Raw genomic sequence first — 63,423 nt, 5'->3', positions numbered from 1 at the left:
AGATTCAAGTCTTCCTTTAACAGTTGTGATGATGTCATCTAGAAGCGCTGGTTCTGGGAGCATCACGTGATCACCTGTTTCCGCCATGTTGAAAACATGGTGGAAACGAAGCCGAAAAAAATGGATGCCATCGACTGCTCGTAGGGGATTTTGGAGTCTAACGCTGTATGTTTGTTTGTAGAAGTTTTCTTGGATCAACAGTAATATCTGACTCCTACCATTTTTGTAGACTTTTTATAGTATTATTCAAGTGTTGATACTCTGAGAGTAGAAATTTGTCGCCATTGACAATCAAAATGGAAAGTCAATGAAAATTACTTGTCCAAAGCTTATTGAATGGTCACTTTTCTACTTCCTGTACACTGTACAGTACTGTAGTGATAGAGCAGACATCAGTAATAGTAAGAGCTGGATCGTAAAGGCACATTACCTACTGCTTTGCTACAATCTTGACTTCAAGACTATAAAAACTGTAAGAGTCGGATATTACTGTTGATCCGTTTTCTTTTACCTCCATGTCGATTTCAACTTTGACGGTGAATGATCGTCGTTCACACGGATAGTGATTCCTAAGTTGAGTTACAGTCGTGATGACAATGAAAAACTGCTAAGAATGGAGTTGGAGGAATTGGAAGAGAAAATGCTTCAGTAGGAAAGGCTTATGCCTTATTCAACTGCTCAATTAGGCATGGGATTCCAAAGCTGTACACTCAAGATTTGATTGACAACATTGCAGGCAATAGTAGTGATTCATAAGTTGAGTTAGCGTATTGATGACGATGCAAGACAGCTGATGTTGTTGTAGGAATTGAAAAAGAAAATGCTGAAGTAGAAATACTTGTGCCTTATAGATTGCTTAAGGGTTAAGCATGGAGTTGCAAGACCGCACTGTATGTGTAAGTCTGCTCAGATGCAAGACAGCTAAGGTAGTCGTAGGGATTGAAAGAGAAAAAGATTTATGCCTTAGGCTGCTCAATTCAGCATGCAGTTGCAAAGGCCGCACTGTATGCATAGTGGAAGTCTGTTCAGATGCAAGACAGCTAAGCTAGTCGTAGGGATTGAAAGAGAAAATGCTAAAGTGGAAAAAGGCTTGCGCCCTAGACTGCTCAATTGAGCATGGAGTTGCAAGACCGCACTGTACAGTATGTGTAATAAGTCTGCTCAGATGCAAGACAGCTAAGGTAGTCGTAACGATTGAAAGAGAAAATGCTAAACTGGAAAAAGGCTTGGACCCTAGACTGCTCAATTATTAAGCATGGAGTTGCAAGACCGCACTGTATGTGTAAGTCTGCTCAGATGCAAGACAGCTAAGGTAGTCGTAACGATTGAAAGAGAAAATGCTAAAGTGGAAATAAGGCTTGTGCCTTTGACTGCTCAGATCAACATACAATTCCAAGGCCGCACCGTATAATTGCCCGTAGCATATACAGTACATGTGTATTAGCCCTAACCTTTTTGCATAAACTGCTTTGTACTCTTCGTTTAAGCTGTCCTACTGATATATTAGACATGTATATTGATATATCTAAAAATAAAAATCAAGAAATCTCATGCGGCACAAATCAAATTTGTGTCCTTTCCTTATCCCCGTGCGAGAAATTAGTTGTGGGGGCATTTCCAGTACTTTCTCATACTATAGGTAAACGGAGCCCCCAAATAATTTCCCGCACGGGGATGATGCAGGACACAAATTTGATTTGAGCCGCGTGAGATAGGACGATTTCTTGATTTTTATTTTTAGATATGTCAATACATGTCTAATATATCAGTAGGACAGCATAAACGAAGTGTACAAAGTAATTGATGCAAAATGGCCAGGGCTAATGTGCATGACGATGCAAGACAGCTAATCAGTAGTCGTAGGGATTGAAAGAGAAAATGTTCAAGCCGAAAAGGCTTGTGCATCATGCTGCTTAATTCAGCATGCAATTTCAAGGCCGCACTATATACAGCACATACTGTAAGTCTGCTCTAGTGCTCACAGTTCCTGTACTGTAATAATGATTCATAAGTTGAGTATTTTACAGTGTGCATGACGATGCAAGACAGCTAATGTAGTCGTAGGGATTGAAAGAGAAACTAGTGAAGTTGAAAAATGGCTTGTGCCGAAGACCGCCCAATTCAGCGTGCAACTCCAAGGCTGCATGGCAAAGTGGAACAACGCCAGTTATTCAATACGGATTGTATTTAGTGAAATCTTGAAAACTTTTTTCTAAATCCATTCGACGCATTAAATGTGTAAAGTAATGTTGTTTGAGCTTCATTAATTGAGCAGTCTAGGGCGCAAGCCTTTTTCCACTTTAGCATTTTCTCTTTCAATCCCTACGACTACCTTAGCTGTCTTGCATCTGAGCAGACTTCCACTATGCATACAGTGCGGCCTTTGCAACTGCATGCTGAATTGAGCAGCCTAAGGCATAAATCTTTTTCTCTTTCAATCCCTACGACTACCTTAGCTGTCTTGCATCTGAGCAGACTTACACATACAGTGCGGTCTTGCAACTCCATGCTTAACCCTTAAGCAATCTATAAGGCACAAGTATTTCTACTTCAGCATTTTCTTTTTCAATTCCTACAACAACATCAGCTGTCTTGCATCGTCATCAATACGCTAACTCAACTTATGAATCACTACTATTGCCTGCAATGTTGTCAATCAAATCTTGAGTGTACAGCTTTGGAATCCCATGCCTAATTGAGCAGTTGAATAAGGCATAAGCCTTTCCTACTGAAGCATTTTCTCTTCCAATTCCTCCAACTCCATTCTTAGCAGTTTTTCATTGTCATCACGACTGTAACTCAACTAGTAGGAATCACTATCCGTGTGAACGACGATCATTCACCGTCAAAGTTAAAATCGACATGGAGGTAAAAGAAAACGGATCAACAGTAATATCCGACTCTTACAGTTTTTATAGTCTTGAAGTCAAGATTGTAGCAAAGCAGTAGGTAATGTGCCTTTACGATCCAGCTCTTACTATTACTGATGTCTGCTCTATCACTACAGTACTGTACAGTGTACAGGAAGTAGAAAAGTGACCATTCAATGAGCTTTGGACAAGTAATTTTCATTAACTTTCCATTTTGATTGTCAATGGCGACAAATTTCTACTCTCATAGTATCAACACTTGAATAATACTATAAAAAGTCTACAAAAATGGTAGGAGTCAGATATTACTGTTGATCCAAGAAAACTTCTACAAATGAACATACAGCGTTAGACTCCAAAATCCCCTACGAGCAGTCGATGGCATCCATTTTTTTCGGCTTCGTCAATGATGGTACTGAAACATTGCTTAGGAAAGGAGTCAAATAGCTTGTAGGCAGTCTTGCATTAAACCATCAACCAGTGGAATATTCTTCTCCATTTTTTTTTTTATTTATCTTGTCCGCTATCCACCCATTATAGGTTACAGTATTCGATTCCAACTACTGTTCCAGTACTATCTCTCTCTCTCTCGACTAGGACAAACCGGCGATTGCTATTTGATTTTTGGACAGCTAAAAAGGCCCGCGGTAGACGATCCATTTCCATCCAGTTGCTGTTGATTTGGTGCAACATTTTCTTCTTCTTCTTCTCTTACTATTCTTCTTGTTTTATCCATTAGCCATTGGTAAAATAGACAGAAAGAATGACCATCCTATTTAGCTTGGTTGCTCGAGGTTCGACTGTATTGGCTCATTATGCAAGTTGTAGTGGTAACTTTACCCAAGTCAGCGATCAAATATTAGCCAAGTTGCCATCCAACGATAGTAAATTGACCTATTCCCATGATGAGTAAGTATTGCAAGTGGATAAAGAATGAATTCATTTTATTGATGGTCCTATCAATCTACAGTAGACCAGCAAGAATTGTAGGATAAAATAATGACTTGCCAATCTTTCTATCGTGGAGGAAGAACAAAATAAAGTGCTTCATGTTCCATGATGGATCGAAAGTAGATTGCATGGTGGTTAAGCAGTCATGATGGGATCATGATGATGATAAAAATCAATAATCATGCTGGATGTAAATTGTTTCAAATTGTCAGTCAACAAGATCTCCATAACGACTGCCAACATGGGTTTGCAATCAATTGACTATGCTATCATTTCAATCTTGTGACAGTAGGATATAAAATGAATTAGAGTGTGCTTGAAAAAGATCCTTATCGTACTTTGTGGACGGCCATTTTGCCTAATATAGCCAAGACTTGATTGAGAATGAACTGGATAGCCGTAGACACCATTCATCGACAGTACGGTAGAGCAGAAATAAATTCCACAACAGTCGCTCTTTCATGACTTTATTCATTCTTAGTCATCACCAGAGTTCAAATTTTAGCTTGATACCCTAACTTTACGCACATAAATTACATAACCGTCAATTGGCTGTGTTATATCCTATCAACGACATTGAACATTTCTCTAGTCATGGAGTGCAGACTAGTCAGAATGGATTAATTTAGCCGTCACGTAGTCTGATAGCACAGACTTGACTTTTGATTGAGAGCCAAATTCTTACCTTGCCCTGCCATAAATGCATCAGTGAGAATTGAAGCATAATTTAAGAATCATCTCGATCCATCCAATATTTCTAGTAATCGTCTTCTAATCATGTTACTATAGTATCATTTCAACTTTCTAAAAGTCGGTGTACAATACGTCTTCACATTCTCGCGCAGCGGAGGCTAAATTTTCAACTTGTCATGAGTTTACGAGTTAGAGTTGAAGAATCATCTCGATTCAAAAATTTTTTTGAATAGTCTTAAAATTAATCAATGTTACTATAGTATCATTTCAACCTATCAGCCTGAGTACAAAAAGCTCTTGATGCTTTTATCCAGTCATTCTTATCTTAATGAATTATACACGTATTATATTTTGCACCCTTTAGGCCTGAAACCAAGACTCGACTTTCCATCTAACTAACTGCAGATTATTACATAATATTCATTCTTTCCGTCGTTTTATCATTCATCAGCAAGAGTGAAAATATTATCTCCATCCAACAACTCCATTGAGCTAGAAAATTGCGCTGTTAGCCAATTGTTGATCTAGTTTATTTCTTTAGCATTAATTCGTATATTGTACCATGCGAGATTGAGACTAGAGTGACCGACTACTTTAGACGCTCATGACGTACGATTGCCCCAACATAAATCAAAAATTTCTCCAATCAGCAGCTTTATGCTATGGCTGTCTTTAAAATGAACCGTATCACATTTCAGCGGTTCTCAATATTGACTGTAACGATGGCAATCATTAACCAATCAAGGCAATTAAAAGGACTATTTTCGTTTACAGTTATCATCGATACGCTAGTCGTACAATTATTCAATTTGGACGTAGAGAGGACTTATCAGAAACGATCAACTTTTTACGTATCTCATGATTCATTAGTCCACCGTTACAGATTGATGAGAGGTGTTCGGTGGAGGTGTTTGCTATACGCAAAGGTAGCTAGGACACATTTACTAGACGGACTTGAAAGAATGACAGTCTTCATCCCGTATAACCGACGAGATAAATATTTCATCTCCATATTAGGAATAGTTTATGATGATAGATATTGTCCCAATTTGTTGTTATTCTCTTGTTTGTGAAAAATAATCGTAACGTTCTGGAAATAGTATCTTATGCAATTTTCTTGGTAACAAAAACTAAAGTCTGTTAATTATTTAGGAAGTTGAAATCCACCACAAAAATTTCAATCAGTAGTAATTAATCTTGTTTTATATGTACAGTATTATGCAAGTATGCATAATATAATTTGCTATTTTTCTTTACAACTATCAATTCACTGCCATCATCCCCCTTAATAAACTTCTCAATTTATAATTTGCTGTACAATGGAGTGCATGCTGTCTAAACTATGCCAAAATAAGTAGTAGCTTTTTTGAATAGATGCGGTACTTTTAATCATTTCGCCATAAATTTGTATCGGTAGTTTTTTTAATATTCCTTTAATCATACAGCACTTGCCCATTTTCGATACCGAAAATACTGCGGTATAGGATGATAGACATAAACGTTTAAAAATAAATTTATTCTTTTTATAGTTACCTATTCCATTACATCCAGGAAAATAGCATCGTTTACTTATGCATCACCGATAAGGTAAGTTGCATTCTCCACCTATTGCTTACCGTTCTCTGGATTGAAATCGATAACCTCCTATTCGTACTTTATTTCTATATAGGATTTTGAACGATCAATTGCCTTCCAATTCTTAACGGATATCAAAAGAAGGTCTATACCAACAAATAGTATACAATTTATGTAGATTTGACATGCAACATGGTTTAATTGTAAGCGATAACGTGTATTGGGCAATGTTGATACATGTAATTTTATAATCTTACTGAATTATAGTCAATAGCTCGTTGCTAAGATTGATTTTGATTACGGAGATTTACAACAATCAAAGTGTATACTCTCTATTACGCCTTGGATAGTTGTAACGTCCACAAAAGTAACAGTATATTATGCAAGCAAAGTTGCTTTTTAAGTTTAATAGCCCACACGTTGTCTCCATCGATATGATTTGCTTATGCTGCTAATGCAAGATAAGATAGTCTGCCAAAATTTAAATTACGGGCATACTAGCAAAACGACTTGCTCACCAAAGTATCTCTAGTGATCAAAAGTTCAAATTAAATTAGTACTGTAAATGAATGAAAATATCTTGATATATTAACCGTTTATACACAAACGACGAAATCAACTATCTCTTCTAGCTACATGTCGCGTTTTAGCAAAGTCATAGAGAAAAAGTGTGTTGCTTGTACGTTGACATAGTCATCCTTTTCTATCGCTACAGGTTTTTAGGTCTTTATCGTACTGTCGCTCAAACTGCTGTCCCATATTCACTTAATAGTGAATTTTCTATTATTTTGTCATCGGAAATGGTAAGTGATAGTATGGCGTCATATTTCAATTGTTATTCACTTGCCACTAATTTTAATATTGCATCACTAATTTTCTTCTTTAATAGAGTCGACATTCCGAAGGATTGAGTGACAACAATAAGATTAATAAGGTCTCGGAAGATCTAGACGAGCTTAAAGGAATAATGGTCAGAAACATTGGTAATAATGACATAACTTGGGGTTTATCAATGCGACACCACGTATTACACTTTTTAGCGGTTATCAGACGTTTTAGATAGCTCACTGTAACAAGCTTTTACCCCTTACAGTTTAATTTTACCTTAAAAGAAGTGCATTGTTAATTTCAACTGTATTCGCAGCGATTCATCTTCTAAATCTACTCTCTTTTTATAATGCGCATTGCTTGCATGTTTTTTGCAATTTGTTCTGATTACGTAATAATAAAATGCAGTTGTTTATAGAATCTGTAATACAGCCTTAGCAGTATCGTTAAAATTAAATTAATTATAGTTATAAACTATCATCAAAATTAAATGAAAAATTTCGGTTATTACAGAAAGCATAGCAACGCGTGGAGAGAAATTGGATTTATTGGTAGATAAGACTGAAGATTTAGAGCAGACGGTAATTCTATTAATATTTTCATTTTATTCAGTTATTACAATTAGTACTGTTACATTGCAACGACTAACAGCAAAACTTGCGGAATATTGTGCCTAAGAATTTTAATTGCTGGAACGCTACCTGATTACAATCGTTTACTCTTATGACAGTCTTTGACTTTTAAGAAGTCGAGCAAAAAGTTATCTCGCGCCATGTGTATGAAGAATGCCAAGTGTACAATATTTTTGGTCGTTATTGTACTGGTATGTATAATTATAACATACTCTTTTGTATGATTGCCAAATTTTGAGTGTAACATTACTTAGTATCCAATGCGAGCAGTGTCTTACTAAAGTGGTCTAGCACTATGTCTTCGATAGATTTTAATACGCGGTATTCTTGATTTTCTTGGCTAGCTGGTCATCTTTTTCATCTTTGTTGGTGCGTGCGGTGGTTTCAGTTTTCCCTGTACGAAGAAGAAACATTAAATTTCAATGTTGACTACCTACATTCAAGGGCCTGTAGTCCCAAATATCAAACATATACTATTCATGTAATATAATGTTATAGTAGCTTTACCTCGTCATTCGATAGCACAGAAATTTAACTTTACTGTTTACAAAACGCCTATTCCAGTCGCGGTATTGTCCAAAAGACTGGTAATTTGCTCATATGTATATTATCCGTATTAATGTAGTCTTATCGATTGTTAAGTACAGTATAGAGAAGAAATTACTCAAACTTGTCAAAAATGTAAGGCATCATCATAATCATTACATTGTGTACGTCTATCCTAAAAATCAGTTGTTCTACGAATGAAATTTGTAATCATACGCTTTCGTTTATTGCGTACTCAAATACGAATTTAATGTGCTTGTTGTATGCAGTAATGTGATTTAGTTTATATTCTTGGATTACTTCCAACTTCGTGAATATATTTGTAGTGGAAAACCTTATGTCGATGTCTATTCAGTGGCATACAGTACATATTATATTATACCCGTATTCCATTGTCTGAGAACGTAGGTGAAAGTACGATTATACAACAACCAACCAACTATTTTAGTAGAGCGATATGAATTATAATTGCAAATTAATTGTACAACTTCTTATTTTGTTTCAGTTATTTAAATTTTATTTTTAAATAGTTGATGTAGCCTGATATCCGCCACGTATCTGCAACGGTTTCAGCGTATAATTATTAACGAAATACAGTATACCTACGTAGGAATAACAATAATACTTAAGTCCTCGATGATTAGTTTACTGATTTGTAATAAAAATTTAATTACAAATAACACTTTTTTGAAAGTGTTTTATTTTATTGCAATAATCAATTGATTAACTGATTATTATATGTACTGTAATTCGATAAGCCAATACTATGAAATGGATTAGTAATAATTACGGTAATTTATATCTGAAAAAGTGCGTCAATTTACAATACATCACGGTAAGAATTTGCAAATAGAATTAGACAGAATCAATTGAAATTGGATGAAATTTTACACTACACCAGTCATAAAGCGATAGTTATGATGGATAATAATGTAGTTCGTTATAAATTGCAATGAACATAAAAATCATTTACATTTTTTCTAAAATTGGTATAATCATATCAAATCGTGGTCTTTTAACTGGATCAACGTTCCAACAAATTTTTATTAGCTTAGATATGTGGGTTGACATACTTGAAGGTATTCGTGGTTGCATGTGTTCTAAAGCAATCTTTAAGATTAAGAAAGACAAACGTTATACGAAGTTCAATTATTAAATTGTTGAATTCTATGAGTAGTCGCTGCGATGATCTATTTTTGAATCATGTAATTGTAGATGTCTTTGCGCTACTTATTGGTTACGTTACCTTTAATCCAATTTCCATTGGCGATAAGCCTGCATATGGAACTTTTTGAGTTGCTAATTCCCATAGAATTATAGCGAAGCTCCACATATCAGCTAATTTGGTTGCGTCATCGTCTAACTCCCCTTGTAATGCTACACAGTATTAGTCCATTCAAAATTCAACGTTAAATCAATGACACAGCTATAAACCTAAAGGTAGCAAAAATTAACCAAAAATCTTTTGGAAATTGCTGGATATACCTTCAGGTGATATCCAATGAGGATAGTAAATTTTTTCATTAACCAAAAATGAAAATTTTATATCTGATAAACTAATTTTAGCAGTAAGATCCGAGCTGATCTGGATTAAGATTCAGAGGAGAAAGAAAAACGCATAATTACAGTTTTCATTGCACGAAATACATGTAAAACAAATGCGAAACGAATCTTATCAATACCAGAATATGCCTAGGGGATAAGTTTAGCCTTGGTAAATTTGGCTTGATTCCGTGCACATACGCCATTCCCCTTGCAATATCAGTAGCAAATTTTAGGGCTTGAGCTGTGTCTACTTCTATGTCTGTAATGGTATACCCATATCATGCAATAAGTTACTATTCATTTCCGATGATTGAATCGACACGAAAAAACTACAGGACTATATCGACTAGTCTTATTGTCATAATTATTAGTAACTCAAACGGCGACAGAGTACATTTAACGATCAAAGCGGTAGAAAGAAATGCATGTAAAAGTTGATATTTGCTACTCCTGTTAGTAGTGAAATAGATGTACATAACATTGTGTAAGTGTATTAATATGAAGTATTAACCCGTTGATTGATGTAATACATTAAACAATGATCCATGTGGCATATATTCACTCAGTACGAATATAGAAGGAGCTTGCTGACAAATACCAAGAATGGGTTGGACGTTTGGATGAAAAGAGGATCTATAGCCATAAAAATTTAGTAAAGGTGTAAGTCAGCTTAGCAAAGTCCGGTAGCTCAATTAGCAATTAAATAACTTATCAGATACTTTAGCTTTGCTATTTCTTCTGGAATTTCTCGTATCATTTTATTGGATATATCTCCGACGATGTATCTTCTTGCAACTATTTCAACTTGAGACCAACTTCCTGTCCATAACTGATCAAAGTTCAGAATGTATTGGAAACATAGTTAGAAGCGATTGCTAATAATATAGGAGTAGATCTTACTAATACATCAGACAAAAACTGACTAAGGCAATTTAGAAAATTATAACAAGTCATTTTAATAACGATAAATTAAGCATAATGATATTTATTGTTTACACCAGTAATCCGGTACAACACCGGTTTACACCCTTTAAAATGCTGCATAAAAATAATTATGTATATCTTACGCATACCTCGCCTAATGGACTATCAAATAATACTTCAGATAGCAAAATTTCCGAACCAGCAACCCAAGGTTTGTGTATTTTGTTGGTTAAAGTTGATGCTAATACAAAATAATATCATAGTCTGTAAATATTTTATTACAAGATTGAGGTTGCATTAGTACTATATCATAATAATGCCACTAGTTGTAGGTATAGAGTTTTTAATTCCTTTTACCAGTGGTTCTTGAAGTTGTTCCTGTTGCTGTCTTATTCAAGGTGGTAGCTGAAACGTACACAAGCAATCATTATACAATAGTAGGTATGATCAGTTTGATTTCCTTCATTCGACTGCGGTATTTTTTACATAGACAATCTTAGTACTGTACATCAAGAAACTAAACTTAATACAAACTTCTACTAACCAACATAAGGTTTAGGAGACAGAGGTTGCTTCAAAGACTTTGCATGAGCTAAATTGAATTTATCCAATTATAAATTATTGATTGTAAGGTTATACGCGTATCCAAGATGTTAGCAGAACAATTAGAAACGAGATACATTAAACTATTGTGAACTACGAAAAGATCCAAGAAAATTGGTAAGCGATCACTTAAGTCTTACATTTCAATTCTTGTTTTAGTTCACCGTACGCAAAGTCGATTGGTGTTTTCCCATATTTGTTAGCTTGAGCAGCAACAGCGCCTTGATTTAACAATTCCTAATTTTATTTAAATTACGACATATTTCATCTGAGTCTACTATTTCATACTATTGCATAGAAATTATATGGTTTAAGGTTCCAATTTGACAATAAAAGTGATGCAGTCATGTCCAGACTTACCCGAACAACATTTCTATAGGCCCAGAAAGTTGCATAATGTAAAGGAGTATTTCCATGTTCGTTGACTGCATTAACACTAGCCCTATTTCTGATTAGCTGTCAATGTAATTGATGGCTTAGTACAGTATATTACTATCATTAAATATAAAAAATAGAGTGATAGCAAGACTAGATCAACTGTAATACCCTCACTAGTATTTATATGTAGATTTATAAGAATTATGTTTACTGAAAAGAATAATAAATGATGTTGTCTACATGATTTTCCTCTTGCCTTTTGAATAATAACCAAGTGGCCACAACTTGCAGCCAAATGTAATGGAGTATCCTCGCCCATGTTGGTACTATGGACATTGGCACCTCGAGCAATGAGTAGATCGACAACAGTTTCTCGCCCATCTTTAGCAGCCCAGTGTAAGGCAGTAAATCCATGTTCCTCACTATTATGAAGCAAACGTTCAAATCCAAGTTAGCATTTCAAGTTGGATTATATAACCAAATCTAATTCGATACATGCCTACTGATAGGAAGGTCATGTTGTGGCCGATGGCTTAGATAACATGCTGTTGTAGTATACATACACTTTTTTACTACTGCTGTACTAGAAATGATTGGATAAGAGGCATGACATTTTTGCCGTATATTGCAGCATGCAAAGTCAATAGCTTAAGATTCTAGTTTATTCGATAGCAAATCATTGTACTTTCTGTACTAGTAGAAATTCACTAGAGAATATAATGTGGATGGCGTATTTCTGAAGGTATCATTCCGTTCAGAAATCGGTGGTAGCTATTGTCATCATGTTTAAATGAGAATACGCTGGTGTGGGTGTTCTAATCTAAACTAAATTTATGATGTACCGTATAATCACAGAGATTTTCATGATGATTGGATGGAAGAATATGGGCATTAGGAACTGAAATTATGACATACCGTACAGTATAATTCTGCCTGAAAATTGATGGTAGATATCCTGACAAATGCTTCGATAGGGAATATGGGTATTGTAAACTGAAATTACGATATAGCGTATAATCCTACTTGGTAATTAATGGTCGATATTCTCTAGACGTTTGATAGGAGAGCGTAAACCGAAATAGTAATGTCTATTAGCTCAGTCTGCATGAACTTCCACAGGTATAACCTTGTGTAAAAATAAAAATTTAGCGGTAAATACAATTTGATTGTAATGATGAGAGACTAGGGGTACAAGTGGTACGTATTTCAACAATGCTTTTAGATAAATATTTGCTTCCAAATTATTATTGGAAAATACTGGCATGCTTAATTGAAATTTTATCAGCAAAAGTTGGCATGTAGTCTGGATAAAATCCTGTTTGGAAATTGCTGATGAACATTATTATTATTTGAATGTTATGGGGAGGTGGGAATGATTTTAATTGATTTCTATCAGTCCTATTAGTATGGACATTGTACAGTAAACCTGTGTTGATCCTACTTTGGAAATTGCTGTTCCTATCCGTTATGAGAATATGAGCGTTGGTTCCTGATTAGAATTTCGATATCCGTCATTAATTATTAATAACGTGTGCTTGAATAATCTTATTTGGAAATTGTTGGTTACAATTGTATTGATATTTAGCATTAATGTATGTCAAACGGCAAGCTTAGAAAGTGTTTTACGTATAGTATTGAAATGGTCAATTTTAACAGCTGAATTGATAATGAAAACTCTTACACAATCGGGGTAAACAGTCATGAGCAAGTAGGAATCGAGTGAGCGCGTACAGCATTGATATGATGATGAAATTCACAGTTTATCAATATTAAACATTATCAATTTGACAGCAATCCTCATCACTCTTGTTGAAACCTATTAAAGTGTCCCTATACTGCATGTGCTTACAGAAATACAAAATTCTCATCAATCTTATGAAGAACTATTAAAGTGTCCCTACACTACATCTGCATACAGAATAGAGTAATCATTGCAACGCTGAAACAACATATTCGGCCGGAGGAAAGTGTCGAAATTCAACCTGGAAATCAATCTTTAGGGAGATGATAACATGAAGGAAAACGGCAATCCGTCCACTCGAGTTAATTGAAGTGACATCATTATATTAGACTGGATTATTCATCCTAGCTAGAATACCTTGTCGTCGATGGGTATTTTATTACCTGTCATTGATACTGCCATCCCATTTTTCGAGAAAATCATGGATACGCTGGGTGTTTCCTTCTCGGACAGCAGTAATGAAATCATCCATGGACAAGCTCGATCTACAGTGAACCAAAGATCGTTGGTTAGCAATGAGTGGATAACTACCAGTAGAATAAAGTCTACAGCATGAATACAGTGAGAAAAAATGGTTCTAACCTAATGGATGGAGGATAATATGATTAGGATTATCACCACTTGATCAGCATCGACAGCTCCCATGGAGCAGCAACTTGCAATATAGTGGTTGTAATAATTAACAGTAGTAATCGATTCTGAAGGACGGTATACACCGTACAGACTAACACAGTACAGTAGGAGACCCGTCATATGTGTAGAATAGGTGTCACCTTATCCAAGCATTTATTGCTAATGTCCGGAAGGGAAAGGGTGACAGATTATTTTTCACATTGTCGGTACTAACGCCTGGTGATATAGAGGAGACTCAACAAGCGGCTGGATGCAGGATTATACGATTAGGATTATCATCAATTGATCAGCATCGACAGCTCCCATGGAGAAGCAATTTGCAATATAGTGGTTGTAATAATAAGTAATAGTAGTAATCGATTCTGAAGGACGGTATAAACAGACTAATACATTACAGTGCGAGACCCGTCAAGTGTGTAGAATAGCTGTCACCTTATCCAAGCATTTATTGGTAATGTTCGAAAGGGAAAGGGTGACAGATCACTTTACACATTGTCGGTACTAACGCTTGTTGATATAGAGGAGACTAAACAAGCGGCTAGATGTAGGATGGGAAAATGGCCGCTAAAGGATTCCATGGCATGCAAGACTACCGTGTGAAACGCTTTATGAACAGTCAATAAAAGTAGGTTAGCATCGAAAAAACGGTTGGCCGTTAGCTGAACAGGCTAGGTAAGAGGCTATCAAGGCTGTCTGCCATGTCAAGTGCAGTATTTTACCCCTTGCTAGAGTGGTGATGGCTAAAGCTCATGGGTGTAAACGTTGCTATAACGCCTTGTTTCCAAGGTGTAAAGACTACTCAATCCAAATTGTACCCTTGTACATAAAAGTTGTCACTCCTTCCCTAGAAAGAGAACAACTTTTATGCAATAGGGATACAATGTTGATTGAATAGTTGCTACTAGGTGCTACTTTAACAGCGTAGCTTGCTCTACAGGCTTTGGTATGCGCAATGATGTATATTGAACAAGTAGAAGTATGCTTGGATTATAATGAATGGGATAACCTTCAACGCTCATTTCTTTGAGCATTTTGACCGCTAGGTTGGAATGGCAAGAGAATAATGAGGTCTATCGATCTACATTAAAACACTCTACAGCTCCTATGTGGTAATCTAGACCACTAGAAAGGAGTTTTCAAGGTGTCCATGGGAGAAGGCTAGCAAAGAGGCTATCGACCCTATTTCAATTTCCAGCCTATACACTGTACTGTACAGTATTTTAGCCAACAAAGCTCATCGATGTAACGAATTATTTCCTAGGTGCTACTTTAGTTGCATCGTGTACTCTACAGATTCTAGTATGGACATGCAGATTGAACAAATTGCAGCATGCACTGATGATAAACTATGCAAGAACCTTTAATACTCATTGTTTCCAACATTTTGACGGCTAAGCTAGAATCGTAAGAGAATAATTAGATCTATCGGTCTGTATTGAAATACTTTTCAGCTCCTATGTAGTACTGTAGACTACTAGAAAAGAGTTTACAAGGAGTCCATGGGAGAAGGCTAGCAGAGAGGCTGATTAGGCTATCTGCCCTATTTCAATCTCCAGTCTATACTGTATAGTATTTTACCCATACTAGGGTGGTGATAGTCAAAGCTCATCGATGTAACGAATTATTTCCTAGGTGCTACTTCAGTAACATCATGCACTCTACAGATTCTAGTATGGACATGCAGATTGAACAAATTGCAGCATGCACTGATGATAAACTATGCAAGAACCATTAATACTCATTCTTTCCAACATTTTGACGGCTAAGCTAGAATCGTAAGAGAATAATTACATCTATAGGTCTGTATTGAAATACTTTTCAGCTCCTATGTTAGTACTGTAGACTACTAGAAAAGAGTTTACATTAAATTGGAGAGGCTATTACTCCTATTAGGCTATCTGCCCGATTTCAATTGCAGCATGCATCGATGATCGACTATGCAAGAACCTTCAAGACTCATTCTATCGAGCATTTTGACTGCTAAACTACATTTGTAAGAGAATAATTACATCTATAGGTCTGTATTGAAACACTTTTCAGCTCCTATGTTAGTACTGTAGACTACTAGAAAAGAGTTTACATTAAATTGGAGAGGCTATTACTCCTATTAGGCTATCTGCCCGATTTCAATTGCAGCATGCATCGATGATCGACTATGCAAGAACCTTCAAGACTCATTCTGTCGAGCATTTTGACTGCTAAACTACATTTGTAAGAGAATAATTACATCTATCGGTCTGTATTGAAATACTTTTCAGCTCCTATGTTAGTACTGTAGACTACTAGAAAAGAGTTTACGAGGAGTCCATGAGAGAAGGCTAGCAGAGAGGCTGATTACTCCTATTAGGCTATCTGCCCGATTTCAATTGCAGCACGCATCGATGATCGACTATGCAAGAACCTTCAAGACTCATTCTGTCGAGCATTTTGACTGCTAAACTACATTTGTAAGAGAATAATTACATCTATAGGTCTGTATTGAAACACTTTTCAGCTCCTATGTAGTACTGTAGACTACTAGAAAAGAGTTTACAAGGAGTCCATGGGAGAAGGCTAGCAGAGAGGCTGATTACTCCTATTAGGCTATCTGCCTGATTTCAATTGCAGCATGCATTGATGATCGACTATGCAAGAACCTTCAAGACTCATTCTGTCGAGCATTTCGACTGCTAAACTACATTTGTAAGAGAATAATTACATCTATCGGTCTGTATTAAAACACTTATGTAGTACTCTAGACTACTAGAAAGGAGTTTACAAGGAGTTTATGGCAGCAGAAAAGCAACGGCAGCCATTCGTCGTTTGGTACTTGAGTTTGACTGGATTTCGATAGGATTGGCTATATAGTGTATGATACAGTATCTGTGAATTCAGTCTAAACTGTTATTTCAATCTGGAATGGATGGTCAACATAGTAGTGTACCATACAGGGCTGTACAGCCATAGTAAAGCATATAATTCTCAAAAAAGGAGTATATTTGACTGGAATTGCATACAAATGACTATATAGTGTCTAGTACACTAGCTAAGTAGGGATTACTTGATAGGGATTCCAATACGATTTAAAATTCTCAGTCAGTCGACTGTATTGGCACTGCACTTTCAAACTCACTAGTCTACTCGCTCGTGACCCTAGTCGAACTATCATCAGACCTCGACAGCACTAGCCAGACACCAACTGGCCACCATTGCAGTCTTGGCTGAACATCCAACACTGAAATGATTGCCTAAAATGTCTCTTCTCCAAAGGATATTCTTCAATTATCAAGGTAATAAGCGTAAGATATTAGTGGGATAGCTAACTGAGTGGATAGGGGTAAAAGGAATGGCCAACGATGGCGCCAATGGGTAATGATGAATACACTCTTGATTGCAATGTAGGCGGCCCATGTTTTCGGCCAACACTCCAATTTGGTCTGTTGCAAACTATTCGATGTGCGAGCAAAAAATCCGGTGGTAAATCCAAGAATGGACGAGGTTCTGCTGGGAAAAGATTAGGTCCAAAGAAATCCGATGGTAAGATGAAATGGATTGATTGCTGGAGACACAGCATTGAATATGTTAGGCAATCAGGCTATAATCAACAATTTTCTTGCTTACCAACGCATCGCTAGGTCAGAGTGTCATCCCTGGCAATATTATCATGAGGCAAAGAGGGACTAAATTTCATCCTGGATTAAATGTAAGCTTATTTCTTACCCCCTTCATCCTCTATGGATCACTTACTGTTATAACGAAACACTGGGTTCCAATAGAAGAGATTGCATGTCTTCTTTATCTAGTGTAGAATTAAAATCGCTTTCTATGGATCCATACGTCGAACAGATAGCATACTTTTCTAACAAAATGATACATGGTGCGCGTATGCCAGCTGCACTTTTGCTTACTAACCAATTCAATTGAATTCAAATGAATCGATAGTGTTTGTAGTTTCCCTTAAAATCAATCAGTGCAGTTGAATCAGTTACGTAATAACTATTAACCAATGACTACCTTCGTAAAAACCAACGGTACTCTTGCTTGCAATCGATACACTACAGTACTACCATCCATAACATATTACACCTCCAAAGTTGCTAAGCCGCCTGATATTACTTCATAGCGTGTTAAATGATTGGTAATAATGTTCAGTCTTCAATTCATCCTGTTAAACTATTAGTCTACTCAAATACCCAACATCACAGATAGAGTAGGCTTGGCATCACGATGTATGCCATCAACACTGTCTGTATTCAATTTCAAGTCCATAGGAATTCGAATCATGTCATGGTTAATGCTTTATTTTTCAGGTTGGAATCGGCAGAGATCATACGTTATATGCCCTGGTAGAAGGAAAGGTCTCCTATACAAGGCAAGCACTTCGTAATCCAATTCCTTACCGACCTATTAAAGTGAGAAAAACCATTCACGTTATACCCACTCCCAAAGTGCCAGAGTTTGTTTTAAATGCTTGAGGGTACTACTCGGACTATTAATGTTAATACAAGTATGTCGGAAATAGGCCAAAAAATTTCAAAATACTGTACTATTATTCTTACTAGGGATGTCTATAATATTTTTCTGCTTGAGTACAGTGATATTGTTAATGATTGATGCTGATACAGAATCGTTGTAAATTATAATCAAATTTGACGATCACCCTTTGGAATAGAATCGCGTAAAAATGGAACAAAATATGCTGTATTCGCACTTGTGATATCAAAATAAAAGCGAATGATTGCTAAAATGTAGAATGTAGACATTGAATCATGTATATTGTGTAGAGTTAGCGGGAAACGATCGCTTTTATAGGCCGCTTCCAAGATTAAATTAGGGTACTATAGAGAGGAAATGGACTTTACAATATTAGGTGGCTAACTAAAGGATGAATTATTTTAAACACCGATCTTAGCTTGGATGTAGTTCTAGGCAATTGCAATTCTAAATGCAGGTTATCCTAACAGCCGGATTCTTTAATTTGCTTTCGTATATGAACTAACAAAGTTAGCAAAGTTCGAGTTTGTGGCTAGCAGTAATTGAATTTGATTTCATAATCATCCACCCAGGCTTAACCTAGCCATCCATTAGTCTCATGTAATCTTGTCAAAATTCCTTCTATTCACTGTTGCAGTAATGAAACTGCATGAGTAATTGACCGATACTCAAAGAAATGATCGATTATGTGGATTGTATGCTAATAAAATACCATGATTTCCTTTTTAATCAAAATCAAATACCTTGAAAAATTAGGAAAAAAGGAATCAAAAAAATATCCTTAAAATCTGTACCGCATTGATATAAAAGCGCAATTAATAGGAATTAATCGAAGCCATATTTTACTAAATATACGATGTTCACTAATTATAATCAATGTTAGGCCCTGTGGTGCTAGAAAATGATGTACAGTAATAGTGAACTCATATTTACAAAATCCTTCTATTATAATAATTATTGGGATAGATGGTTATATTTACCTGTTTAGCTACAATATTATTCACTCTCCATTTTGAAAATCGAACAAATGTATTGGTAGCAGCCAGGACATATTTATGGTGCTACGTCATACAATAGTAGCCTTCATACCAGCATCACGGATTTTGATATATGCGTAAATATAACCTGAAGGTTGATATTTCTGGTGACTTCCATTACTTACAGTCTATATGAAATGTTCAAAAGTAAGACTGTATCTTATTTAGCAAGATAGGATTGCGTAACTGAAATTTTTCTGTAGCTAATTGTATATATAAACCGTAAATTTTGTTGTAATAATTCAGATAGTCGACAGATAGTCTGATTGAAGTTAGATAGCCCTTGGTAATTGTACGACGAACCTAAACTTATGTAATAAAGTGAAGTTTAAAAGAAACTGTAGTTCTTATTATATTTTTGAGAAGATGGATTAGCCATGTTATTATTAGCTAAAGATTAAAGAATAAAGCTTGATATTATTTATGAACAAAAACTGATATAGAGCAGCTATATTATTTGCAATGAAAGATTAAAATACTAAACTTGGTGCTATGCTAAGAAAAGAGATAGAGGAACATCTGCTATTTTATCGATAGCAAAAGAAATTAGAATATTAAACTTGGTGCTGTTCTAAGAAAACAAGATTGAGATACGAATATCAACTATTTCATCAATCTGTAGCCCATCAATAGCGTAGGAATAGTTTAATTACTTGTCATGTCACTATTTTACATTATTTTCAATCTAGAAATAATTTTATCAATCTTTTTACAGTTTTACTATCTGACGACATAAGTTTTGTTAACTACAAGATAGTTAATTATAGTCTTCATTACTGGATCACGAATACTAAAATTTAACAAGTGCCAGCATAAATAAAAGAGCATTGGTAAATAGGGATAGAGTTCATTCCAACAAGGATTGGAATCGAAATAAAATGTACGAGATCTATCATCGTCATCATACACAAGAAACGGTTCTATTGTTCTAATCTTGAATATAATTATTATAATTTAAAATATTTAATTTTGCCCTGATTAATTTCATTTTTCAAATTGAAAATTTAGCCATCTCACGCCTATTTGATAGTAGGAAAACGGCCAAATGTTTTTAATCCTTTCGCACAAACTCCTTAGTTATTACGTATAAATTATTCATTTTATGCCAGTCTTACTGCATTAATTTTATTTTAACAGTTTATGTAAAGGATTATAAAATGGATACGCTGGAAGAAGTGAGTTAATAAATCATGAAGCGTGAAATCCTTTTGTTACTACAGAATTAGATCATTGCAAATCACTTTATACCATTTTGCTAATGTATATTATCTTTACTATCTCTATTAAAGCTTATAAAATACATAATTAGCAGAAATGACGTCATGAAATATCAATCTTTATATCGTTCGATCGGATATCGATATTACCGTGGTTGATCGGTGATATTTCGCGATACCAATCCTTCTTAATGCAATTAAGAATCTCTTTCGTATGTTGTGATCAAATTGAATATATATAGTAGGATTGATGACAGCAATGCTTGTTGTTGCAATCATAGAAAAGAAGGCCAAAATAAATTCAATAAGATTTTTATCTCTTACTTGCAGAAATGATTTTTGAGTTATAGCCATTCCGGTGAAAGTAGCAAATAACGGCCATGTAGATACGATGTAGCTAAATGTAATGCTAAGTAACATCTGGATAAATCGACGCTTTTTCGTTTGCAGTTCATGACGCTTTTGATTGGAAGTTTCACCAGGCCGAACATAATTTTTTTGATGCTTAATGATCCGCCAATATATAACGGCTACCATAACTGTCGGGATAATATACATCAAGAAGACAACAGCAAAAAGGTAGACTGATATAGATATTGTAATCTCGGATAAATCGCAGAAAACAGGATCTCGACGATAGACAGTAATGTATTGAATGACAGGAGCATTAATCGACATCGACAATATCCACAATATAATTTCACAAGTTAAAATAATTCGCTTTTTATATAACCGATAAATACGGAAATATGGCCTAATGATGATAAAGTAGCGATCTACCGCTATAAGGCATAAGTTCATGATAGAGATTGCATACGATGTCGACATGATAAACATAACAATTTTACAAATAATGATGCCAGTGGAATAATTTATGATGCGATGTAATACCACTTGAATATTAATGGATAATGAAGCTAATATTGAAGCAATATCAGAAATGGTGGATAGCATAATTAAATGGTATGTTAATTTCTTGAAATAAGCATCAGTCATTATGACATAAATTAAAAATGAATTTATCGTTAAACCTATCGAAAATAGGATAATGGCAACAGCAGAACCATAATCGTAAAGAGCTGATATCACTGGACCAATATGTTCAGTTTGATTGAAATAATCCATCGTAATGATATATCGTGGCTCCGCTTTTGAATGGAAAATTATTTTCTACACGTCTGAATGCAGGATATGTTACCATTTACTTTTTCTTAATAGTAATAGTTTGCTTGAGTACATTTCTTAAATAGTTCTAATTAAACACATGTAACAAAATCAAACTAATAGATATTACACCGATTTATCATCAACATAATGAATTTAAAAAATCAGGGAAAACATTGACCATATAGATAATCGCATTTTATAATATCTTTATGTAAGTGTAGAAATTATTGTCTCTAATAATCCTTTCTTATACACTCCTTTCCAGAATCAATAATGGACTGTAATACTGTATATATGTTCAAACAACTATGGTAGTCTTGCAAAATAAGCTGCTAAATTAAGACTTATTACGGTTAAATTATTTGACCTGAAGGTTACTAGTTAGTACCAAATTCGTAATTGAGATTAAGAAGTTAATTTTGTAATTTCTCTTAGATTAATAATTGTAGTTAACCAAAGACTACCATAACAATTTGAATACATTGAATAATCTACTTCTATCGACTTTACGCACGTGATTTCTAGCTATAAGTCATAGGATACAATCTAAAAGTTCTTATTGATTGTATTTACTGTTTTAATGAGTAGAGAAAATAACAAAAAAATTTTTGTCATTTAAATATTTTATTATATATCGGACTATTATTTCCTTTCCATATGGATAACAACCAATCCTAGAAGGCAGAGGAGCCAAATGCTGTAAACAAATATTAAATCAATTCATATTATTGCTCCCATCTAAAGCATCCAGTCTGATAATTTCTAGACAGGAAATTACGATTACAGATTTATGGATAGCATTTATTCACTTCGACGCATTATTATTTTCTACAACAGCCAAAACTATTGCTTTTAATATGAATGGAAACTGTTTCATTGTGCGTTTGTTCTTCATGTCTTCATTTCTGAAAAGATAAGAATAATTATCCGTTCTATTGATGCTTTTAAGGGTACTGGTAATATAGAACTTGATATTGTAATTTAAAACACGAAATAAATGATTGACTCATCTAGATGCAACAATATTCTACACCCATTTATAGACAATTAGCTATTCTTATAACAACCGTAGGTATTCAATTCAATTTCTTATTTATCTGAGACCTCCTGTACATCCGTGCTTACGCGCTCTACAATGACGTAAAAATTTTATTATTACCTCCTTATTAGAGGACGATGACGTAATTATAGTATCACCTGCCGATATTTGTTTATCATCGGTTTATTAAACTGGACAAGACAGAGTTTATACGACCTTTTTGCCTACGGCTTTCTATATGACCAAAATTGCTTTAAATTATTGCGGCAAGAATATGCAAGTACGGAACAAGATAGAATAAGAAGTGCTACATTATATCCTATACGTTTCAATTGTAGCATTCATTTTTTTAATTTTCGTAATTGTTATTATGAGTGTTGCAGAATGCTAAAGTAAAGAGCAAATACCGAATACTATCTTACATAACATGAATGCGAGTATCTTACCTAGCAATCAGTTTAAAGTTTCGATTGATAGAAGCATAATTTAACTTGGCGATAACGCAAGTATAAAAGACCGTTTCTAGGAAAGCATCGGTGGATAGCCAGTATTTATATTTACGAAATAACTATAACTGTAACGAAATAAGTATAAATTTCTTTCTTCAATCGAAATTATTTAAAGCTATGATGGATTATCATGTTGAAATTACTAAAAATCGTAGGTTTTATTTTATATAATCATGTGCAATATCCCACTGCTTCTTAACAATTCTTTAAATACTACAGATAATTTATTCCTTAATTTCATGTATCAATTATACTAATGAAATATCAGAATAAGTTAATTAATTTAAGCTATGAAAATACGATGATTCATTATTTGTACAGATCGACCATACGAGATAGCATATAATTATTCTGTTAGAGAAAATCTGCGGACTGTGGCCTATAAAATATTGTCTATACTAACCGTCTCGGCTAATGCAATGTGAAATTAAAATATTTCTATAACTTGAAATGACTAGTTGGCTTGCAATAAACGTCAATAGCTTGTTATTATTTCATTTAAAATTTTAAGCCTAAGCATTCGCATTATATGTATTGATCATTTCTGAACAAAGTCATGAAGGTATGCAGTTTTTTTGCACCATTATAATCATAAGCAATAAAAACCTTTTAAATAGGCTATATCAGACAAGCTCTTGTGTTTAAAAGAATTAAATAGTTTGAGAAATCCAATAGCTATCGTGCAATATCATGTTGCCTGTCAGCATCAGTTCATAAATAGGCGTATGGAAGAATAGAAATATATTTAACTAATGATAAGGCAATCGACTGAAAATTTTTGACATAATTGCTAAATTGTGAATGAAGAAAGGTCAAATAAAAATGTTTGCTCTTATTTTATTTTTTCTGTTTCTCATTATTAAAGCTCTTTACTTCCACTTTAATGACGAAATGGATTAATTTATAATTACAATTTATACACTTTGGCTTTGAAAGTGGAACAATTACCATCCCCCTTCCATTCAATACCCTCTTTACCTTGAACTCTTACGTTAAATTATTGACGAAAAATAGTTACGGTAAATTACAATTGTTGTAGTAAAATTTAAAGAATTAGCTGAATTAGAAGTAATTACAGTATACCTAAAAAACTTCATAGTTAAATGTGAATTTTCTCTTAAAGACTTTATTCCATCGTTTATTCTGAATTTGAATTATTTATGGCTTGCTCTTTAAATTTAAATTTTGCCTTCGTAATATATTTATTTAATAATATAAGTCAGTAGAATTGTTTAGAAGATATCTAGCAAAAGTCATTTTATTTATATATAATCACAGTCTTACCCATCATTTAATAACAGTACTTATAGCAATGAAGCAAATAGTATATTAAACATTATTCATCAAGGTCTTGTTAAGAAATTAGATCAATGCAGTGTAGTCTTTAATAGTAACTATTAACTTCTAACCGATAAATGATTAATCAGTCTATAGAAATCAATCATGGCTTTCTTGCGAAAAATATTGGATAGCTTTTACTTGATATCTGCGAACACTATCAAGATTTATATTAGATGGTGGACAATCTTCTCCACATTGTTACAATAATTAGAATAAAAGCGTTATCGATGATAGATTGATGATTATTAGTTAGTGGTTTTATTTACTGATGTAATCGTCAAAGAATGCTTAAAAATACAATTAGGAGATCTTTGCCTTCCATAAACCATTTCTACTTCACAAAATAATACACTAATCATCATTTTCTTACTAGTCAACTGATCATGGAAAAGTAACGCAATTTTATTGATTTATTTAGCTAGTTTGGATGAAATTGAGTGCTTATTTTTTTTTGATTACAGCCCCAATTACCTAAGTCCTGATGCGTTATTTGAATAGCGTGGTTAGACTTTCTTGCAACTCATACTTTTAATAGCTAACTGTACGATTAATTGAATTCTATACTATGATCATAATTTCTAAACACGCTAATCGTTTCAATGGCGTAACTTGAATAGCAGCTTGCCAAATTGAGAAGGATTATAAACTATGGGTGAACTGCTAGTATAAAAAATGGCAATTCTTTTCACCTTACAAATAGAATGAAATCCTTCAAGATATTACTATGAACAGAGCTATAAATTAATAAATATGTTTTATCAAGTTCACCTAGTTCTGCTACAGTTATCAATCAATATGTAATAGATTTATGGTATGGAATCTGATTAATAGCAGTATTAATTGCTGTTGAACTAAAGTGGATTAGATTCTCTATTCGATACTGATACAACAGTTGTTGATTGCTGATCTTTAAGGATCGCAAAGCCTAATGAATGAAAGAGTTTAAAGACTTTCCGACGAATATTTTGGTCGAATTTAATATATAAAAGCGGATTAATAACCGTAATCTCATAGCCGAAATTGGCCGAACGTTACCTGACCAATGTCGGCAATGGCCAGCCAATACCTGACTGTCGTACTGTCCATCTCATTGCCGACATTGGCCAGGTAACATTTGGCCATTACTCATCAATGTGACAAACATAGGCCATGTAGCCAAAATATAACATGCGGCAATAATGGCTAGCATTCTGATAAATTTCCGTTTATATGCTTGCTGTAGGCGCCGTTGCGTTGCTGATTTGTAATTTGTCCAGGTCGAATGTATGATTTCTGATGAAGAATAATTCGCCAATATATTAATTCAATAATTGTGGACGGGATAATGTAGCATATCAAAACTAAGACAAAAAATTAAACAGAAATCGCGCTCGTAATAATAGGAAGATCAGACAAGATATTATCTGTCTTATTTACCCCGACATAAAAAACGAGAGGAAAACGAACTGTTGCCGCTAAAGTCCATATCATCAGTTCAGTAAAAACAAGAATTCGTTTCTTATGAATACGATACCATCTCACCTGTAATCGGACGACTGTGAAGTATCGATCTATAGCAATCAAGCATAAATTCAAAATGGAAAGGTATAAGACGTTCCTACCACGTACATAACAGCTTTGCATATGATGGTTCCTTTATAGTAATCAAGTACATTCAGCACCGCTTGGGTATAAGCATGGAGGGAACATATCATCGATACAATGTCGGAGATACATGATACTAACATAAGCTGATACGTTGATTTGTGAAAATATTTTTCGAAAGTAAATATATAAAGTAGGAAGATGTTAGCCATCAGTCCGATAGAAAATAAGACGATGGCAATAATAGAACCATAAGTATAGATTGCTGAGATGATAGCCTTTCGTTGGAAACTACCATTCATGTTCCTGTAGTAATTATGAAGATTGATAACTAGATTTTTTTATTAGCCTAACTGATGCTGGAATTGTTTAAAGAGTAAAGTTTTTATGCTTAAAGCAAGTGAATTGCCAGGTAGATGAAAATAATAAAGACTGAAAGTATTGAGGAAAGATAAATTTTTCTAATTGCTACTTGAAGCATAGACTTCATCTTTAGCCATAATTACAGTTGTAAATAACTAATCATCTATTAAAATAAAAAGATGCCTGAAAACATATAATCTGATCTGGACAATCTTCTGTATTAAACTATTGACTAGACTTGTACGAATACGGAAGATATTGCTTATCAAGCGCTCGAAATAATAGCTTTGGTTATTGTTTTCTATTCTTATGATATCTGGGATGACTATGATTATGAATAGCTAGCAATGTCTATTAATTATTGAGGTCTAAAGGCTTACTGAACGATAGAATAAATTAATACATACAATATTACCTATTTTGAACGTAATTGTGATTCATCAGGATGATTGTTGTCCGTTACTGCATGTCTTAATTTAAAATCATGTTACTCAATTTGTGTAGCAAAAGCTCTTAATATGCTAATGACACAAAGTGCTATTATGCTATGTTTACTGTATAACTATTTATTATATGATTCAACGGGTAGTAGTGTAAATAGTCGAATAAACAAGCTAAAAGTAAAGTATTCGCAAAAGTTTGCTAAGATTATTATTTCTAGCTAATCACATCGAGATCTTAAAATGAATGCTATTTCTAAGGTGTGGCTCTATGTTTCTGGAATTTGTTGCCTTAATTACCATCAGAACAATCTGTAAAAATGATCTTGTATAAATCACTCGTATAAGGAAAGTAGATAAGAATTTCATTTCTAATTTTTGACTTTGTAAGTTAAAGATGTTTTTAGAAAATCTGCTGTCATATTACACGTATTGAAATAATGCTAAAATAGTAAGAATAGATGAAATGCCAATCAAGGCGACAGCTATTGGCAGCTATGAAAGTAATTGGTGTAATATCTACTTTTTTAATAAACAGTCAAATAGCGATTCTGGGTGTGTTTGTTCCAGTATCATCTTAACTTAAGATATTGTGTTGTACCTATAGCAATAGTTCATTAACATTCATTAAAAGTATTTGATTTAAATTAACAATCGTTGTATGCCTAAGCGATAAATAACTTTTATAAATTTAAGGCTGTCATACTATCTGTTATTGGTAATGAATAGCGAATTATCTAGCCTTAAATTTCATTAATTCTGCGTTTTTTATTTAATCATCTTTCTAACTACCGGTATTTAAAAATAGTTTCTATTCAATATAATGAATTACCTTGCTCAATCTATGAAAAGATACTGAAAATGCGAAAAACTATGTTATTTATGCTATCATTCTTATAAATAACGTTCATTTAATAATAAGGAGTAAATTTCTGTCAGGACTTGATAGCTTAAACGGAAAGAAAAACATATTTCTGAACATGTAATGAATAATTTAAATCTCTGCCGGTACTTTGCATAAAATATCGATACTGTTCATAATTTACATTTGAACAATGTATGTGGCATAGGTTAATGAAACCAAAGTCTATTGTGCCAGTATTTCATGTTCCGCAGCATTGAATAGATTTCCTCGAAATTAACATAGCAATCGCTACTGTTCTGCACGTTCATTAAATACTAAATATTTAACGAAAGGTGTGAGTGATATTTAATTTTTTTTATGGCTACCTTTCCTTTACTGATTTACCGAATAATATTACTATTTAAAAAAATCCTATCAAATGCTGACGTTAAGAATATCCAGAAGAATTTGCATTTGATTTACAGACATATAGCTAATATTGAAATTTCTCCTGGGAAGTTAACTTCCACTTTTTAGGAATACAAAATGGTGTTACGATTTTGCTAACTTATGTCGCTGCTGCTGTTGAATCATATTTAATTCGAAGTAGAAGGCATAGTAACTTTTCCTCCTTTCTTCTTAAAAGCTTTAAGAGTACAAAGTTTGGACTGCATTCTGTCTGTATAGCATAATGTATATCTTGCAAGCGTTATTGATGTAATACGATTGTTAAACGTCGATATGAGTTCCCTTATCATTAAAATAGGACTATAATTAATATTTTGATAATGCTTAGCAGCCATTGTCTATCATCACGTTTCAAGGTATAGATTTCTTAAATAAAATATTTCACGAAGCTTTCGTGAGGATTGCCATGATAAAATTGCACACTCAATCCTTCTCTTGGCAATATGAAGGTTGTAAACGAAGTTGCCTCTTGATATTTTTGTGACTGTTAATAAAGAGCCCGTACATTTCATCTATAGAGGTTATAATAAATTCTGTTCCGATATCTGGTTTTGCATATTTCAATATTCTTTAAATTGCAATCGCTACTCTTATCTTAACTAATTTTTGTGATAATGACAATTAATGTAACGTAGATTCCATAAGATAACATATCTAGGAATGTATTTACATTAATTTCTCTATGCCACAAGCACCCTTGCGACACATGAAAACAATTCAGTGCTTATAATAAACTTTACTTTTGGTACCGTATATAGACAATTTTCAATTAACTTTCTTATTTTGTAAGTAAAGCATCGGATTAGAGAAATAATCACAGGTACGTTGCATCACTTTAGGATTTAGTTATTTATGGTATTATCAAAATGTGTAACATAAAATTACGTTGATGATGATGCTGCTGTGATTTGGCTAGTTAGCCATGTACAGGAATTGTAGAATAGTATGGGAGTGATTCAGAAGTACGTAGAAATGCAACAACTTCGGTAGGATCGGCAAAGGAAATAATCACGTTAAAATATGGCCAAAATGATCTAATTAATTTAATTTATAAAAATAATTTCCGGTCCATATGTCTTAATTCTACTAGAGATAGTAGAAATACTTCGAGTTTTATAACAACCAGTTCCAATACCTTGTTTTTTTTAATGAGTACCATTTTTGGTAAGCGTTTGATCTATGGTAATTTACGTAATCCTGTTGTTAAGTAGTAATTTACAGCAAATTTCTATTTTCTCATAATAGTCTCACAATGTAGGTAGATTAAAATCAAAAAGAATGGAAAATTCAAACATCTACTTCTAAAGATATGAATAATGTCTAGAACTTTAATGTCTTCAGTTTCTTTTTCCACTCTCATGCACCTACATATGCATGTTTGATAAAATTGGTAAATCGATTATAATAATTATGTAGTAGGTCACAAATTGTCGCAGTTACCTTTAATTGTTCTTTTAAATAAAGGCAAATAACAAAATGGGCATGAAATTGTACAGCACTTAACCTGCCATGCGAAAATGGTGGGATTAGTGTTAATTAATTAATATCGGAACCCATTCACACTTGTATCACCAATGTATTAAACACGCTTCTGAGGTATTCTCTAAAGCGCTACCGGTACTATTCGTGAATTTGAAGTTAGTAAATTTTTTGCAAGCACCATCTTAATCAATTGGCATAAAATGAGTTTTGGTACCACGGATACCGCCAACATTTATTTATTTATCAAATTCAAGGTGAAGAAAAAAAAATTAAGGCCAACTGTGAAGATTAGTGAGCATTCTCGTTTTCCTTAATGCAAATTGTTCTTAAATTAATATGATTCTTCCAGATTAGCTTTGGATAGAAAATGTATTCTATTCTATCAGTTATGGATAACTTCTTCTACAATCATTACTAATATGGTTGCTTCAATTTGTTATCTATTCTGATAACTGACTGGTATAACCTTACGATTATTTGCCTAGCCCACATCTTCACTGTACTGATGCAGTTGTACTGTATAGTAGGTTGTACTAAGCAACGTAATAAATCGATTTAAGATTTAAGTGCACTATTATTTTTGTTGAGATCTATACTGATTTGCCAGAATTATAGTCATGGCTTTATTTTCGATTGCGTATAATCGCCAGTTGGGCTTGTTATATCAGTGATCAATTTAACATATCAATTTGTTCGAAATTATATGATTAATATCTGAATAAGGAAGATTCTTGAACCACTTTGTATTAATATTTAATAAATCATTACAATAAGCATTTATGAGCTTGCTGATTATTTCTTAAAAGGATATTGATTACAATCACTATTATTACGACATTCCTATGCATTGGTTAGCGACACTAACGAATGAAGGAATGAATTACTACGGTTAAAACATACATTACAAACGTGATTAATTATTATAACCTTATAAATGATATAGTAGTTCCAAATAAAATGCTGTTCAAAAAGTAAATGTTCTATTTGTTAGAGATTTATCTTATACTATTAATTACTAACAAAAAATGTAAAGAAGTTGTGTTAAAACCAAGTTATTAGTTTAATTTTCTTTACGCATGAATTTTATTGTAATTCTGAGGCTAATTTTAATCATAAAGTTATGTAAAAAAAGTTGTAAAAGTCTGATTAGGTCGAAAAGTTGACTCTATTTTTCATCATTATATTTTTGGCGGAATAAAGCCATACTAAAAGAATAATTTTACAATAAATTCCGAAATTGAACACAACACGAATTCATCACTGTTTGAAATGCTATAAGGAATGGTTAAAATTTTAGATTGAAGTTTTTAACTGTGATCGTAGATATATTTTTCATGCCATTGCTTTTTAAAAGCAAAACGTAATTAAGTTGATGCTGCTGTTGGTGTTTGACCTGAATTATTAAAAACTGCCCGGGTCGATATGGTCTTTTCGTAGATAAAATTGCGAATGGCTCCTAATCTTGTTAATGCTTTTTTGCTTAGTTTTTTATCAAATGCAAGATATAAAAAGGGATTGATTGTTGAAATACTGGCTGTAACAGAGATAGAGAAAAATATCAATAAAAAAGCTACTAAACTATCTTGGCGAATTTTGAGTAACGATTTTTGCGTAATAGCTGAACCAAGAAAGACAAAGGATGTCGGTATAGTAGTTATTACATAGAAGAAGCTGATAGTTCCTAACATTTTAGTTAATTGACGCTTATTAATATCATTTTGGAGTTGGTTTCGTCCCATTTGTCCTGGTTGTACATAATTATTTTGATGAATAATAATTCTTCCGTAAGTGATGCTAATAATTGACGATGGTAAAATATTGTCAATTAATACAAATGATATCAAATAGGCCGAAACTGAATTGGTTATGTCGGGAAAATCGCACAAAAGTGTATCTTGTCGATGGACTGACATGTAGAAAAATGTTGGAATATGGATTAATAAGGACAATATCCATATTCCTATTTCACATGTGATCAAAAATTGGCGTCGATAGATTCGATAAAATGGCGATAATGGCCTAATAATAGCATAATATCTATCGATAGCAAGTAATGTTAAGGTCGAAATGGATATGCCGTAAGAGCTAGCATAAATATAAACATAATAGCGACACATTAGTGACCCACTGTGATAATCATGATGATGTATAGCGATCTGGATAAAGGTAATCAATGAAGTGATGTTAGCAATGATATCTGAGCAAATTGAAATTAATAGTAAATCATATGTTGCCTTGCGAAAATATTTATCAGTTATAAAGAGAATTAATAAAAAGATATTAGCGATTAACCCAACAACTGTAATAGGGATTGCACCAATAGCAGCATAAGAATAAACAGTGTTGTAAAATTGTTGCATTGATTGATTTACATTGCTGTTATTCATCATGAATTTCCAAAGGTCATAAAGATTTACGTGCTTAGAACGTCTTGATAACGAAGATTCTAACTGCTTGTTAAAAGTACGCGATGATAGACTTATTATACTAATCTACTAAATCTATCCACTGGTATTTTCTACATATTAATTGAAAGAACGTAGTTAATAAAGGATTCAATTAATTGTAGAGCCAAAGCTGATTGACAGTGTTGTGCAGTAACAATGACGTTTCAGAACAATTCCACCTTATAGAATGGAATTGTTGATTACTCTACTTTAATAAAAGATAAAAAATTGAATTAAAAATTTATCAATAAAATACAGGTCTGGTAGAATACTTGTTGTTGCTTTTTTAATAATTAATCTAGAATGTCTGCTAAGTCCATAAGTGATACGAAATCGAAAACTGTGAAATTCTCTTATTTGAACACCGTATTTTGTGCATCTAAATTGATATATCGATATTTTATGTTGATTTAAATCTTATCCGATTGCATGTAATGATCGTAAAATTCTAATTATAACCGTCAGTTGTTAAGTTTTCTTTCATAAATTTTATTTGTATTACTATATGAACTTACCTTGGTATTACATTTTTAACATCAATAACCTGAAGGTCGACAAAGGCCATAATTATGAAATGGATATTTTCAATTCTATATAATTGAATAAAGGAGACAATGTAAGAATACCTATTTCTAGTACTGTATTTAGATTGCAGCTGCTGATAATATATGATACGATAACAAAATATAAAAGTAATTATAGGACTCAATTATATACTACTTCGACTTTTTGCAAGTAGTCGTATAGATCTTTTCAGTTAATTTTGCTTAAATTTCTTTCAATAATATGAAACATACGATATCATCATGCTGACTTGTACTCTTATTCGTCGGCTCAGATTTAAAAGGATATCCTAAATAGCTGTGATTGGTATTATCATTTTGCTTACATGCTGAAGGTCTTTATCTCGAAAATTATATTAAATTCTAAGATAATTATCTATTACATATAAAATTAACGCATCAGACTTTACTTGAAATTGGTATAGCCTGCTGTCACGGTACGAACTACCGTGAAGAAATAGCTATCTAAATTTGGTTAATATAATATAGTGATAATATATTACATCTAGTTCCTTACAATAGGAATTACTCTAATTATAAATGTGTTACAGTAAATTTAATGCTGTGCTGTAATGTGTACTGCAATGATTCTGTGAATGGACATATTATAGTCCGACTGTGAAAAACTAGTTAGTAGATGTTCTCACCTAAGTATTTTTATAAGATAACTCGTGAATGTTAGCTGCTGTAGAAGGGCATATAAGCCCGTCAGATAGTTGAATAAAGCAGTTCTCAATTATCTAATTGAGTTTAACGTAGAAGCAAAGGCGTCTAAATTCTTGTGAGGTAGTTAAGGGATACTGAATCCCGGAGACTATAGTAATTTAGAGATTTGTTTTACGTTATCCTTGTCACGAAGCTGGTTTGTGACACCTGCATTATATAATTGTGCTGTGTACAGTTGTCTTAAGCTATAATCCGTTTGCATTTGAAATTAGAGGTCACGTAGGTTCTAGTTGATGTCATAAATACTAATAGAAAACAAAACAAAATTACCCAATTATGTAGCCAGTTGTAAAAAGACAATATGACAAAGAAAAGGTGCTCTATTTCCTATGCTCTCAACCCTATGACCGATAGTATTGATTTGCTGTGTTGTATAACTAAATTTGCATATTTGCTTTAATTTTGTAATAAAGTACAAGAACGCAATGAAGGAGAGATGTAAGAGTGAAAATTTCTCGACCGGAAGAGCATCAATACTCATGGTGGATACCTAAATACAACTGATATAGCGTAATTATGATTATGACCTTACTACAAATAAGGATTGTATCTGGTGGAAATATACAAATTGTAATATATATTCACCACCAGTAGCTGAAAAGTAGGGTAGAGCTTAAAGATATGGTATCTTCGGGGTAAAAGGATGGAATGAAGTATTTAAAAATAATGTCATCATTATCGGTATTGCAGCCATTACTATTTCCGTTGAGTCATTGACAGACGCTTAATGAAAATTTTGTGAAATTAAATTTTTTCGAATTAAAATTCGTATTTGTGAGCCTTTCATAAAACATATATTCTAGAAGATTGATTAAAATTAAGTTTATTTCAATGCTACGTTATGCGTAGACTTATTCGATACGTAATTTAAAAGATTGTAAACAATCAACTCTTTCTTGTGATTTTTTAGGATGTAATTGCTTGCTGAAGGAATCAATGACTGTTATAGGGCCAAATTTTAAATAATTTTAATTTTATTATATATTCAAGAACTGGGGGTCAACTAATAGACTAAATTATTCTTATCTATTTTTTGAATTCTATAACCTCAATTATATATAAACATTATACATACGAGTCTGAACCACTTTATTTAAAGATAGCATTAGCAAAATTGCCTTAAGAATTTAAATAAAGGACTTAGATCCGTTCCTGAAACGGACCGTGCACGTACATTGTCAAGTAACATAATATAATATCTAGCACCACTTATGAACTGATTAGTAAGATTTCTTTGAGTTTTAATTAATGCTAAAAATACTAAGCCAGCTTATTTTTAAATTAATGTAAATATCACTAGCTTTATGAATAATCTCCTAATTTGGATATATATTTTTGTTTACGTGTTTCTTGGAAATAAGGATAATTGAAATCCTTGACATGTAAAATTGTTATTCATTAGCAAACGTTCCAGTTCAAAGACGGATACGGACATCAGTTAATATCAAAATGGATCTGTCACATTTTCACTTCTGCGAAAAGGTAACGTACAGTAAAAGTCTATAAGTAACTGCTGACTTAAACGCCCTTAGCGTAAATGCACATAGCAAAAGACTGTAAAGATGAAACTTCTATTAGCTGAGATACAGTACATCTGCAACTTTTTACCACACCACTCAGCTCAAATGTTCCCGTTTATATAGGAACCGTCTAATTTGCAAACAACAACAGTATTATTATTATACCTTACTAGGAGAAATATCTCGAACTGAGATGTTCCTTACATAGCTTTTCTATCAGTAAATATTTTGAATGTCTTACTCATACTTAATCTTAGTGTAAGCTCGTAGGTTGTCTAATTCAGCTATCATCAACTAGAACTTGAATCATCTTAATGCTATCTATCACACAATAACAATCAATATCAAATATGTAATGAACTATTACAAACATCATCCAAGTTAAGGCATTACTTATCTTACCTAGCACTACAAATATAGATATTCTCCATACTAGCTACTACTGTACTTATTAAACTATCCTAATGACAAGGCAACACCGTAACAGGATCTTATACATAAAGATTTCAAATTTAATGTTTGAAAATTATTTTTACAAGAGGACGATACATAGTGACCTTTTAAATTGCTTTTAATTTTACATAAATACATTAATAGTTAATTACTGCCAGCAAATTTACCGCTAATTTGTTTTTACTAAGGGAGATAATACAGTAAGGTAGAATAGTTTAATCTAGTCTAATCAGACGTTTTTTTTGTCCTTTCCAGCCTTGTATGATGCCAATGTTGCTTTACATTATTCGGGCTAAAGTATGAATTGAATAGTATGAAACTAAAAAGATTTGAACAATAAGCAGCTACTTTAAACTTGGCTTACAAATCCGAAATGTCGTTTCTGTATACTCACTTGTGTTTAGTTCTGCTGAGGTTGGGCTAAGAAAACACTGCTTTGAATTTTAAAGTATATTTGAAATCTTGTAGTGTAGTATAAACTTTCTGTATGCGTTCAATAGGACTGCTGTGAATATGTGACAGTTTAAATTATTTCATCTACCTAACTTTTCACCCAATACACCATAATGAAATACAAAATGACGCAAAAATTTTATCAAGTAATTATATAATTAAGGATGGTGAATATCATTAATGTTTGTCGTGTCAGCTCAAGAAAAGCTAAGAGCAGACTAAACTTAGGCTTTTAAATTAGTTTATTAAACCAAGGTAGTCTTGATATCCAAGACTACTCTAATTACACACGTACACTACACGGTCAATCGTCATCAACTCACTAGCTAATGAAAGCACCGGGCTTTATATACTCTAGCTCGGCTGCACTCGGCGCACAGCTTAGGCAAATAACCCTAAAAATATATAGGTTCGTATAGCCGGCTGTCTATATGGTTTAGTATGGCAGACGGCGTAAACAACACTAACGAGTTACGAACTAATTAAGAGCCAATTAACAATCAAAGGGTCGGCATAAAGTAACAGAAATTACTACGTGTGAATATTAGTTGTCACCTCTGTAAGTAAACTATTCTGCACAGAGTCTACAACAAGTATGATTAGACTGCTAATAAAATTATAATTAACGAGTACCTAATAAATAAAGGTTATTAACAACTAATAAAATCTTAATTACTGAAACTAACGCTACGATTAATTTACGGAGTCTGTACTCCGTCACAATGTTACTTATATAAATATGCGGAAATATATTGCGTAGTAATATCGATAACTCCATTCATTGGTAAAGATTAATCTTAAACTGCAAGCATTCACCTGTTTTGAACGAAATTGTAAATTGCTCTGAATAGTAATAAAGCAGTAATTTTATTTACTATTTTTATGATTATTAGTAATAATGAAAATTGTAAGAATAAGCAATGGACTGACGTATAGAACCATTAGCTGATCCTATTGAAAACAAGCAAAATTCTCCTCTAGTTTCTTAGTTAATTCGACAATTATTTATTTTTAAAGAATAGTTTTCTAGATCCTTAGTAAACTGATATATTTCTTGTTAAAATGTCTATTGGCAATTGTAGAAAAGCGAGATACAGATAATTGCGTTATTAAAGTAAAATATATGACGTCAATAAATGCAATAATATCTATATACGTGTGATGGAGGGTTCGAAGAGTCAGATAATGTGGTTTTAGTTGCAATGCAGAGAATTGCACAAGGAGCTTAAGAAAAGAGGATACTTTATTGTAGATAGTAGTTAGGTACAGTGTGATAATTACGGTAGGTCAGCGTGGTAGCTGCCGTGAGTACAGTGTGAATACTAACTGCGACTAATAATGCAACTTAACAAATCTAAGGTAGAAAACGGCAGCATTTATAGCTATGGCATTAGAACACATGCAGAGAACATAATTGTAGGATTAGATACAACATATACCATAACAGGTTATAGAATAGCAGACGATTGTAGAAAATAGCGAGGACTGTAATAACTAAATGTAGTAAGCCATATTTGAATGTAGAGCGAACAGACTGTAGATATATCTAAATATAAGATCAATACAACATGTCTATGTTTTAGACTAGAATATAGTTCCAGTACATTCTAAATACACTACAATACGTATATAAGCTTTGTAGTAGCATCTGTAAAGATCATGAATTTAATTGTTATTGTCAATATCTATGCAGAAGTAAAATTAGATACAAGTTAAAATAGTATAATTAAGTAAGCATTTATAAGTGAATCTTATTCGATATTTGCGATAGTATAGATATGCTAATTTTAGTTTTACACTAAATTTGGATAATTATAAAGCTTTTCGCACGCACATTGTGTCACATAAATAGAAATGCAACAAAGGCTATTTGATGATTTTGTTTAGGATTGTGTAAATGTGTATGGTTATTAAGTATATACTAATTCTAATATCCTTATAGAGGCGATAGTCCCTAGACTGTTGATTGGTTATTTCATGAAGTTATGTCTGTAGTAACTTATTTCAGTACTAGTAATCCTATTCGGTAAGGAACCGGAAATGAATCTTATTCCCGTAATCAGCGCCATTTGCGACTGAGATTATGTGTATTTAAAGCCTGTTAGATAATAAGCAATGTTGTCTTATGTTTTTGTTTGTAATTTCCTTGATGTAAACAAGCAGAGCATGTGAGCAGAATTGTCATTTCTCTTAGTTATTTTTCGCACCTCTAGATCTGTGTAAATTGCCTACCGTTACAGTTCTACTATAAAGTAGTCAGACTATTATTAAAATTTTATCTTGCTAGACCACGTTTATGTTAAGAGGCTTCGTTACATATGCATTATAATTCACTAAATGAATTAAGTTCGAAAGGGATATAATTAAGCAATTCGGCATCGATTACAAGTAATCAATATGTATAAAGTATTTAGCATGTTGATCGGCATTGGTTTAATTTCTATGCTTATTTGCATTCCTTAATCTTACCATTATAGCAAGTTCTAAAATAAAAATCTTTATTGAACCTCGTATCAGAGAATTTCGTCTCGTTAAATTGATGTTTTTCTCAATAACTTTGGCGGCAAGTGGTCGTTATAATCCTTTATTGTGCTTAAAATTCGATGTTATTGTCCGTAACAAAACATTTACTATTTCTAAAAATAATAGACTAATCTCTTAAATAGAACTTACCTGTGCTCTAATACTCAAGCGAGAACTGTACAGGAAGGTCTGCAGAAATAACCAGCAAAATGCAAACAATACTAAATGGTGAATAAAATCGATATTACGGAGAAAGTAGAATTGGCAAAAATGTTTTTGATATGATATTTTTTACCATAGTGCAATTAAAATGAAAAACGTAAGCTATCATTTAACGCTTAAGTAATATCTCTATTAAAAGTTTCACTAATGATATAAATTTGTTTGTTCGCGTAAAGCGAACATATTAATCTAGTGCTCGAACGTGCAATACCTGCTATAACACTTTATAGAGCATGTAAATCTCAGCTTTTATATTGCCTCCCTGTCGGATCTAAATCTATTTAAACAAAGTGTATTAATTTAAAATAATTCATCATAACTGTCACCAATTACAATTTATCAAAACAAGAAATATGGCCAATACACTATGCATTCGTATATAGTTACTGTCTATGTGATCACACTTATTAGATATATAAGTTTACAACACAAGCTACTGGTCTGACAAATGTAATTTAAACAAACGTAATTTACCATATATCTCTGCATAATATTATAGCATTAATAAGGGCTCTTAAAGGATTTTAATTTCCGGTTGCTTTTGCACTGAACTCTAATAAAGAATAACAAGCGAGCATTTCCCCTATCATTCAATATCGTAAACGATTCTAGTTTTGTCCAAAGTGAAGGTTAATTACAGCCGTTAATCTTATCTTCACTAAATAAGAGAAGGTGCTAATAGATACATCGATTCTTAAGCGGAAAGAAGAACAAATTTTAGTAAGAATTAATCCTTAAATCTTGTTGAGCAATATAAGAAATTTATGCGCATACTCATGCATCTAAATCTTACCGTAAGTGATAATAATAAATATTGGGAGGAATAGTTTTAAAATAACCATAGCTAAGATTCAAATTTTGAGCAAAAGCCAAATCAGTGAATGTGAATGATTTAATTGAATTGCCATTATTTAGCCTAGTAATAAGGAAAAGGCTGAATAAAATAAATTTGCTCGAGAATGGAAAATCGCTTAATTACGTTCGTATTAAAATTTAATTTAACTTTGTATCCTAATTATAGATGAATACAATAATAAGATATATAAAATTTCAGATATGAAACAGTAACTTAATGATGGGTCTCATTTTAACTGCAATATTAAGACCTGCTTGTTAAAGTAACTCTAGTCTTTGATACTATCCGTATAGCGAAATGGGCATCTGAAGTTAGTTATATGTAATACACTAAATCATCAGAAAGATTTACGAGCTAGTACCATTCATAGAAACACATTTTTAAAATCTACCAATTAAGGATTTAGAAATTATCTATTACGTTAGTTATAAGTTAAGATTAGTACCAAATAAATCCAAATCATGATCATACCAACCTATGCTCAATAGTATCGTACTATATTATCTTTAAATTTTTCCATACCTGCAATACAGTAGACAGTAAGCTTTTTTATTTTAGTCTTTAAATTAGAATACAACTCTTAATGTTGGTTAAACTCGACGTGAATGAAAGGATCTACAAATTCTCATGACTGATTATCAAAAATGTTCCGATAAATTATAGTGCTATTGCTTGATAATCCTTGTATATGTTATATTAGACATCTTTTCAAATCAATGAGGAAATATTGCGACCTTGTTTGATTACTATAACATATCTTTTGAAATCAATTAGGAAGATATTTCTATACATTTTCATGCACGAAGATATTATCATACTATTATGCATTGTAGGACTCCTCAGCTTAGTTTACCGTAAAATCTCCCTTGTAGGGGCCTTAATCCATTTACTTCTTCCTTAAGGTTCCAATTTTTTTCAAATGAATGCTTCATTACTCGAAAACGAAAAATATTTTCTTAGGAAATAGGTAGTACCGGTAATAATCTTCGCGTATGACTGGTTTACTTAATTAAACATAGGCTACAAAATTTTACTTCAATATCTTCCTAATATACTACGACCGACATAATTTACAGGGTATTGCTATAAAACTATGAGAATCTTATCCAACTCAGTACCGGTATATGACTATTACCCTAGCTAGCTAGAAGACACAAACAACAACGATCAGAGTTCATATTTGAGGTAATGTAAAATAAGGAACGAAAAGATAATTATGAAATGTGGAACGATTGAATTGATGATTAATTATATTATCAAAATTACAATTATAATAACTTTAACATAATAAATACAGGGAAGGATTATGCAGATTAGATATTTCATAGTCTGGCTATAGCATAAGCTAATGGTAATTTAGAAAAAGTTACATAGGATAAGAAGGTTGCTGCACCAGACTGAGACATTCATGACCCTCCTCCGAGCTTTGCCAATATTTGTTTTACATGCTATTGCAGTTAACTATTGAAAAATATTTAGGTGAGCAACATGAATTACCCTCTTGTGAATTAGTAATAATGATGCTCATCAAAGGAAATCAGTAAATATCCAACCATGATAGACTATGTTCATGGTACTTAATGTAGATTGGACAATGAAACCCAAGATTTATATTTTAAATTTTAATTTTACTGCAATGGAAACAAAAGTAAACTCATTATCTACCTTTAGAAAGACGAATAATTTTTAAGACAAGGTTATACTATTAAACTACTACTAGATTATTGCTTTCCTTTACTTTATGAGGGCATTATTGATTAATACTAATATATGCTAGAATATCTACTCATTAAGAAGTTAGGACGGAAAGATAATATCCTTCGTGATATTTTCAATACTTCAATACATTTCCTGTTGACACTATTAAAAACAAGAAATGATTTCACAGTAGCTGAGCTAATATAAACATAAATACATAAGTGTATTTGCAATAGTAACCGCTTTACATTAATTGTAAATTAATGTAGACACATGTATCTGCTGTAAAAAGGTCACTGGTAATGAAGGCTGGCTTTACAGACTAATAAAGTTTTGACCATATCTTATCTAAAAGTTTAAAAATTCTTCAATACTGATTAACTAATTATCATAAGGAACCCATACTTACGAACTATCCCGCAGTCTTATCAGCAAAAATTGCACTTTAATATGTTATCATTATTGATGACTATACTTTTATAAAATTTAGTAGTAACACGCTCCTTACAGATACAAATTTTACTGCTCGAACGAGGAATATCCCACTTAAATGCTTAAGGTTGTTGCAAGAATTAATATAAAAGGCAAAAGATATACTGTAAAATTCTATTATTCTATGATAAACTATAGCATTCTAGCAATTACAAATAACAATACGGTGCTCAGTCATTTTTTGAGCAACCTTTTTAACATTACTGCATTTAAAGTATATAAGCAATAGTTATGGTTGGTTTTCTTCAAAGGTAAGGGCTTTTATTATGATAATTCATGGTCACGAAAGTAATCTTCCTTAAGTATATTTTATTTCTATGTTTCGTTCTATATATTTTTATATCTCAGAAATATTTACGGTCTCCTTAATAGTAACTTTAGCGGTTAACAGATGATATCCTTAATTTAGGATTAGATAGAATAAAATAGTAATTGGCAATCAGTTAAACTGGACTGTATCTATAACTTCTAAGGTCGTTAATGTTCAAACTGCAATACTTAAGTTTTAGAGGAAATGTCTTAGTAGGATAGCTTAATATGTATCTGTTAGACTATTATTAAGCAGTGATTATTTTAATACTGATACAGTAAATTTAATACGATTATCTACCTTCGAATACTAATTGACTGGTATTCTAAATAATAGTAGTATAGGATAGAAATTACTCTCTCAATTCTTGTTGCGAGTTAGGGCTATTCCTAGCTCGTAACATTGATTGTTACCAATTGTTTTCTTCAGTAGTTTCTGTGTGACATAATAGCCTTCGCACAGACTATAAATACGATTCTCATTCTATTGGTATGATGAGTTACAATATGCCGACTATGCAATAAAATCTACTTCTTTAAAGAATTATTCGTATATTGCATACGTAAGCATCTTCATGATAGACTGATGTTTCGAAGAATAACGGAATAGATATAGATATTGCTGCTACAAATACTATAGTTTGGGATAGCATGAAGATCTACTTTCTATTTAGTCGATAAAGTAAGGATAAAAGACAAACTGTCACTAAATAAAAATCTATTGTAATTATTGCTAATGCCAAACAAGAAATGTAGTAAGATGCTAAAATGGAAATTAAAGCAATTGACATATAATTATTCCACTATTATAGTCATATCGATATTCAGCCATCTGAATAAATATAGTAATTGAGAGCTGATTATAAATGGTATCTGAGGCTACTGAAATCATTATTAAATAATTGGTGACCTTTCTAAAATAATTTCTTATAGCAAAAATAAATAGTAAAAATAGTTAACAATGAGTCTTAGTGCTAGGAAGAAAATTTCTGTTAGAACAGTATGTTGTAATTGTCGCCATTGATGTCTATATATGTCAATGTGACTTGGCGTCGAGGTACTCCGGTAAAGACTCAGGGATGAAGTAATACTTGTGTAATCTATACACTATACAGCTTACGTTTATTAACTTCTATCCAAATCGAATTAGAACTACTCTTAGCAATGTAAGAGGTTATCTACCACTAATGTTCTCGTCAAAAGATATCTCGAGAGCTTCGCTATTTAGAGAGTATCTCTTGACACTAGAACCCTTGAATTATTGATTGCACGATGTGCATAGTTATAAGTATGTAGTCTTTCGGCTTCTGGTCGGTTACAGATAAGTCAGATTACCTGACTGGATATAGCTCTCTTATTAACACAAGTGCCAATAAAGTTAGTCTATCTTATGTTGTACAGCAGGATGATATCCATGCGTATTAGTAACAGTAATAAGTAAGAGTATACAACATAGACTCTAAACAATACCAAATTACAACACAGTGAAAGCATAAACTTTATCATAAAATTCCTTTTGGTGATCGTGATTACGTTCAAGATTAGTGTGATTGGTATAATTTATTATTATTTCTTGAGAAAGTCAGTCTATCAACCGGATTTCATAAGAAGTACTTTTAAATACAGATATTATTGACCAAAAAATTAAATTTTTAGCTATAAGGCAACTAGGACTGTTACAAACCAGCTTCGTGACAAAGATGACGTTAAACAAATCTCCAAATTACTATAGTCTCCGGGATTCAGTATCCCTTAACTACCTCACAAGAATTTAGATGCCTTTGCTTCTAAACTAAACAACTATAGAAGTCTTCTTTTATTCAACTATCTGCCGAGTTTAAATACCCTTCGGCAGCAGCTATCATGTATGACTTTTAACAGTTCATGAAATTTAGCTCATATTGGATAGCCAAGGACTAAGCATCTAAATTTGATGATAATTCTTGTTAAAACCGTACTTGACTAGAATACATACTAAAATTTTAATTACTTTTCGACATAAATCTGCAATAAACGAGAAATAAAACATTTTATGTTATAAAAATAGTTATGCTATCCATTGTAATTACTGAAACAATAATTGTGTCCATTATAGCTAGTTAACCGAAAAAGAATGAGACTTAAACTACATCATACGAATTGTGAAATATAATTGAATCAATTATGGACGCTTGTGTTAAATATCCATCTGCTGCAGCTGATTAAAAAGCAGTCTTAAGGCTTTAATAGCGTTTAAACAAATATAATTTCTATTATTGAGTGTAATTGTCGCCAAAAATTTAGCGTTGAGTGACATACTGATTTTAAGGATCTTTTTTGTTTAAATATAATTCGTGGAACAAAGTGTGGAATAATACAATTTGCTGTAAATATTAGAATCTATGGTCCAGGATCTGTTAATAAATCAACATTTAATTAAAGGCGAGCTTTATTAAATAAGATTCAGATCGATTTCTTAATAAATTCGATCCTACAGTGTCGAAAAATTATATCTATAACTGCTAGGGGCTCATAATACTCGTTTGTAAGTTATGAAGGCATTCATACAATGTTAGAGATATGGTTTTAAAATAGGACTCTTTTTTCTTAAATCACATTTATGGCTAAAGATATCAATTTAAAACCTATTGAATGGCTTAAAATTGATTGGCTAATAATTTTTGGAATTGACTCATATAAAATATTTTGATGTTTACCTGTAATTATCAAATTAGAGTAATTTACTTAGATTCTCACGATATTATTGAGGTAAGTAGGTATAATTTTAAAGCTGTAATTGACATTCAGCCTTCACAATCGGACATGACTTATCAAAAATATTATTGTTCTAATATTATTAACCATTAACTTTGCTATCTAACCATATTTCTACACATTTATTACAATCTATGGAATTTTACTGTACCATCCATGTAATACTAAATTTTATTGTAATTGGCTGGGCTTTGGTGTTGGTTTTCATTAATTAACTACAAACAGCTTCTGTCCATCACTCTGTCATTAAAACTTATAACTACCTATTCTTGATGTAATACAAGTAATAATATTTTGACTTTAAGCAATCAAATACCATGCTTTACAATCAATTAAACTGTGTGTGATAAGGATTACGAAGAGCCAGCGGATGCGGACTAAGTAGCCATTTACAGAATTAAACGAAATGTTTTATTCGAAATATGAATATTTTGTTGCAGATATTAACCGGCTGCAGTGCGATAGTTATTAATGGATCAGTGTGTGAGCTGCCGTGAAATAGCGTACGTGGATCTCAGTAGGGACAAATGCGACTAACAAATCCGAAACAAAAATTAACAGTGTGGTACTTATTGTCTTTGAGACTGAAGACATGCAGAGAACAGCATTGTAGAATTCGATACGACATATACCATCATAGACTATATTATACCAGCTGATTGTAGGAAATAGTGAAGACTTTAGATGCTTGTCGCAAATCTTGATTTGTAACATTCAGAGGAAAATAACAGTATAAAATACGATACAAATCACTCTGAAAACATTTATAAAACAGTTCTTTGTAAATGCTAGTACTTTATTAAGGAAAATTCATTGAACGACCGAAAACGAGAATCGCATACTAGAAACGTCATACTCAAGATAACAACTACATACAATGGTTACTTAAAAGCATATATATAGAGAAATATGGAAACATAATAAACATAATCTTCTTATCTAATCAGATAGCGACAAATAAATACTGATATTTCGTTCGTAAGGTGTGTTAGGATTTCATTAAGCAGAATATACTAGTTATCAGGCGTCTGACAGGAATCAGAAATATTATGAAGATACATCATTATTATAAAAATATGTTAAGTATTAGATTGCGTTACATTAGATAGGAAAATATACGTCGTAGCGTATAAAAATAGCAATCTGTATAGGACAAAAAAACAGACAGAAGAACGTGCTCGTTAATCTTGGTATCGTTCCAATGATAGAAAACCTCGAACGCAATCAGTTATACTAAAGTAGCACTTATCACAGTATAAAATCAAAATAAAGGCACCTAAGTTCCTGCTAAATAGTTCAAGAATGTTGGATCGCACATACTTCAGTAACTTAGAGATCTGTTTTTACATACCCCTAATTTCGAAACTAGTTTATAACGACGCCCTGTTATTTTTATTGTTTCATCAATAATTTAGGTATATTAGCACTTCAAAAATCTTGATTTCGATGTGCATTGGTACATAAAGGCTTTGACTGGACTTACTCCATACAGTAGTTCAAATGACAGGTTAAAATTAGCTTCGACCAACTAATCATTTAAGTTATAATCTATAAGTGAATTGACTTTCTCAAAATCAATGAAATTAGTTGACTAATATATTTTGAGAATGGCTATAAATCTAACTCATTTACAGTTTACAAAATAACTTAGAGCAGCTATTCTATGGTACAATAGTTTTTAAATAGTCTGTATTATAAGAAAGATGAATGCTTAGAATTACAATTTCCATAGTATTTCCGAAGCAAATAAGTAAGTGTGCCAAATCGAAACATATGATGACGGAATAAATAAAGCTCTACAAAAAACTAGAACTACAAGTCCTCTATAAGGTTTTCCTTCACCTACATCTATGTTGCTACATTATCACCCCAGATTCTGATGATCTGCTATCGTCAAAAGGAACAGTAACACTACCAGCCTCTCTTAGATAAAACTGAATCCAAACTTTATTAAAATATCAATCAATTTATAGTAAATTTTTATAAATATTAATTATCAGCACATTGATAATATTTTACAAGTATGTAGTTGTCTATTGAAATATATAAAGTGTCATATATAAATTAATATAAGACATTCCTGGGTAAGTTATCTTATGGAAACTATAGTATGTTACGACAGCTATGCAAAAGTTACTCCGTATCGATGACATAATTATTTGATTTGCCTTCGCATAGACCATGTGAGACCATTTCAATATTTGCTTCTCTGCCGAATATATAATGGCCAATGATATTAACACTAGTAAAACACACTTTTACTTCGCAGTATTCCCTACATTGGTGATCGGAATATCGAATATCCTTGGAGCCTTTAGAAGCCATGGCAGCTGTTACCCTCATAAAGGTTATAAAATCAATGGCGATTTAAAATTGGAATCTATCATTTACAAACGCATATACTGCTACTCCTTGCCATTACTTTGAAATGGGCGTGCTTAAATAATATAGCTATAATCGTAATTATTTGGCAGTTTCTATCTTTTTAGCCAGATGAACTTGCTAGCAAAAGAAGGGAGCATTAGCATCATTATTTATAATCAAATTGAGTTATAAATTATCACCGGCAAGATATGATACATTTTTCTCTTCTTTAAGTTAATCAATTCAGTAAGCGTGTGAAAAATGTTTGGCTTATTAAGTAAAATGATAGCAACATCCTTTATGTTGGTACTAGATTATTAATATTTTTACAAATAATAGTAAAGTGAGTGAAAAATATTCTATTTTTGAATGAATTATTAGCTTCTCCAGCTTATGATTTACTGATTCCTTCCATCAATAAGATTGTGGCCTTTGTGTTCCTTGGAGTTGCTTGCCTTTAATATCAATAATTTTATTACTTTCACATACTGTATATCAATTTAATTATGGCTATTAGAAAGTAATAAAATTATTTCTTTTGAGTCTGTCTGCCTGTAGTTGTAAGAACAAAAGTAATCAATAATCAAGTATTTATTTCTTGAGTCCGTATTTCGTAAAACGTAGTCACAAGCTAGAAATTTTCAATAAATCCTTATATACCCTGCGATCTAGTAAGAGCCTCGTGATTTAGGACAACTAATGACGTGGATGTTGATTGCAGATAGCGTTTCCTACCTAAACGCTTAAATACTAGAATTGATTGATTTCGAATCTTGGAATCAAATTTTAGATACAGAAATGGATTCAAAATAGTAATACTAGTCGTTGCTGATATTGAAAAAAATATGAATAAGAATATGACAATATTTTCACTCCGAATTTGCAATACTGATTTTTGCGTGATTGCAAAGCCAAGTATTGTAGCAAAAAAAGGCCAGGTTGCAAAGATATACGATAGAGATATACTTATTAACATTTTAATAAATTTTCGCTTTCGAAGCTGCTGTTCAATAATGGACTGTTGCGTTAATTCTCCTGGCTTAATATAATTTTTCTGATGAATAATGATTCTCCAGTAGAATAATCCAATAGTCACCGCCGGAATAATAAATTGGATGGTAACAAACGTTATGATATAGATTGAAACTGGCGTTGTTATTTTAGTGAATTCACATAGTAATGGGTCTACACGATGAACTCCCATAAATTTGAGTAGTGGAGCAGAAACAGATAAGGAACAAATCCAAATCGCAATTTCACTAGTTATTAGGATATGATTCTTATAGATGCGATAAGTTGTAGTGAGTGGTCTGACGATGATAAAATACCGATCTATACCGATTAAGCAAAAAGTCATGATTGAAATACTATAAGATGAAAACATAGTGAACATGACTGCTCGACACATTAATGTTCCACCTTCATAGGCTAACTCATACCGAACAATTTGTATATATCCTCCTATCGTAGCGATAGTAGAAATAGTGTCAGATACGATAGAGACTAAAAATAAGTAATAAGTTGTTTTACGAAAGTTTCTATCGTTTACAAGAATATAAAGTAAAAATATGTTGACTGATAATCCCGCTGTCGATAAGATTAAAGCTGCGATGGAAGCTGAAGAATAAATGGTGGCATATATACTTGAAGTATAATTATGTTGGTATTGGGAAATATTCATGATATCCTTAGACTATTAATTGAAATGAAACTAGACTCCAGAAGATTTTCCTTTAACTGAATGTGTCTCCGTCTTCTATGGAGGTCATCGATAACATTATTACAAAGTATCTTTCTATCGTATTGTAAATAAATTATTAAATCGCAAACTGAATTAGAATTAAATCTTGTCTGATACTGTACAGTAAGAGCATGTCGAACAGCAATGAACTATTCTTTATGCCTTCAATAGGTAGATATTGTTCATGATAATTTTTAGAGCTACGTATTAGTTTTAGAAATAATACGTTTTATCTAGAGTATTGTTGGCTAATAGATACAAAAAAAAAAAGCGGTCATTAGAAAGAATGCAGCTTCCATTTTCTACTTTAAAGTAGAACATGGTATTCACGGATGAAAAATATTGCGGTAACATTGTTACCTAATACTTATTAAGGGTATAAGAGTCTATTAAATTAATATTTCCAAATTATAAAGCTTTCCCCGTATGGCATTGTTTCTATAAATCCATGACGTCAGTGGCTCATATTTAATTTATAGGCAATTCCTAACTTTTTTTCTTAACTTGATCAAAAGACCGTGCTGGGGCTTCAATAATGCCTTTACTATTATTATAGGGCGGTTGCTTTTTGACAATGTGCTAATTGTTAGCAAGTTGCATTATGATTTCATCAGCAGATAACTTAGAATATTATCTAGAAAGATTTAAAGTAAAATACATGAGCATCTTTCGTAGGTATAGTTATATAGAACTGTTATTGTACTTTAGTTATGTTGCAAATAAAAATAAATTTGGCGACATCAATTCAGATTATTATCTAGGTGTAAACTTTGAGTACTTTCTGGTGGATATTTCAACCGCATACTAAGCTTTTAACAAGATTGAAGGTACCCTACTGAAAGACTATGATACATATGTTTAACATTGAAATTAGTCACCCTGGAAACGTATACAATAATTTCCTAATCAAAGTATTGTACACAATTAAATCTATGATTAAATATTTTACTTGAAAATTTTGAAGAATTAGAATTAATTTCATTAGTAACTACTTATAGATTAAATATATTAGTTTCAGAAGGGACCTGATATACTTGTTTACTGTTGAAAATATTTATAATGATAAACAATAGCACAAACAAAAATAATTTTGACGTATTATACATAAATTAAGGTTGCATTTAAACAATTGAACACTATACTGCTTTTAGAATATATGATTTAAGTCTTGAAGTGCGAAATTGACTTATATGAGGTATCGATAATGAAAGATACGGTAATTCTTGAAAAATCACAGAAAACACATACAGTATACCGATACTTTTAACAGTTCGTAAATATGGTTACCTGTAGTGATTTCAGTTAATTACAACAGTTTTGTGTATGCAATACAGTGTATGTCTTAATAAAGTAAGTGTTGGTAAGGCTAGTATGATGAAACGGCGAACATTTAGTATGTGCTGTATAAGGCCGTGGCTGATAGCCTTATTAAGTAATGTAATGAGCAATGTACTAACGTTATTGATGACTCCTATGTAGAGAACCAATTGATAATAATTTGTTTCAGTTGTATAAAATTGTTATTCTGGAGGCTTAGTCGATTATCCGGTTTGTCTTAGCCATTTTCGACTGTTATTATGAAGAGAAGAAGTTGTAATTCTTCTCTGACGGAGGATACATGGACGATAATGAACTTGACCGTTATAAGTCAATTATACGGTGTTGACTATTTTGTGTCTGTTTCACAAACAGCTTTGTAACAAGATAACGTAATGCACGATCAAACAGTCGATTCCCTGAACCACGAATCAGGGACACTTTTCCCATGCTAGTAGACTAAAAAAAGGCTTAGACGCATCGTATCTTACGTTAAACACTAATTATAAAAACTAAGTTTATTATACGATTTATCGTATTTATATACTCTTTTACAATAGCAAAGATATCCTAGTTAGTAATTTGAACGTTGAAACCTGAAAATGAATCAAAAGCTAATTTTATCTATTGCTACGTAATGAAGATAACAGTATTTACGAACACAGACGACAAATGACTAATATAAAATTGTTAGATTACAATACGTCCTATCACGGAACATTTCTACGATAATCTACAATCTACCATCAGTAAACTACAATCATAGCGATTTGAATTGTAAGCAGATTATTCCCGATTCCCAAATTAAACTACTGATCTCAGTAGGCTGTACATATCACCATAAAAGCTAGTGCTATATTTAAATATCACATATCTAAATTAGAAACTCTTCATATAAGGGTAAATCAACAAAGCCATCCTAACATAGAAGTTTTTACTATAATCTCGATATTACATTGTATAACACTGTAGCAGTGTCACATCAGGGATTTGCTCGATTTTAATAACTCAGAATTTTGAGTTGACGGATTACGAACCTAGAGCTAATAACCCTGTCACAAAATAGCTTTTGTGATCGTACCTAAACTGGTCTATCTACTCTTCTGGTTCTCCGATTAACTCCGGAGATCCTCAGTAACGGAAAACTAAGTTATTCCTATACTATAGTAATTGAGTCGAACGACAGGTTTAGGATAATAAGTATATTTATTACTAGCCCTTTTACGTTTGTATCAGTGTACTCTACGTTAGCCTCAGTGGAACTGAGATTAAAAAATAATAATCAAGCTTATATACAGTTTCATGCGTCACACAAATAACCCCGGTGTTAATTTTTAACATTAAATTATATAATGTGCAATACAGGCTTACTATAGATCCGAATAGATCAAGTGTTACTTAATACTTGCCACTAATTAATATTATTAATTAACACCTTATTAACCAACATAATAATCTTCACAGCTTGACATTTAATTGCTAACACAATATCCACTCTGTATATTACTACGATAATTAATAATAAAACTCAATTAACAACTAGGTTATTGTTGAGATCAGCAACCTTCATAATAACATTATTACACATATTAGATCAAAATATTATTCATTTCGGAGGGAGCTTCGTCACATTGTCTTCCATACTTACTATTTGTGTGCAAAGACATCGCTCATGAAACTACTGGGTTAGCACCATTTGATTTATTATATGGTTGGAAAGTCAGAGGACCATTAGATAGAATGAAGAACAATGGACTACGAATTCTGAGGAAGGTGAAATCGAACAGATGAAGGGCAACGAGTTAATGAAGATTCAAGATCTCTACGCTAGTCTACTCGAACAAGCAAAAGCATCAGCAGAGGAGGCGGCGAAGAACCGAAAACAATATTATGATAGTAAGGCTAAGAGTCGAAGTTTAGAGATCGAAGATGGAGTTTTGTTCTTTTCATCAATACCCCGTAAAAAGCTTGATCTCAAATATGATGGCCCATACTAAATAAACTATTGCGTGTACCGTATAAAATACAAACCGATGATCGAGTGAAACCGACTCATATAGAGCATATTAATTTATTCAAAAAATATAAATGGGGGTTAGATGAAGAAGAGGAAATCAATCAAGTACAGGTTACGGAAGCGAAACAAGATTTAGAAACAATCTATAAATTATGCTCAACTGGTAGCAAGTTGAATAAGAAGCAATAGTAACCATTCAAAACATAAATTCGTAGATCCCTGGAATTATTTAGTACTGAATTAGGACGAACAAATGCGGTTTTGTACAAGATTCGGTTGAATAAACAAACATTAATTAGGCCGAAGCCCTATGCAATTTCTTATGCTAAATGGAGACTAGTAAATAAAGAGATCGATGAAATGTTAAGACTTGGTGTGATTGTCCCGTCTAAAAGCCCTTGGGCATCACCTCTATTATTAGTAAAAAAGTGGGATCACGGATTTCGTCCGTGCGTAGATTTTCGCAAAGTAAATGAAGTTACAGAGATACCATAGCGCGGTAATAAATTAACATGATTGCAAAATATTTGTAAATAAGTAAATATGTATATTGCTTCGACCGATATAACGTCCAATTTAATATGAAATATCGCATATACGGTTCGAATTTAAAGTAGAAAATCAAGTACCGGTTGATTTTCTCCTGACATATTCAACGGCGATGTCGTGATATCTGATCAGACTGTTATCGCTGATCAGACTTTGCCGATATGAGAGTAAGCATCCGCAAATATATTAGATAAATCCAAAATTGTAGAATATTTTCTTTGCTGAATTTGATCATTATTATTTCATTTATTGGCATTAACTGAATTGGGCAATAGTGTATTTTCAATGCTTTAGATTTTTATACCTACTGTATATATTAACGGTATGAGCTGATATCCATACAGCTGTTAACTCAGCATTACTATAGCTTTTAGTTAGCCGAATATTGATGAATGGTATTCAATAATTATAATTATTATCAATTTGGAATCTTTGATAAATTTTGTGGTTGACATTGTCTATAGTCCAATTCAGTGGCAATAGCAGTTTAATCGATCTAATTTTTGCCGTATACAGTGGATTTATTCAACTCAAACATTGCAGATTTGATTGAAATCTATTTTATCACTAAAGTTTAAAATTACATAGTTAATTGATATTAAAGATATAATTTAAAAACTAATGAAGATTTGTATTTCCTCTCTTAAGGCTAGTTATAGGCCATAAGATTCGAATATTAGACATAATATCCTTTGCTTTGCTATAGAATGGAAGCGATTATTTGTATAGTTTGTGTGGAAGTGACTTGCTCGTAAAATTTGACTATGTGGTATTATCCAGTTTTTCTTAGTCATTTTTAACTATTCTTGTGTGAGAAGGAAATCAAAATTTTTCTCCGATAGGCGGCCGTGCTAATAAATGTTATTATTCTAGGCTGTTTTTTCGGTATTGGCTTTCGTGGATCACATTAGAGAATTACTCAATTTTGTTCTCTCAAATTTTGGATTACGTAAGCAAAGCTACAGCAATAGTAAGAGTCTATTACGCGGTCATTGCAACTTTTTATTTCATAAATTCGGTAAGAGAAACTGTTTTACAATGACACATGCGATTTCAAAGCAATCATCGGATATCAAAATACGAATATTGGAACAATAACTGTTCTGGAGTTATTGAAATTGCCCCAATGCAACAATAGGCTATTAAATTTTGAATTAATATTTTCTGGTCAGAAAATTATATCTGATATCAAATTGATGATAATGAAAAATCTTAACGAAAATACCTATGATTAAAGATTTAAATCACTTGGGACCAATTAATGTAACCAATTAATGCAGAAGATTTATACGCTTGTATAATGGATCAAAAGGAATAACTTGGTAAATGTATACAAGTTAAGTTTAATAATCTAGAACTAGATTGCATCTATTTTAAAGCTTTACGTGCACGCGTAATGGTTATCAGCTACGAATTTATGCGATGAAAGTTTTTTAGTCCTGAATTTTTAATAAAAAGTTACCTATGAGTAACTGAACACAAAACCAAACTATAGAAGTTGAGTTATAGACGAAAAAAAAGATCAGAATTTATTTAATAATCTATTATCCTCTTAGCGCTCTCTTTATTGACTTAGTTTATGAAGACCTTAAACATTGTCAAATTCATGCAGCTATACTCATGTAAAAATTACTAATTGAAGACAATTGCACTATATAAATGGTCACACCTAAAGATTAATAATATATACTAAGGCCAATCACTCCATGAGTAATAAATAGATAAAGTGAACATGGAACACGCTAAGATTGACTTTAGAGTCTGTGAGCAAGTAGTCTATCTATCATCATTATCCTTGACGTGAAAAGACAGTATATAGTAGTAACAAGTGAGTAGATATTTATGATGATATCGAAGTTATTAATACAATTTGAGTGTGGCTTTGAGATAGAAAAAGAAAATTTTAGGTGTACTTGGCTAGGAAATAATTGCCAAAAGTAAACCTGATTTTCAGGAAGATAACTATCATTATTAACTCTAAAATAAATAAATTGAACAATGGGATAAAAGAAATGATGCATATAAGCCAAATACTGATTTAACATTGAAATGAAGTAGAGATGAAATTCGATTACAGTTCCTTAATCAGTTATTAATAAAGGGAAAGAACTAAGCATTTATAAAAATTCTTACGGATAACTTGAAATGTTTTCTTTTCGTTAATTAAAAGGACGTATCTAAATTACTAATTTTCTTGCCTACTTTAATTATCTTACTAGCAATGAATAAATTAATTTTAGTAAGATTATGTTAAAGTTAAGATAGTTAGCTCATAAAATTAACAATTTAGCGGCATAAAAATCGGTTAAAATCAACATCTACAGAATGCAGCATACGATAAAAATTAGGAAAAGGTGACATTTATGAATTACAAGACGGGGTATAAGTAGATAAAGCAATCGGTTTTATATAGCTGAAGTAATAATAAACCAGCTAGTGTAATTTTAGAACAAATTCAGCCATCAAATAACATTACTCAAATTATAACATTGTGTGCATAAACTCTATAACTACATTATTTAATTTTTACAAATGACAATCAATTCTAAAGGAAATATGTACTATAAAGGAGGATTCAAAAATTACCTTCATTGCAACTTATTAGATTAATGTTACATTTTATAATAAATTCATTTTCATTCACGTAAGAATGTGAAGGCTATGTTCAACGTTATGATTAATATGTGATAATCTATGTTTAAATTATTGTAAACCTATAATTTACCTAAGTGAAAAGCTAACAAGTTAGCTGGTCTTAGAAATATCCAAATTAAGATTTTATTGGAAATTATATCCTGTTTTTACTAGAATCGTTCACTATACTGAAGAATCACTAGTAATAATTTCATATAAACGAGATTGATATTTTTGGTTAAACGATATGTGTAGATTTATGACGTTAATAAAAAAATGTTACGGTTTCGTTTAGGATTTACTTTTTTCTAATAGAGATATAGTAGTTTTATTTCCAACAATAGTAATTTCAGGTTGAATTGCTGCCGCAGTGATACCCATTCTGTTTAGTAAGAAGACGACTCTGCTACGAATGCAACTACCGAATTTTAAAAGGAAAATTGGATTCAATACGGTAATACTAGAAGTGATCGATAAGCTACAAAATGCCAACACAAATAACGCTTTATTTTCGTTCAATAGGTATCGCATAGAGTGATGTGTAATAGAAAATCCTGCCAAAGTCACAAAATATGGCCAGGTGATTAAAATGTAAGGCAATGTAATACTGATTAGCATCCTAATAAATTTACGTTTTCTAATTCGCTCATCTGCCTGTTGTTCATTGCTTGGTTGCCCGGGTCGAATATATTTACGCTGATGTTTAATAATTCTCCCATAGACTAGGCCTATAATTATGGAGGGTAATAAGTAAAGGAAAAATACTATTGTGATTAGGTAAGTTGAGACAGATTTAGAAACGCGAATAAAGCCACAAAGTACGGCATCTTGGTGATAGGTTTCTACATAAAATAGAGATGGTATTGCTAATGATAATGCCGATATGCAAATGAATAATTCTGCTATCAGGATAATTTTGTGTCTATATTTGCGGTAAAATAAACAATAAGGTCTAACAATAGCGAAATAGCGCGTGATACCGATTAAGGATAAATTTAAGATGGATATACCATATGATGCTAGTAAGCAGTAGTTTACTAGCTTGCATAATATAACACCATAGCTATGATCGAAACTTGTGCCCAATAAATAGACGTAATTTGTTATAACAGCGAAATTAGAAATAGAATCAGAAATAATGGAAACCAGCATTAAAGTATATGATATAGTATGAAAAAATTTATCCTTAATGAAAAGGAAAGCGAGGAATACATTCATAATCAAACCGATGCAAGAAAATGGAATAGTTGTTACAGCCGCTATCCAGTAGAATGTTGCATGGAATCCATTCACACCATGAGTATGACCAACATCATCGTGATGGCTATGATCACCGTATGTAGTATTCGCAAAAATTTCATGATAACCAGTCATGACTTCACTTCCAATAAACTCGCTAGCTCTCTTCTAACAAAAGGTATCACGAATGGAATAGCTGAACAATTATGCCCAAGAATTTAAATAACTTAGAAACCAGGATCGTTGATTTATTTGATAGCTACTGTTACCGCAGAATTTTAATTACTATTAAAGTTAACAGCAAACGTAGAAAACAATAGTAAATCCTAATTGTATTAGTTAAACATGATTCATCGTCTAAACTAATCCAGATTAAAAGTAGGTTCAAATTATTATTGTAGAGGTGACTTTTATGGCCAGCACTTCTTTCGAATGTCGAATATTTGAGAAATTTTATATGCTTCTATTAATTGGCAGAGAAGATACAAATGGAATATTTCTGAGGAGAGCCTGTAATAAATACTAGTTGGTACATTTATTATTAAACTACTAATAAATTTTATTGAATGATTGTTTAACAAAGAGCCTAATAACGGATAATACTCGTTCCAGACAATTGTTAAGGAGATCAATTCAATCGCAAACGCAGACAAAAACCATTAATGATAGTAATAATAATGAGAATCTATAATGTACTCATAATCTCTTAAATTATCCAAATAGATAGAGCAAGTAACTGCTTTATCATTTAATCTTTGTTTGCATTTTCTGAAAATTAGATATGCAGATGATAACAAAATTTTTAATTGAAATTCAGACAGCTTTTTATGAATTAAATATTTAGGATATATTTATATCTCTGTATGAAAAATAAATGAAATAGTTGAAATCTAAGATTAGTGTATTAATATTAGTACAATTTTGATTCAAAAGATGGATAAGTCTGTCATCTACTGAATAACTACTAAATTAAAATTTTTACCTGAATAATTGACATAATTTACAGGTTATTCAAACATTCCTACAAAAATGCTAGAGACCAGATGAACAATTTTTTTTAATTTCAACATCACATTTCTATAAATATGATGAGATAGTAAAGGAGAGAATTACATATAAATATTTTATTGTCTGTAGCGCGTTCAAATTCCAATTTCTAAATCCTGTAGGGTATTTAATATTATTAATGCGCTTACTTAATGACCTTGTTGCTAGGCTAGATGACAAATATTGTTCTAGTTTAAGCATTGATTAATGAAATTACATAAAAAAATAAGATAGAGTTTATAAATAATACAATTGCAAGAATGTTTGGGTAGTAAACCACTTATGCAGAATAAAAATTATCTACAACTATTAATTCGTGACCTGTCCTGAAGATATAAAGTACAACTGTCAATGATTCTAAAAAATTCAGCAGTTTATTCTTCATCTAACGATAAAAACTACTTAGATACGCCAAGAAATTTGTCAGATTTCCATCAATTTACCAAAATTAAAGGATCGATTACAATAAGATTTTGGCAAATGTCAATCTATATAAAGGTACTATTTGCCTTTCATGACGTTGTCAATTCTAAAAAGATTTCAGTAGCTATGAAATTGAATTCAATTGTGCAAATAAATTGAAATCATTATCGTCTACTCGGATAATCTGATATTCAATTATGTTATCAAATATTTTCTCATAAATATTAGAGGGAATTTTTTCTTTTGTAGTTGTTATGCAGTGTTACAAATCTCCTTTGGGACCTATCGTAGTGGTAGCTATTTTTAATATTTATATAACACATTGAACATGCATCATTCATGAATAAAGAATGGTTAAGCGATCAATTGGATGAGTGGCTCTGGACTAGGCTAAAACTGCTATTACTGTATTTAGGTTGTATAGCGCACCTGGATCAAAAATGTCTCCGTAGATAAAAGGTAGGCCAGAACCGATTATATTAGTACGAAAAAACTATTAAAAGAGTGGAGTCTACTTCATATTAAGTTATAACACAGATTTGCAGGGTCAAAGAGGGAGAAGATTGTTCATATCATATATTTTACTTGTATCGCAATTTCAGTCATGGCATTGACTTATAATGTATTTGGTACCTGATAAAAATTTTAAGGGGTGACGCGATGGCTATAAATTGTCTTGGTTACCGTAAATATTTTCCTTGACTTCTTTTACTTTATTACCAGTCATTGATAAAGTGATTGTGCTAATATTATGATTTAGCTACGTTGTAGATTTGTTTACTTCAATGATCCAAATATAATAGCCGCTTCTTCCAGCAGTTATCGATACCAGTTTTCTTTTGAATGGGAGCTGGAACTCTTTTAAAACTATCTCGCCTTTATGTCTCTCAACTTTGTTCGCGAACAGATGCAAGATTATTTGCGTAGTCTTCACTATGAATTACAAATTAGCTACCGCTTATTCTTAATTATAAATAGGCATAATAATCTTGAGCTGTCATTTAGATTCGTTGCAACATTCCGATAATATTAATTCATTAAATAAGAATGCAATCTGATCCTGGAAATCTATTATAGCCTAGGCATCTTACTCGTTCGCTTGCCCTGACTTACAGTTGGTAGTTTGCTATGAATTAGGTTTAATTTACGGAAGCATGTGCGTATTTTCAATCCAAATTCACAACAATGAAATTTCATGTAATCTTAAGCCTATTCTATTATTCCAACAAATTTTTTGATGTAATAGCAACAATAAAACCCTTGACGCCAAAAAATTCTTTAAAATACCCCCACTGTATCTTCCAAATTACCTTGTCTAGTGTTTATGCGTAGCTTAAATATTTCAGCTATGTCAATGACACCGATTAACACATTACTGTGATGCAGATAGGCATCACCATTTGTAACGATTATGATATGTAAGCCATACTAATTTAGAAAAATGCAATCGATTTATCAAATCGCGGTCGCGACAAATTTTACAATTTTAAATTTTAAATAACCTAAGTTATTATTGTTATTTGCACGTCGAAGCACAAGTACCGTAACAAGACTTATGTAAAGGTAGATCGTTTATAGAATTTTAGTTCTCTCATTTATTACACAGGATATGTAGATTAGAAATTATTATATGCAAAACATACTGTGAAGTCTTATTTTAGGTAAACATTTTAATTCATGTTCGTTGCTTATTATATGCTAGTGAGTCTTCAGAAATTTTTGATTCTTAAATTCCTAAAAATTGAAAATAAATTGGCTCTGATAGCGAAGAATATTCCAAGTTAGACAATTAATAAAATTATCATGTAGAGTATATTGTCTCTGCACAGTACATAATTTAAACTCTGATGATTATTACGATACGGTATTGTTTCAAAAATGTTGTAATAAACTAAAAATATCGTGGTTACGGAAGTTAGCATCTACTTTCTAAAATATGCATGAGAAGTAATAAAACATTCGGAAATATTACTGTTCGATAAGTTGTAGATAACTACAGATGATTACCAGCGTTTAATACAACTGATTTATTGATTTAAAGAACTACTGTCTAGCACTAATTGAATTTTCTTTTTAAAATAATTATAATTTTTAAATATCTCAAGACTACGGTGAATGTATGCCTATGATTACTGTACTTTATTAGCTTTGAATTTGCTTTTCAGCTCTGATCTCTGAAGCCAATATTAGTAGCACTTAATTCTGGATCATTGATTTATGTAAGTACCTCTATAATTTACTTTATACTTTCATATATAGCAACAATGAAAATATCGGACTTCAAACCTAACTTGGTGCCGCTTTGAAGTTTGATTTATCAATAACTTGTGGAGAAAGATTAGTAGAAATTGAAAATGCTTCGTGATATACCATATGTAATCTAATTCTTTGAGATTATGATATTGTTTGAATTATGCAGGCTTACGGCTAAAACTTTTTGTAGCGAATCGAGTAGTTTTTCATTAGCCATTCATGCTAGTAAAATTAGACTCTTTACTGTAGAACAAATGTTTTACTGTACTTGTAGTCAGTGGTATGCAATTTTTTCTTCCTTCTCTTAAGATATTTCCATGCATTGATCTTCCTATTCCGATGTTTTATCTTGCCCCTGGTATATCTTAGCCGAGATATAAACTACACGGTTGTGATTCTTATTAATCCCATACACCTTAAAACTTTCCTCGCAAATCGCGATAGCGTATCGGCACAATTTCTGCTTATCTTGGACGTAGTATCTGCAACAAATGACCAAAAGTTTCAAAAATATTTTAATCAATACCTACAGAGGAAAAATTAATATCCGAAGATTAGAATCAATTCCTACGGTGCTATAAACGATTTCTGGAAAGTATGAGTTCATATAGCTAAAATTTATAAGTGTTGATAATAGATCGAAAAATGAACTCACAAGAAATGAATATCAAGTAGAACTCCGGTCTTTTTAATTACGTTGCTTGAGTCAGCATCATAGACTTTGCGTTTACACTCAATTTATTTTTAGTATTATATTTGTAAACAATTCATACCAGTAGCAATCAAGCAACAATCAGAGCTTATATTTTTAATAATGGAAGGAAAATCGTCCATTTGAGTTATTTATCTTCATTAGAGTAAAATAAGAGCACCCTGTGATAGATAATTGTTACATGTGTATAATTTTCCATATCTAAAGTAATTTTTCAAATCTTTGATATTGTCTATAAAATTATACTAGGCAAGTATTAATGTTTAGTAAATCACTTTTTAAGAATTCTATGATCTTGTTAATAGTTATTAATTATCCTAAGATGTTGCTTACATATGATGTAGTCGTGGTAATTTTAACAATTTAAAGAATGATATACCAATTATATCAGTATGCAAGAGTAGATTTTACATGGTTATCAAAGAGCACTCCACTATTTCAAGTCCAAAATTTCATGTAGTCAATTCTATACTGAATATTTTGAGCTGCAGAAGTCTGTTCCGAAATAAATAAATTTGGCTTGTCCGGCTAAAGAAATCTCTTTGAAGCTTATATTTTAGAAGATAATATTCCTATTATTATTGTATTAAAAGTTTCAAAAGATAGCTTTTACTTTCAAATAAGAACTTCGTCATTTACAATTGAATTCTTGTAGATTAAAAATAAAGATATTGGTGAACATTTTGAATAGAAATATCTTTACTGTTGACAATTTAGTAATAGGAAATTCAGATCTCATGGACTATAATTTTAGATTTTATTTGAACATTGTTCACATCAAGAATATCTGTAATTTATGAGGTTCTTTTACTGTCTTAAATCTGCGTATAAATGAAGATTTAGAATTATATTGGTATAGTATTGTTATAAAACAGCTTTGCAACACGAGAACGTAATGTACGATCAATAAGTCTATTCCTTGAACCATGTATTAAGGAACGCTATATCTGCACTATCAGGAACACTTTTGCTCCACTAGTAGCCTACACAAAAGCTTAGACGCCTCGTATTTTACGTTAAACATTAATTATAAGAATTGACTTTATTGCATGTACTATTTTGGTACAGTGAGTTAGCACCGTTACAGCACGATATATTGCGTTTCTATACTCTTCTTCAATAGCTCATGAGTCATAGCTAGTACGATTAATTTTTGGAATCATTCATTAAATTAGATATTTATTTGAGCTACTACTCCTTGATACAGACAATAGTATTTACGAACATAGACATCTGATGACTAATACAGAAAAGTCAGATTACGATATGTCCTATCATAGAACATTTCCTTGATAATTTACAATCGACCATAAGTAAGTTACAATCATAATGATTCGAACTGTAATAGATAATTCGCGTTCCCTAATGTGACTATTAATTTCAGTATACATATATCCTACTGTCACATAAAGTCAGTGCCATATTAAAGCACAGTATATCCAAATCAGAAGTTATCAAAATAAGGATAGGCAAGCAAAATTATCCCAACATAGATATTTCTACTCTAACATAGTACAGTATATAATACTATCACACGTATTTAGATTTTAATGTTATTTTGGAACTTATTCGACAGCTTTCACCTTAGGTTGTTTAATATTTTTTTAGCAGCTACTTAATTGTGATATATTATTTAAACATTCTTGAAAACAATTTTGGTTAGCAATCTACCGGCATATTTACGATTTGATTAGAAGGCAGAAATAGGATTTCTGTGCTGACGATACAAGCTGTAATTGAGCTAAGAAATAAGCGACTTACCCTCAACTTTACTGTAAATGTTGGTTGACTTTGCTTTGTTTAAATAGAATTACTATCTATTCGCTCATATTATGCACTTAAAATGTATTAGTGGTATAAAATCTTCCTTATTTTATAGAACATGGACATCTTATGTGTATGTGATGTATAAAACTTCCTTAATTATAACCTTAGTGAATGATATTAATTTATCTTACCGTTCTTATTAACGAAATACAGGTTTTGTTCCCTTAACTTATTTACTGATAAGAGTAATTGATTCCATTTCCAAATTTTTTTATGAATACTCTAACCAAAAAATTTGTCGGTTATTATTTTGTTATCATCCCTATTATTTTCTCATTCAAAAGGTAAATTTTATTTCTGTACTATATCTCTACATAAAAGGTTATCGCCAGCCATAATAACAATTATTATACATATGTTGAAGATATCTAATTTTTAGGATCGACCTCAATATAGGCATA

At 32.1% G+C, this 63,423-nt stretch overlaps 4 protein-coding genes across 4 annotated transcripts; 2 read left to right on the top strand and 2 right to left on the bottom strand.

The window, feature by feature from the left end:
- Positions 1-3,633: 3,633 nt before the first annotated feature.
- On the top strand, positions 3,634-7,965 carry TRIADDRAFT_30367 (uncharacterized protein; the record flags this gene model as incomplete). Its single annotated transcript, XM_002116093.1, has 8 exons — positions 3,634-3,779; positions 6,044-6,101; positions 6,184-6,233; positions 6,805-6,892; positions 6,979-7,072; positions 7,431-7,498; positions 7,648-7,740; positions 7,894-7,965. 8 exons carry the CDS (start codon positions 3,634-3,636, stop codon positions 7,963-7,965), a joined length of 669 nt encoding a protein of 222 aa, XP_002116129.1.
- A 1,099-nt stretch (positions 7,966-9,064) lies between these two features.
- On the bottom strand, positions 9,065-13,758 carry TRIADDRAFT_30386 (uncharacterized protein; the record flags this gene model as incomplete). Its single annotated transcript, XM_002116008.1, has 12 exons — positions 9,065-9,205; positions 9,342-9,472; positions 9,581-9,680; positions 9,778-9,899; positions 10,152-10,273; positions 10,360-10,469; positions 10,714-10,805; positions 11,109-11,156; positions 11,308-11,404; positions 11,528-11,623; positions 11,817-11,967; positions 13,670-13,758. The coding sequence occupies 12 exons, from the start codon at positions 13,756-13,758 to the stop codon at positions 9,065-9,067; spliced, it is 1,299 nt and encodes a 432-aa protein (XP_002116044.1).
- A 3,496-nt stretch (positions 13,759-17,254) lies between these two features.
- TRIADDRAFT_60082 (uncharacterized protein) lies at positions 17,255-18,373 on the top strand (the record flags this gene model as incomplete). The annotated part of the gene is made up of 3 exons (XM_002116092.1): positions 17,255-17,435; positions 17,534-17,601; positions 18,209-18,373. The coding sequence occupies 3 exons, from the start codon at positions 17,255-17,257 to the stop codon at positions 18,371-18,373; spliced, it is 414 nt and encodes a 137-aa protein (XP_002116128.1).
- A 12,874-nt stretch (positions 18,374-31,247) lies between these two features.
- Positions 31,248-32,895, bottom strand: TRIADDRAFT_60081 (uncharacterized protein; the record flags this gene model as incomplete). Its single annotated transcript, XM_002116007.1, has 3 exons — positions 31,248-32,080; positions 32,603-32,709; positions 32,846-32,895. 3 exons carry the CDS (start codon positions 32,893-32,895, stop codon positions 31,248-31,250), a joined length of 990 nt encoding a protein of 329 aa, XP_002116043.1.
- Between the last annotated feature and the right edge of the window lie 30,528 nt (positions 32,896-63,423).

Source organism: Trichoplax adhaerens, genomic scaffold (assembly GCF_000150275.1).
Source record: "Trichoplax adhaerens TRIADscaffold_13 genomic scaffold, whole genome shotgun sequence".
Lineage (NCBI taxonomy): Eukaryota > Metazoa > Placozoa > Uniplacotomia > Trichoplacea > Trichoplacidae > Trichoplax > Trichoplax adhaerens.
The sequence above is the reverse complement of the archived record's forward strand: the minus strand, read 5'-3'. Positions and strand labels throughout refer to the sequence as shown.